Source organism: Aythya fuligula, chromosome 3 (genome assembly GCF_009819795.1).
Source record: "Aythya fuligula isolate bAytFul2 chromosome 3, bAytFul2.pri, whole genome shotgun sequence".
Taxonomy (NCBI): Eukaryota; Metazoa; Chordata; class Aves; order Anseriformes; family Anatidae; genus Aythya; species Aythya fuligula.
In genome coordinates this window covers 105,235,191-105,307,279 of record NC_045561.1, presented here as the reverse complement: position 1 = coordinate 105,307,279, position 72,089 = coordinate 105,235,191, and positions in this window count along the sequence as shown.

Here is a 72,089-nt window from a genome sequence, read left to right as displayed (position 1 = left end):
CAAAATGCACACAAGTTACATCAGGCGGCTGGTTTTTATGCTCCTAGGCATACATATTCTATGGCTATACTATTTTGGAAAAGGCAGGGTTATTATAATTAGTTTCCTGGGACCAGACCATCCCACAGACACATGCATATCTGTCTCTGGTGGTCCCTCCAGGGGTGGCTCATACTGAAGGCTCATAGTCTTCCTCCTAGGCTTTGTCCTTCAGTCGTTCTTCAGCTTCCCCCCTCTCCTTATTTAGTAGTCTCTGGGCCAGATATCAGAAAGCTGTGTCTTGTGCAATAGTCAGCAGTTATCTCAAAAAACTCCCCCCATTCTCTTATCTCCCAGACCCAAGTCTCAAGGTTTACCCTTCAAACCCTCTATCAACATGAACTGCTAGACCATTCTTATGCAAGACACGAGAACTATATACACTAACCACTCTGTTTCTCTTGGACTTGTGGTTATTTATATAAGGGTATGTAAGACAGAAGGTCACATTTCATTATGAGGCCCTAGCATTGTTCCACATTGACACAAATCAGATGAACATATTTCACAATCTCTTTTCATGGGTCCTTCTGAATTGTGTTTACATGGCAAAGTTTTGGTAGTGGGGGCTGCAGGGATGGCCTCTGCAAGAAAAATCCAAGCAGCTGCCCCATGTGAGATAAGGACCAGTTTCAGCCGGCTCCAAAGGAACCCACTGCAGGCCAGAGCCAAGCCAATAAGCGATGTTTGCACCTCTGTGACAGCAGATTTAAGAAAGGGAAAACAACTGCTAAACAATAGCAGTCAGGAAAGCCTGGAGTGAGAAGCAGCCCTGCAGCCTCCAAGGTCACTGCAGAAGGAGGACAAGAGGTGCTCCAGGCAGGAAGCACAAGTTCCCCTGCAGCCTGTGGAGAGGTCCTTGATGGAGGTCCTTCCCTCTGCAGCCCATGGGCCCCACATGGAGCAGATCTCCACGCTGCAGCCTGTGGAGGAGCCCCCGGTGGAGCAGGTGGATGTGACCTGGAGGAGGCTGTGCCCCATGGAGAGCCCCTCCAGGAGCAGGACTGGTGGTGATTATTTATCAGCAGACTGATGAACCATCTTTTAAGGTACAGGATCCCCCTTTCTCCTTGTCCTGGTTCCAGCTAGGATAGAATTAAGTTTCCTCCTAGTAGTTGATATGGTTCTGTGTTTTGGATTTAGGATGAGAATAATGCTGATAGCGCACAGATATTTTAGCTGTTGTGCAGCAGTGCTTACACTCAGTCTTTTCAGATTCTCATATCTCCCTGCCTCTGAGGAGGCTTGGGAGTCGTGAGAAACTGGGAGGGGACAGAACCAGGACAGCTAACCCAAACTGATCAAAGGGATATTTCATACCATGTGATATCATTCTTAACAATTAATATGAGGTGGCTGGTTGGGGTGGGGAACTGCTGTTTGGGGATGGGTTGGGCATAGGTCAGTTAGTGGTGAGCAATTACATTGTGCATCACTTGCTTTGTACATTATTATTAATAATAATAATTGTTAATATAATTAATATTTCTCTTCCATTTCTATTAAAATGTCTTTATCTCAAGGCATGAGTGTTTACTTTTTCTCCTCCCAATTCTCTCCCCCATCCCACAGTGTATGTGTGAATGAACAGCTGTGTCCAAGATAAAACAGTATTTTATTACCTTTTTTATTTAAGATAGTAACAAATTAATCTGTCTCATATGACTGGAATTTCACAGACTCTCACTTATTATTGACTGTTCATCAAAAATTGTTCTATAACTAAAAATTCCCCTATGAACAAACCTACCTAAATGTACAGAAGCTTAAATTTACAACTTCCTGTCTTTGGGTCACTAGAGCTTGTTATTTTAGTTTTTCCTATGAAATCTAATGTAGACATATTCAAGATATCTTTCTAGGTTTTTCTAGGCCCTCTAAAATTTTAGAACAAAAGAAATATTAATGGTGTTACAGACACTTTACCCACATCTACAATTTAGCAGATGTGCCCCGCAGTATTGTCTTCCTACAGTTTAAAAATATTCAAGATTTAATGAGGGAACTTGACAAGTGAAGCAGTGATTTCAAGCACTGCATATAAATCTTTAGTGCAGAGAATTACAGGCTTATTCAGTCTCCCTTATATCATTTTATTGTACAAATGAAATAGCATAGCACATAGAAGAAAAGCTTCAACATTCTCATGACTATTATTCTCTCAAAATGTGTTTCTGCTCTGCTAAATTACAGTTGTTTTAGCAACGTATTGGTGTATTCAAGAAGACCTGGCAATTAAGGTAAAAATATATATATTTTACTTGCCAGATTAATTTCAAAAATTTGAGCAGTTTAGACCTGCTTATATAATCACACTGCATTTCTAAATTTCCACAGTCCTTCTCCTCCAATATGTCAGTGCTCCCATGCTTCTCACAAGTGCAACAGCTGAGAGCTAGCTCTGATCTCCACAAAACTATGTGAGGAGGGAAAAGAAAGTGGCCTCCCTTCATTCATATATGCAGAAGAAGGTAGAGAATTTCATCACACAAATATTCAATGAACTCCAGGAAATTCATTTTATCCACTCTGACAAACATAGAGAAAGACCGGTATGTGCTGTCAATGAGGTAGGAAAAGAAGAAAAGATAAAATGATACAGTGAAGATGGGGAGCTATGTTTCCACAAATGCATTCATGCAGCAAAGCAATAGAAAACAGCACAAATTTTCAATACTACAGCTTTCTCCTCTCAGACAACAAGGCTGCATCTGAGGACCCAGTCAGTTCTTCTGTAACATAGCTCTGTTCACAAAGCACCTCCTGGTTCCTTCTTCCCTCACTGGTGTCAAAAGACATCAGCAATATGCAGTGAGAGATGGAAGAGGGGATGGGGTTTTAACAACGCTTATAAACCCCATCCAGCAAGGTTTATAAAATTCACACACACAGACACACACACACACAAAACATAGTCTTATCTCAGACATGTTTTTTCTTGTGCCTTCTTAATGTGTCTTATGCTTTTCCAACCAGGACAGACTTTACGTTGAATATTTATTTTATCAGCTTTTTGAAATAAATAGAAATAATCACTCCACAAAATGCAGAAAACTAGGCATGTAGAAGAAAAGAGTTAACATCTTTCTGCTATCTTAGCTCCCAGAACTTCCTCACCAAATAAATATCCATCTCAGCACAAAGAAGCTATGAACAGAGGACAGAAGTGTAGATAAAAGAACAACACCCTCTGTCTTGGTGGTAATTAGGCATGAGATAATTCTAGCACATGTAAAGATGAACTGAAGGTCACTAGTTATATGACCATATTTTGTTTTTCTGTGTCTTCTTTAGCTTGCAAGACCTTCTGAGACACATTAAACATACTGACATTGCAGCCTTCCATCTAATTGATGAACAACTATTTCACTGCCTTTACCATCATTTTTAACCATCAGGGGAAAACTTCCTTTTCAAAGTGGCAGCCAATAAGTTTTCACAAAGTAACATCTATTTTAAGATAAAGTAACACCTACTTTAAGACAAAGGGGGGAAAAAAGGACTCCCACAACTTTCTTTAAGTTTTAAAGCAAAACTAATGTGTGCTGACTGAACTGACTAAACTCATCTGACTAAATTATGTTTAGCCTCACTGCCAGAAATGAATAGGTTTTTGAACTCATCACTTCCCTTAATCAAAAGCACCAGTAAGCCTTTATGGAAAACTAAAGCACAAAGCAGTGCTGAATATCTTTTCAGCAATGCTAAATGCCTTTTTTCTTAAAATGGAGACATGATTCTATTAACACAAAATTTATTTTTTATATAAAATGCACCTTTTCTTTATACTTTTCTCCTTTCTTTTCCATTCTTTTCTGATTACAAATAGACAGAAGCATTTACAGAATGCAAAAGTCAAAGTTATTTTGTAGTGTCCTGAACTTGGACTGCATTTTTTTTTTCTCATCTAGGTATTTAATTCCACAGAAAATATACTACTGGATTTGTTCTAGTAAACAAGGAACAAAAGATTCTTATTTGGTCTACATCAGCACTACTTCAGTGAAAATATTTCTTGGTTCTGCTCCAACTCTCTTCACAGATTTGAATACCAGGATTTTCTGGAACCTATATCTCAATTTAGAGCCTTAACTGCCATCTATAGGGATGATGTTTAGGGCCTTGTTTGCCTAATTTTTTGTACAACCAAGCTTTTGCCTTATTAAAACAGGTTATATCAATTATATAATCCTAAAATGTGTACTATACAATAAGCATACAGGAATTCATTTACTGCAAAACAGATTGCCAAAGGTGAAGAAACATTAAAGCTGATACACAGAGACATCTTAATAAATAAATAAATAAATAAAAGCATTCATAACTTTCTGCAGATATTTTCCCCCATGGTTCTGTCCACTTAAATGCTATGGATCTTTATTCAATGCTGTCAAAACAGTCCTAAATTACAATGTGCTCACTATATCTATATACTAATTATGTCACAGGAATTAGACTAGAGGGAATGGCCTCAAGTTGCACCAGGGGAGGTTTAGGTTGGAAATTAGGAGACATTTCTTCTCAGAAAGAGTGGTTAGACATTGGAAAGTGTTGCTCAGGGAGGCAGTGGAGCCACCATCACTGGGGATGTTTGGACCTGGTGCTTGGGGACATGGTTTAGTGGTAGACATTGGCAGGGTGGTGGTTGGACCAGATGATCTTGGAGGTCTTTTCCAACCTTAATGATACTGTGATTCTGTGATTCTGATTAATTCCACTTAGTAACAGTGGTTATTTTGCAGAAGCACATAGAGGTCTGCTTGGCTTGAAGTTCATTGTACTGGAAAAAATGGCAGTCCTTGCCTGAAAGAGGTTGCATACTAAAGGACAAAACCTAAAATGTACTCAGGGAAGAAAAATAAATGTGGTAGGAATGATAATGGGCTAGTTTAACAAAAGTATTACTAATACTTCTGTTAAAAAAAAAAAGCTCCTTAATTCCTTACTTGCCTATAGACTAGGAGATGGAAATATTATGTATATGAAATACCAGAAAGAGGTATCCTTTGTTTATCTAAGGACTTAATGAACTCAAAGGAACTTTTTTCCTGTAAAATTTATTAGCTAAAATTCTGTTCTAATACTTGAACATGGTATAAAAAATCCCAGGAATATCATGCTGTTTATTGTTTCCCCAAATATCTTCTATAAATAATACATATAATAAGGTAAACATTTTTTAAGCTTTGATGACAATTTGGAAAAAGAGATTTAGGGTGATTTGTGGGTAGGAAGATATATTTATGAAATTTCATGTCTAAGCCTCCATTATTAGATACCCTGAAAAAAGCCATTCCTGATGTTTTAAGAAGCTAAACATAAAGTACCTAGTGTACCTGATTCTTATTTATTTTTATTTTTTATTTGTTTTTTAAATCCCTCAAATTAGAAGCAAATATTAAAAAACTATTTGAAACTTTAGGAGTCTTGATTAAAGACTAGTAATCAATTTACTGGTTTTGAGCTAGATTTATGACAGATACAACCTCGTATACCACTTCATAATGTTATATGAAATATAGTATAAAAAGTTTAAATTTGTATCAATTCATCTGTTTATTTGTTTGTTTTTTCCTAGACTTAGAAAAAAATGTTTTTATAGAAATTTCCAAAAACATCTATGACATTTCACTAACTAGGAAGAAATAAGGCACCTACTAGTTTCTTTACACTTCAGACTTAGAAATAAATGAGATTCCTAAAACAGTCAGACACAGGATTAAATTCTTGAACTGAATGTAAGGATATACTTAATATAACTGAAACTAGACAAGAAAGGCAGGAAACAACTTATGAGTGAACTAAGATTTTTGCAAACAGGATCGGTGACATAAAGACCAAGCAAGTGTCTAGCACTGACAAAAAAATTGTCAGCTTTACTAGATAGATCCTTGGGCAGAATTAGGTAACTTTGTAGGTGTATGAGTACTGTATGTCGTAAAGCTATGGCATCCTCACAATAGAACATAATAGTTAATCCCTGATTAAGTGATTGTATATGTGTCAGTTTTAGTCCACCTAAATATAAATACTGAAAATGAACTTATATTTAAGATCATTAATTGCCAACTTTTAAAATGTTGTACTGGTTTTGCACTGAGGATGGGAATGTGTCTCTCAACTGAGAGCAAACAGCAGTAAATCTTCCAAGGCAACTAGCTGAGCAAGCAAATTACTCAGCACATAAAAAAAAGTGTTATGACAAACAAGATTATTAAAAAGGACCCTCCAGTTATCTTCTGGCCATTGAGTTCCATCATCAGCTTCAATGAAGTAGCAAAAGCTAATTAGCCCCTGTGGGGAAAAGGGGAAGTTCCAATAATAGCCATAATGTCAAAGGCAAATAATGTTATAAATGTAATTGATAACTATGCTCTTGTATCAGCTACCAGACCAAAATGGATTTTTTCATCAACTGCAACAGTTCAAGATGAAAATAAGAATATAAGAAATAAACAAGTTGTCAGACAAATGCAGCAGAAAAACAAAAGTGTAGGCTAGCTTGATTTTCATTTTCTTAGATAATATAAGTGACAAAAACAAAAACAAGACTTTTGCCGAAATGTTACACAGATGTCAGAAATGATTGCAGTTTCAGGGATTTTAGCTTTCATTCTTTAAGACAGAATTATTTTCTGTTTGATTTCCTTTGGCACACTATCATATTTTGGACTTTCCTTTGAGTGGATCAGATATTCAGATTTCTAAATGTATGCTCTTCTGAAAAAGAGACTTTAGAAAAGTATTTTCACATTATTCAATACAAGAGTACATTTTAGCATCCCAGAAGTTTCTTTATTTTTATATCTCAATATATTTTCATATTCAATAATAGTAAAAAAGATGTTTTGAAGTAATTTTCCCTTCAAGTCCTTATCCAAAAACATAATCTACATTATTAATTGCTACTCAAACATTCTGTCTCACCCCTTTATCTAATCCTTACACAATACCAGTGACAGAAAATACTAGTTTATTAAATAAGCCTGAGAAGAGGATCTGTAAACAAAAAATATCATGTTGATTAAACTGTAACTTGTTTCTTTTCTTTCTGTTAAGCACTCCATTCTTTTGCCCAATTATTTATCCTTGCCCAGGTTGTCTAACTTGTACTGTAACTCCTTTCCTAAGTATTGCAGTTCCTTATTAAATCAATTCACTTTTTGTCAACAGCTCTCCTATTGGAATTGTTTCAGAACCACATTTCTCTGGTAATTAAAATATATATTTTTTTTCTTTTTCCTAGATTGCAGCCTAAATATATTAATGGACAGAGCATTATTCTAGTATCAATGCTATCAGATTCTTCTTCTTCTTCTTCTTCTTCTTCTTCTTCTTCTTCTTCTTCTTCTTCTTCTTCTTCTTCTTCTTCTTTTATTTTTATTTTTTTCTCTTTTTTCCCAATTTCATGATATCATTCTTATCCCTTTTCAGGCTTCCTTTCAGACTCCTCTCTTCAGACAGGAAACCTAATTTGTGATTACTCTCGTATTTCCTCTTCTATTCTGTCTCAGATATCCAAAGCTGTGTTGTCCAATATATTCATATTCATTATATGAATATGAATATATTCAGCTTTTCTGAATATATTTATATATTTTTTTTATTTGTTTATTTGTTTGAGACATGGTCTGAATCTATGAATTATTAGATACTTTTGTATGACATGTTAACAATCAAAGCTATTCTGTTTGACTAAATTCACTTCTGGAGTGAATCTTCCATTTCATGACAAACATTATTCATGATCATGAATAAATCTCTGATTTTTTTACTGAATTCAGGCTGAGGAACTGAAGTACAACTAGAATCTAATCATTTGGTTGTGGCTGAACAGATTACGGAAAGAGAGCTGTCAATACCTGAATACATTATTATAGTAATGCTTCACCACAGCTATAAGATAACTGATATAAATAAAACAAGATTCTCTTTCCTCATAAGCTAGCTCCCATACTTAGAAAAGGTACTTTATTAAAGTTAAATATATATATATATATATAATGCTTGCACATTTTCTTCCTTTCTGCCTTGAATTTTAGCTAGGGAAACAAACAAACAAAAAACTACAGGAGATTTCTCTATTTGTTTGATAAGGAATTAAAAAAATGAAGAAATTTCAATTCAGATTCTGATCAAATCATAATAGGATCATAAAAGATTATGATCCTACTTTATTTGCTAGCACAGAGGTGCTGCCTAGTTCATTCCCGAGGTTTTTGAAAAATCTGATAGATTCTTAAGACATGATGAAAATTCTAGTATTTAGACTGCTTGACAGTAAACCTGAAAATATTTTTGTGAATATTCTATTAAAGGTAAAAGGGAGAATGCTGTGATCCTGTATCAGATTACCTATGGTTTCAGACCAAAATGATTATATCTGATAAATTTGAAGGAGAAAAACAAAATAATTTAAATGGTGGCTTAAGTAACTAATGAAATATTCTGTGATTCATTCATGTGCTTAGCATTCTTTTCTGAAGTGATAAAACGTATGTTCTGGATAATATGTTCTTGTTGACATATTTGAGGAAATATTTGCTCTTTATTTGTTACAGTGAATAAGAAGGACATAGCATTCTTATTAAAACCTTCTCTTAAATATCCTATATACTATAGGATATTTTCTATTAGATAGATAGAGAGAGAGATAGAGAGATAGAGAGATAAACTGCAATGCTTATTGGGTAACTATATAACAAAATAACTTTTCTCTAGTCCTGAACTTTTCTGATAATATGATGTTTAGTTCTATTACTGTAGGCTACACAGTTTGTAATTCTTGTACAGAGTAGAAGTGTTGTGACATTGAATCAACAAGCATGTGTTTATGAGTGACGTTCTTAATTACTTGCAGAACTGATTTTATCAACAGATTGATCATTCTCCTCTTAGGAAAACAGATCACCTGAAATGGCAAATGAGTCTGGCATTTAAATATTCTGAATTTATTGGTGTTTTAACATGCAGAAGTATAGTCATCTATTCCATAAACGAGGAGATAAATGCAACATAAGGCCTACATATTTTCATGTGAAAATATGATCTTCTTTGTGAATAGTCATGGTCAAAAGTTTTACATTTCTTTCTCCATCTTTGTGGTTTAATATTGAGATTTTTGCCTCTAAAGAAGTAATCAAAAAATGTAACAGCACAAAACATCAGAAGAGACTTTTGTTCTTTCTCAGAATTAATAAAGCTATATGTTAATGACTATAGCCCATGCATTGTAGACTCCTGTATATGTTAAATGTAGATTTTTTCATCATAACCCCTTTGCCTGAAAGAGAAGCACAGAGAGCTATACAGAAGATAATCACTTCTGACTTAGAGTGATTTTCCTTACATAATTCTAGTAAAGAGAATATTCTGACAAAATCTGTCTTACTTATTAAAATAGTCACAGGTGGTCACATAAGTTGGAAAGTAATTGATGATCTACTGCATTTGGGAACAGCAGTCTGCAAAGTAGACTTCTTTCTCCCAAAGAATTCAAAGATGTTATCAAAATGGAACAAACTTATTGTCTTTAATATTTCACCTTACTATTTCCTTTTGCACTTACATCTTTATGATGGAGATTTTCTTTCTCTGATCATTGTGTATTTGTCTGAAAAGTTTTCTGCAACAGGGGAGGTGTTTCTATGTTTTGTGTAAAACTGCAGTAGTATAATGGGATCTTGGATAATGGTCACTCCACATCATAAGCTAAACATGAATATAAATAAATAAATAAAACTAAAATAATAATAATAAAACAAACAAAAACAGACACCCATACTAAGAAAATAACAACAAAACCAGCAATTAATCTTTATTTGCTCAAAGCCTTCATTATCTGTTCCCGTGTGAGGCAAATGAAAGAAGCCATTGTGTTGGGTCTGTCTGAGCTGGAGTTACCTTTTCCCTGCAGCAGCCCACACAGTGCTGTGCTCTGCACTCGTAGCTGGAACTGAACACTGATATCGTTCAAGTGTTGTGTCTATTGCTGCGTAGTGCTGGCACAGCATCAGGACTCCTTCCAATCTCCCAAGAGCCAGCAGGCTGGAGGTAGGCAAGTGATGGGGAGGGGACATTGCCAGGGCAGCTGACCTAAACCAACCAAAGGGTTTAACACCATAACACCTGATGTCACAGTCAGCAATAAAAAGGGGTCTCTTGTGGGAGAAAGGGCTGTTCCTCTTGAACAACCAGTACGCGTTTTGAGGCTCTGCTTCCCAGGATGTGGCCGAACATCGCTTGTTGATGGGAAGTAGAGAATATTTTTTTTCCCTCTCTCTGTGCTGCTGCGCAGACTTATTGTTTCTTTTGTTTCTTTTTCTCTCCATTCCCTTTCCCTTTAATTAAACCTTTCTCATCTCAAACCTTGAGTTCTCTGTGTTGTATTTTCTCCCCCTTCATCTTTGAGGAGAGGGGGAGTGAGAGAGCGGTTGTGGTGGAGCACGGCTGCCTGCCTGAGTAAAACCACCACAGCCATGCTGCCAGTTTTTCAGTGATATTAAATGTCCCACACTTCCTACTCAGCTTCTTTCAAAACTGCTTCTGTAATCATAGAATCATAGAATATCCTGAGTTGGAAGGGACCCATAAGGATCATCAAGTCCAGCTCCCGGCACCACACAGGTCTGCCCAAAAGGTTAGACCATGTGACTAAGTGCACAGTCCAATTACTTCTTAAATTCAGACAGGCTTGGTGCAGTGACTACTTCACTTGGGAGCCTGTTCCAGCGTGCAACCACCCACTCGGTGAAGAAACTCTTCCTGATGTCCAGCCTAAACTTCCCCTGCCTCAGCTTACCATTCCTGCAGGTCATATCACTGGTGTTTACAGAGAATAGGTTGCCTGCCTCTCCACTCCCCCTTGCAAGGAAGTTATAGACTGTGATGAGCCTTCCCTTCTCCAGGCTGAACAGGCCTAGTGCCCTCAGCCGCTCCTCATACGTCTTCCCCTCTAGGCCCTTCACCATCTTCGTTGCCCTCCTCTGGACACTCTCCAACAGTTTAATGTCCTTCTTGTATACTGTGGTGCCCAGAACTACACACAGTACTTGAGGTGAGGCCGCACCAGTGCAGAGTAGAGCGGGACAATCACCTCCCTTGAGCAACTAGCTTCGTGCTTGATGCACCCCAAGAAACAGTTGGCCCTCCTAGCTGTGAGGGCACCCTGCTGGCTCATATTCAACTTGCTGTCAACCACAACTCCCAGATCTCTGTGGGACTGCTCTCCGGCATCTCATTGCCCAATCTGTACGTAAAGCCAGCATTGCTCTGTCCCAGGTGCAGGACTGGGCACTTGCTTTTGTTAAACTTCATGTGGTTGGTGATCGCCCAGCACTCCGATCTGTCCAGGTCTCTCTGCAATAATGTGTTTGTTCATCAGCTCCAAGGTGTTATGTAGGTGAGAATAAAATAAATGAATTCACCGGAAAATCCTTTGGACGTAATCTGGGTGCAGCCATGGGGAAATGATTGATAATTTACAACACATCAGATTAGGAGTTGCTTCTGAAAATAGTTTTCAGCTAAGACACCTAAAGGAATAAATGCATGAAGTTCAACAAGGCCAAGTGCCGGGTCCTGCACCTGGGGCGCAATAACCCCAAGCAGAGCTACAGGCTGGGAGAGGAATGGTTGGAAAGCTGCCTGGCAGAGAAGGACCTGGGAGTATTGGTTGATAGTTGGCTGAATATTAGCCAGCAGTGTGCTCAGGTGGCCAAGAAGGCCAACGGCATCCTGGCTTGTATGAAGAACAGTGTGACCAGCAGGGCTAGGGAGGTGATCGTCCCCCTGTACTCAGCTCTGGTGAGGCTGCACCTCGAGTACTGTGTTCAGTTTTGGGCCCCTCACTACAAGAAGGACATTGAGGTGCTTGAGCGGGTCCAGAGAAGGGCGACGAAGCTGGTGAGGGGCCTGGAGAACAAGTCCTACGAGGAGCGGCTGAGGGAGCTGGGCTTGTTCAGCCTGGAGAAGAGGAGGCTCGGGGGCGACCTTATCGCTCTCTACAGGTACCTCTAAGGAGGCTGTGGCGAGGTGGGGGTTGGTTTGTTCTCCCACGTGCCTGGTGACAGGACGAGGGGGAATGGGCTTAAATTGAGCCAGGGGAGTTTTAGGTTAGATGTTAGGAAGAACTTCTTTACTGAAAGGGTTGTTAGACATTGGAACAGGCTGCCCAGGGAAGTGGTGGAGTCACCATCCCTGGAAGTCTTCAAAAGACGTTTAGATGTAGAGCTTAGGGATATGGTTTAGTGGGGACTGTTAGTGTTAGGTCAGAGGTTGGACTCGATGATCTTGAGGTCTCTTCCAACCTAGAAATTCTGTGATTCTGTGATTCTGTAATAAAAGATGAAACAGCAAATGCTAAAGAGACATTCTGACCAACAATAGGAAGGAAAAGACAGCATTAAGAAAAGAAAAAGTTCTTGTAACTGCTTAATTTGAGGCTGTTGTTTACAAAAGGCTCTAGATAAGAGGAAAGATACAAAGATTTTGGAATCTTTCAGCTAGGTACTATTCAGTTCTGTTTTGTGATGTGATGGAGACAGGCATTTGTGTGAATGAAGGGCTGAAGCTTACAGAGGTAACAGCATACTATTTCACAACCTGTAAGCTTCACTTCTGTTTTCAGCTCAAATTGAATACAAAAAGTTGTTCTAAAAATCAAGACTTTCCTTATCTAGCTCTCATTGCTTAGCTCAAAAAAAAAAAAAAAAAAAAAAAAAAAAAAAAATTAATCATGTAAAATGTGCTGCTAAAGTGTCTTTATTGTTTCAGAGCTGTTGCATCCAGCTGTGATGACACAGTAGCTATGGCAGCACACAAAACTTCACAGGCAGGTACATTCTAATTGACACAAACCAGAGAAACCAGAGAAACACCATTGTTCCAAGTAAGAAGAGCTCAGAACTGCTTTTCTTAAGCTTCTTCTCTGATGGAACTTCAACAAATTGTAAATGTTAAATATCCCCTTTGGTAAAGAAACAGATAATTTTACCATATGTTTGCAGTTTCATACTAAACCTTCAGGGTCACTTAAGAGAAGAATTTATAAAGCTTAGCTTGAACTTATCCTGAGTTTCCTCCGTTGGTTTTAGTCAATGGAGAGTTCAATTTAATTATTTTTTTTTCTTTTGTTTTTGTTTTTCTAACTAACTTTTAGATAACTAAAATGTTTAATGGTGCATTTAATATAGATGTTAATGGAGAAAGACAAGTGTTTTCACAGGTTTACAAAATACATCATACATGTAAGAATGTGATCTAAAAAGTGTGAGTTTGATTGTCCCAAGGTTATCATGGGTGAGTGAATTGTTGTCCCAGCACACAAAAAAAGCCTATGGAAATGCCTATCTGATTGCCAACTAGAGAGGCAGCCAAGGCAGAAAGCATATTCTCTCATGTATAAATGCCTCAAATGAGCTGTATTCAAGCTCATCTGTAACTATTCCAGTTGTATTCTGGATAGTGGTATATCTTTCTATAGATCACAGGTTCACTAGGCTGAATTTACATGTACAAATACCTCGCTGAAATCCCAGTGGCTCCAGTGGTTTTGGAATAGACAGTAGTATAGCATAAGGATATAACACAAAGGGTGCTCTCTCTATCTTTCTCCTCAACCCCCAGATCTCTTTCTCTCTTTTTATGCATTAAAAAGCTATTATTATTATTATTTTAATTATCTGGAGCACCATGCAGACAGGTAATAAGTGACAGTAAAAGAAAAAAAACGTAACAACATAAGCACAAAAATAGATGAGTTGACCATTAATGTCAGAAAAGTTCAGCTATATCACAGGTTGATCTTATCATATTGATATAGTGAAATTAAGTATAAAATTCACTTCAAAATAGGGCAACAATAAACACCCGTAACCCACTTAGAATAAATAGGAAATCATCATTAATTCTTTTGGTATTTACCTTATGTTTCTTAGTGAAAACAAATGAATTTGATATTAACATTGTGCATGCTGAATGGTTAATAGAAGTTGAATAGTTCTGAAACAAATGTCTTGGAGACCTGTAGAAACACAAAGACGGCTGGAAGAGACACTGCCATCTAGCGATAAAATGAAAATTTAACCAGGTCATACATCTACAAAATCCTTGTTACAGACCAATAACATAATTTGTTATAAACAAATAAACGCAATTCTCAACAAAGAGCTAATGCATTGAAGATCAACAGACCTTCAAATTAGGAGACTGTTTTTCTGATTTATTTAAGAAAATAATCTTATCAATGAAATTGTGCCTTTGGTATGAAATAAATCTATTTATAAACAGATAGATATATATATCCCTAAGATAGTGAAACACTTTCTTAGAAGAATGTATCACTGAACATAATTACTCTTATGTTTTCTACAATAAAATCAGACAAATATAAAAGAAAAATAATCAGGCTAAACTAATATCAATTAAATATAATTGCTTCACTGCTGGCTTTGAACTCCAGCATCTGTGTTGCTGTGCTTTGTTGGTATTACATTATTCCACAGAAACAATGATGAAATGTTCATCAGGATCTACCTGATGGTCTAACTCCACTTCAGGGTAAATTATTTCTGATACACTCCAAAAAGAAAGTATGGACCAGCTGGTAACCACATCTCTCTTTTAATCTTCTCAAAAATAAACTTTAAGGAACCTTTGGTAATGCTATGCAGTGCTGGTATGTATTGCCTGTTTAAAAGCAACTTCTGTACCTTATGTACTCACTGTTAGTGAAGCAACAAAAACTGAAAAAAAAATCATGATAGTTCTGAAAACAATATTAAATGAATTCAAACAGATACATAAGCTTATTAGAAATGTTATATTACATCAATTATTAATAAATTCTATGCAAGTAGATGGCACCACTGAAAGGGTTAACTAGCATTTAGCTGAGAGGGCAAAGGATTTAAGATCAAAATTAACAGAGAAATAGCAAGGATGGCTAGAATAAAAAGAAATATGTTGCAGCAGCAATATAGCTTTTAGATTTTATTCTATGCATAATAGAAAAAAGGGAACAAAAATAAGACACAAGTACTGAGGGAATAAATACTGATATTGCAACAGCAATTGACTTGTCATCATAATCTCTTGTCAAGCTGCACAGTATCTCTTACTCTTGCATTGACATACAGCAGCTCCAAATGTCATCCTAATTATACTGGATGAGCAAAGTGTCCTTAGGGAAACATGAAGTGGACACAAACAAACACAGTCTTCCCATGCTGTGGGAATGGCACTTACACTTCCATTTTAGAATCAAGGAATATCATGTTCCATTTGGATATGAAACATTAGACATCACTTATTTGTTTGGCTGCTTTAGCTTTTGTTATATACTATAGACATTTACATTTGTGATGACAGTCTTTTTCTGCAGAAAACTTTACTATTTTTTTCAAGTATGTGTCCTAGGCAAAATAAATGTCCTATTAATCACAGAATCACACAGAATCACAGAATTTCTAGGTTGGAAGAGACCTCAAGATCATCAAGTCCAACCTCTGACCTAACACTAACAGTCCCCACTAAACCATATCCCTAAGCTCTACATCTAAACGTCTTTTGAAGACTTCCAGGGATGGTGACTCCACCACTTCCCTGGGCAGCCTGTTCCAATGCCAAGCAACCCTTTCAGTAAAGAAGTTCTTCCTAACATCCAACCTAAAACACCCCTGGCTCAACTTTAGCCCATTCCCCCTCGTCCTGTCACCAGGCACGTGGGAGAACAAACCAACCCTCACCTCGCCACAGCCTCCTTTGAGGTACCTGTAGAGAGCAATAAGGTCGCTCCTGAGCCTCCTCTTCTCCAGGCTGAACAAGCCCAGCTCCCTCAGCCGCTCCTCGTAGGACTTGTTCTCCAGGCCCCTCACCAGCTTTGTCACCCTTCTCTGGACCCGCTCAAGCACCTCAATGTCCTTCTTGTAGTGAGGGGCCCAAAACTGAACACAGTACTCGAGGTGCAGCCTCACCAGAGCCGAGTACAGGGGGACAATCACTTCCCTAGCCCTGCTGGTCACACTGTTCTTCATACAAGCCAGGATGCCGTTGGCCTTCTTGGCCACCTGAGCACACTGCTGGCTAATATTCAGCCAACTATCAACCAATACTCCCAGGTCCTTCTCTGCCAGGCAGCTTTCCAACCATTCCTCTCCCAGCCTGTAGCTCTGCTTGGGGTTATTGCGCCCCAGGTGCAGGACCCGGCACTTGGCCTTGTTGAACTTCATACAGTTGACCTCAGCCCATCGGTCCAGCCTATCCAGATCCTCCTGCAGAGCCTTCCTTAAAGATCAGATGACTTTATAAATAAATAATAATAATAATAAATGCTTCATTATAAGTTTCAGATTATTTTTCTGTTATTTTCACTACTATATATATATAAATATACATAAATATGTTTTCTCAAGACCATTGTTTTAATGTATTTTTCTCACAAGATGATTGTGAAGCATGACTGCATCAACAGAGTGACTGTGTGGCCAGCAGGTCAAAGGAGGTGATTGCGCCCCTCTAGTCTGCCCTTGTGAGGCCCCACTTGGAGTACTATGTCCAGGCCTATGGACCCCAGCACAAGAAGGATGCTGATCTGTTAAAATGCATCCAGAGGAGGGCTACAAAGTTGATTAGAGGGCTGGAGCACCTCTCCTATGAAGCTGGGGACATTCAGCCTGGAGAAGAGAAGGCTCTGGGGAGTCTTCATTGCAGCTTTTTAATATTTAAAGGGTGCTTTTAAAAAAGATGGAGAGCAATCAGAAAGGCAGATGGTTATAGAACAAGGGAGCACAGGTTTAAATTAAAAGAGGTGAGATTTAGATTAGATGTTAGGAGGGAATTCTTCACTCAGAGGGTGGTGAGGGACTGGAAAAGGTTGCTCAGAGAAGTTGTGGATGCCTCATCCATGGAGGTGTTCAAAGTCAGGTTGGATGGGGCTTTGAGCAACCTGGTCTAGTGGGCTGGGACCCATCCAGAGGGGTTGGAACTAGATAATCTTTAAGGTCCTGTCCAGTACAAACCATTCCATGATTTTATGATTCTATGATACTATAATGATGAACCTCTTAAAAAAGTTGAGGAATAGAGTCACAGAAAGATAAAAGGCCAGTTCCACAGAAAACATAGCATTATGATGCTTCCTAATAGGAGAAAAACTCAACACATTTCATCTTTAAAAGATGATAATGATACTTGAAGATAATTTCCTTGCAGAAGTCTGAAAGGACGCATTTCTAGACAAGGCAATGCTATAAAACAAAGCTATATTTTGCCTTTAGGGAAAAGAAAATTTAATAGCCAGAGAAACAGAAATATAGTAAGCAGTAGTAGTAGTAATAGCAGCAGCAACACTAGTAGTAATAGTAGTAGTTATAGTGGTGACAGCAGTGGTAGCAGTGACAGTAGATATTGAGACTTCAGATATCTTCTGGAGTGAATACACCTAGATTGGAAACAGTTACAGAGCTATAACACAATCTCCAGAGAAGATTTTTTTTGGAAAGAAAAACAGTCTACGTCACTGACTAGCATGCAGAGAAGACCAACACAATTCCTTTCCTAAAATCCTGAAGAGTGAGTTTCCACACCCAGAACTCACAGATGTTCAGTCACCACAGAAACTTTGTCTTTATTTTAGGAGGGCATTTATTTTTGACTGTGGGGGAAGTTGCCCACAACAAATTACTCTTCTCTCCATAGAAAGTAAAAACTGTCACATTTTATGTAGTAGTTCACATTCCCTTTCTTCATAAATCTTTGAAAAGGACTAGATCACATCTACTGGAAGGTTGTTCTCAGACATAAGACAAGATGGTTTCCTCAAAAAGTACTAGCTACACATGTCAAAATGATTTTCTTAGTGGAAAATGTTGAGAATAAATGAATGATTTGAGCTGGAGCCAGGGGATGTACATCATCTTTCTTTTCAAACAAAAGTTGCACAGGATGATTTGGATCAACAGTATTTTTTCCTAACTAGTCTCCTCAATGATAAGAAATATTTATACATGGTCCCAGTAACTCCACAGATGTGCAGACTTGAGATATTTTTGAATTTATTGTGTTGGTGGGTTCTTTTTCTCCCTTATGAGTTACACCCCTACTCTGCTCTGAGGGTTTTTCAGAAGAAGGGCAACATGTAAAGATTTTTCATTTTTCTTTGATTTCCCTGACATAGCCTCAAACCAAAGTTTGTGTTTTTCAGTTCTACTCTTTTCTTCCACTACTGTGCTAGTGTTGACACAGTAACATGAACCAGGATTTATGGTATAAAATTAGATGAGAAATGTACTCTAAACACATACATAGTTTATGTGATGAAAAATGTGAGACAAATATAAACCTTCAAACAATTAGCATGTCACAAAGATTAGTAGTTTATAAACTGTTAATTAAGTGTAATCCATGGGATTATTAATTATATCCTGGTTTAAAAGGTTTTCAATACATTCTAAAAATGATATTGGTACAAAATTAGAAGAAGAATATTGAAAGTAGCAAATAAATTCTAGCTCTGGATGGCATTCACTGGTAATAAGCTATAGATTGTGGTATAAAATGGCTTGATGTACTACATTATATGCCATTGTTTATGTAATGTCACATATAAATATCATAAATGTATTACATTATGTATTCTAGGATTCATTGTTCAGTATAAACATTTTGTCTTCTGTAAAGTTTTTCTTTAATGCTGAACTTTCCTTAATATATCTAAAAATTAATGAAAGTAAAATATAGGTAAATGAAACACACTGAAAAACTTAAAATATTTATATACTGAAATAAACGCATTTCATGTAAGGTGTCATTTAGTGGATAATATGCTTGTTTAAAATTTAGATTAAAGGAAAACAAAAAAACAAAACAAAGAAATAACCCTCAATTTGCCAGGACAGATGTGCTGTAAAAGGAATCTCCCTGGTTTTCAGGCATCCCCAAAAGTCTGAGCTTTCCTATGTGTCCTGTTTACAATCCTTGCAATCTTGTTTGTTTGTTTGTTTTCTTCCTTTTTTTTTTTTTCTTTTTTCTTTGGGGGAGAGGGGGAGAGAAGAATGGGTTTGATAGGGTGGAGGGGTGGGAGAAAAGACTGCCACTGACCCTCCAGTCAGCATGGCAGGTGAAAGACATTTTCATGTTGTTTTAATTTCAGCCTTGTCTTGGAAAGTTATCTCCACTGGGAATAAGAAAAAAAAAAAGACTGAACCTTTGATCAGTTGATTTACAGTGGTAAAAATGAGTTAACATAACAGTGAAAAGATAGGAATTATAATTGGAATGTTCAATTTCCAGATGATGTAAATGAAGAGGACGACACTACTGTGGAGCAGCAGTTTTATGGCCTCCTCAGCTAGTAGTAGTACAATGCAAAACACATTTCAACTGAAAATGAAATGTGAGGCTTTGCAAAATTTAAATATTAGCTCCTATCACTCTAAGCAGTCGTTAGTAAACCAGCCTAGGAATGAAGACCATTCCTGCTCTTCATTCCCACTAGAATGTTTAATTTTAAATGTAGTTACTATCTCTACCATGGAAATGAGAAGCCTAACAGGTCAGGTTTTGCTGGGGAGCACATCTCTGCTCAGCTTACCTGAGTCAAGATGGCTCTTGGAAGAGAGAAATCCACCAGAACACTTGAACACTTGTCTCAATGATTTTTCTAAATGCTCCTTATTGCCTTATTGCTTCTTTAATGTCTCAACAAAAAGTAATTTATTATAGAATACATGTAAGTAGGATAATCTGCATATTTATTATCCACAAAATTATGCCCCTAATGATTTAAAAATAATGGTTTTATTTGTGAGAGAGAAGAGGCATTTAAATAAAATAATAATGGTTATTTCACAGTTGATTTGAAATACCCCATTGGAATGAATGATTTGGGTTGCCTGGAAGAAAAAAAAAAAAGAAAATCAATCAAAACTCTTAACCTTTCTAATAGTGTATCTGGGACAAAGGAAGGAGAGAAGCTATGTATATTAGTACAGTGAGTACATGTTTTCCACTCTTGCATCTACTACACCATTGGAAAATTTATTATTTATAAAAAACAAAACAAAACAAAACAAAAAAAATCTCTGTAGATAATCATAGCATGAAATGCTGCAGTTGATTGAATACACCTCCTAATATCTGACAGAGAGGTAGTCTTCCATCCTTCATTTCTGGTAGATAATTGAGAACAAAAATAAGAAGAAGTCTTTTTCTGTATGACACAGTCATTGTATCACAGTAATTGTCATCCTTAGTAGAGCGGCTAAAGTTAGCAAACTATATTAATTAAAAGAAAAAAAAAATCCATGACACAACACTTACCTGTAAGTCCTGTAAGTATTTATCATTTGAATAGATCCATTGAAGCCAACTGGATTATTTACTGACTCAGCTAAAGTCAAAGGAGAATGGAGGTAACTCCCACATAATCAAACTGAACAAGTTTTATTCTTCTAAGTGAAACCCTAAGAAGAAATTATTGAATAAATGGCCTTGAGGCCCTTTTATATTTTTAGTTAAATGTGGAGTAATCACCTTCATTTCATTGTAACACCTACAAATTCATATGCTTTGAACATGGCACAAAAAGAACTATTTTAGAGAATCTGTGAGTTAGAGTGGAAAAAAAATGATAAAAAAATGAAAATGTTTTCTTAGCAAGTATAACATTTTTCTTCTTCCTCTACCTGCAAATTCTGATAGGCCAGAAAATATCTGAGAAATTCAGGGCAACATGAGGAGGGGTACAAGGATCTAAAATGGAGGCAATTACTACAGATGAAGAGAATAGTTAAACTATCTTGAGAGATGAGTTTTGGATAAGACAAGTTAGAGTCTGATACTAAAGCACCTGACATGCATAAATTATACATTCCTAGTATTACTGCTAAACTTGCTTATGATATGTTGCAGAAAAAGGAATACTTTGAGATATCTCACTGTTTCACACACACACACACACACACACACACAAAATAATCAGCAATGACTCAAACCGGTTTCTCGGATATCATTATGTGTTACCTTCTGATGACTAGTCATTTTGAAATGTTTTTTTCACTACCATATTTAAAGAAATGTGTTCTCTGTGTAAATTTAGATTTGTTAATTTCCTGGTAAGGAACACAAATTGGGAGGGAAGAAACATGAAATCAAAGCTATGTGGGTAACTATGCTATGTCTTCATTTTTTTTTGGTAAGACAGTAGCTTTGAATATTTTTCTAAAACATTGCAATAGTGTCTCTTTCAATGGATTTTGTAGCATTTCTTCTTTTCCTTTTTGCCTGCAACCTGAACACTGAGATATTGTAGCTCCTAACAATATCTTGCTTTTAGTAGTGGAGATGCTGGCACTTTTGTCTTCATTATAATGTAAGAGAAATGTGTTCTGCCAAGAGTTCTCCAGTGTAAAAACCAATTCAGGTAGGAAGAAATAAAAGATCAGCTCATCCAGTGCTCCCATGTAGTTCCTGCTCATCACTGGGACATAGGCTCAAGTCTGACTAATCTATGCTAAAGAAAACAATGATACAGTTTTGAGAGACTGCAAACAGTCCCTTTCCCTTTCCTATAAGCTACCATGAATATCATTACATTTCCATGGGATTGAATCCCCTCAGGAAGGAAGTACACCTGCAAGTGAGTGATATTGTTGTTACACTGCCATCTCCAGATTTGAAAGAGGGAGAACTAATTTTGATGGACATCATTTGCTGTTTATTGTTTGAAAATGTCTACAAGTAGGGACAAAAATGAGTGGCCTGACTTTATTAGGATCAAGCTAGGTGTCATGCTGCTGAGCCTGGCAAGGGCTGAAGCTTTGCACAAGCTCTGAGGCGCAACTCTATATCCCTGGAAATCTGCAATTTAAAAATGCAAGGCACGCAGAGGCTTAGGTGACAGCTGAGTGTGTGTTTTAACAATCACAGTTTTGGACATAAGTTTTTGAATTTCACTTAAATCTTGTTTTTAAAAGCTTTAATAGCATCCCATCCATAATAAGTGACATATAACTAGGACTAATGAAGTTAAATTGAGAATAAGAAATGTCTTTTCCATAATATATTCCAAATAAATATTCTATTCTCCCAACCTGCCAAGAGTTGTCAAGTGCTAACAATAGGTATTCTGGTGAAAACCGTAATTGCTTTTTTTTTTTTTTTTTAGGAATTCAATTATACTTTTTCAGAAATAATATGTTAACTATTAGGAATGTCATAGAAACAAAGCACTACAAAGCAAAATAAAGCCCAACACAGGCATGAACTCAGCAAAGGGAACAAAGGAAGAATTCAGAGACAACTGGAAGATGAAAGTGATATGAAGGAAAAAGCAGAAAACAGTTTTTAAATCATAAAATCTGTGTCAGTTCTATCACCTGTTACCAGGGCTTCTTACTCGTGCATTTATTTGTGTTTAAAAAGTTTCTAATAAGTCTATCTTGATAAATCTAGTCCTTTAAAAATGTTTAATGAATTTCTACTATTCACATGAAAACAGGAAATTACCCATTCATTTTCCTAAGCTGGATTTTTGATAGAAGTCTTAAAAATAACATTTAAACACATAGTTTTTAACCCATCAATAACTTAACTTAAAATAGTTATCTACTTAAACAGTTATCTACAACTCAAGTTAAAATAGTTACACACTACCCTAAAGTTTACAGGATATGCAGATATAAAACTAGTCTATGAAGCCAAAATTACATCTCAGACATTTTTTCAAATATGTTAAATCAATTGTTTAGGAAAAGGATCGTGTCTTTTCTGTTCATGTAACTTACCATAAGAAGATTCTGTTCTACTTGAGTTTTTCAGCAATAATACTGTATATAAAATAGTAGAAAATCAAAGAATATACATATGTATATTATTTTTGTGTGTGACTGAATATTTACCTGATCAATTTGTATCATCTTTCAATGGGCCAGCTTTATTTTCAATTAGCACACTTTATTTTACATTATCAGTATGCAATTGTATGAGAAAAAGTAATGTTTGTCTTTCTTTGCTAAACCTGTTCAGAAATTAAGTTCAGTAGATCATTTGAAATGAAGAAAAAAAAAAAAAAAAAAGATATTTTTAGAGGTTGCTGAATTTTCTTTTGTATGCTTAGGTAGATAATTTCTGTGATTAGTCTCCTATTCCCTAATTTCATATGGAATCAATCACAGTTTCAAGCAGTGTAGCTAATTTTCAGCTAAGCCTATGTCTACAGAGCAGTTAGTGCTGTGGTATTTGGGGATTAGAAACCCAATAAATAAATAAAAATGAAATAAATATTTTTAAATAAATATCAAAATATTATTTAAATAAATAATATTTTAAAATAAACTTCACTGTGTTGAAAGCATGAGGGTGATAATATGATAATAGATTCCATATCAGGCACTATATATGCTTCTACTGATCTCCTACTTTGTATCTTAATTTTAAAAATTTGCTACCTGTATTAGATTAAAATAGTATGTACCTTTACCAGTGATGGCTGCAATTCAGCATAAGTACATGTTCACACTGTGTTACAGACTGCGGTAACATATGAGGCCATGATGACAGGTAGGGTCGTATCTTCATGCTCTTGTGTGGGTACTACAGTGTAGCCCTTCTTGCTCCCACACAGGGGATGTACATGTCTAGCACCTCAAAGCTGAGCCGTGTTGAAGTTGGCATACTTGAAACCAGAACTTGGTAATACCACTGGATTGTACATAATGCTAAAAGGTCTATGAAGCATTACCAAAAGTTATAAGCACCTGCAATAAAGGGAAGTGAAAAGAAGGGTAGGGTTTTTTTGTTTGTTTTGTTTTCTTCTTTTCCCTACAATTATTCCATCTCAAACAATAACAGCCATGGGAGTACTATAAAGGTGTTAAATTCTACCTCTGCAAATCTGCAGAGGAAATACGGATGTGCATGTGCAGTGTTAAAGCCTATTTACAGCAAACAAATCCAACAACTTGATGTTATCAAAATGCGGAGGTCATACCCCCCTTATTCCATCTATTTCTCTCCTCCGCTCTTAGCTGCACCCATGCGTTTTGCTAGACCCCTCAAGAGAGCCAGTACAACTTTTACATAGCCAGAGGAGAATAAACCAGGAAAAATGTGAACAGCTTTCTTTTCAGTTAGAATTGAGCTGAAGTCTTCAGCAAAAGGGAGTTGGACTTCAGAATCTAGGTTTTGAAAGGTGAGGTAACAAAAAAATTGAAAGGTGACAGTCATACTGGCAAAGAGTGTCTCGAAAAGAACTTTTCTTTTTGTTTTTGTTAAGCATCATCTAAAATGTGGATGAGTTTCTTCTGCTACTTTTTAGGGAATCAATCCACTTTTTGGTCAGCAAACCCCTCCTAGTAGGCTATAGAGAGGTCTTATTTTATCTAAGTGAAGTTCTTTTACAATATGTAGCTTAATGGATAAGTCCTTGTGGGTTGGGTTGCAGAGCAGCATCTATGCCTCATTGTTAGTATATATGTTTGTGGATTTTAATAGTTATTCAGTATGCTACTGTTTTAATTGTTTCCAATACTTGACAAAAGCTAAATGGACAATCAGAGGATTCACATTATACGTATATAAATGTTAATAGATTTAAAAATGTTAGACAAAAATAAAAAGCAGAGAGATCAAAACAGGAAAAATAAAAATAATTAAACAAGCAAACAACAATAACAAAACAGAGGGGTTTCAAGTAGGAATGTTTCTAGTAGGAAAAAAAGAAAAGAGAGAGAGAGAGAGAGAGAAAGAGAGAGGCGTTTCTTCTCCTTGTTGATAATGTTTCCTTTAAAGATTTTCACATATTTAAAAAATATGTATTGTAAGCAACATTGATGCCGGGTAAAACTCATAGTCAGATACATAAGTAGAAAGACAAAGTGACTATAACAAGAAATGAACGATTGTCTACCTTTTGTCTGACAGTTTTAAGAAACTATGCTCTTGAACTGAGGTGAGCCTTAAAGAGAGAGTTAAGTATATTTTGCCATGCCAAATGATGATAGAAAAATCAGACAAACTTTCAGGGTTTCAAGTCCTTCTTCAACCTGTTGTATTCTGTTTCTTCTTGCAAAAGCCTTACATATATTCATGAAGCTGAGTAGCCTTAAACACAGGAGTGTTAGTGAAGATTGTCACTCTTTGCATCCATAAGCATTTATCAGTCTAGGACTTAAAGCTGATATGACAAGGAGCATGTGATTATTATTTTTTTAATTATTTTTTTTTTCAATCCCTGTCAAAGGCAATTTAAAATCAGTGAAGATGGTAAACATATTTCCTGAGGTTGCCAAAAATGTGTCTATCATTTAGAATGTATTTAGCCTTGAAGACTTACAAGTGGGTCCCCAAACTCTTGATGGCCTGTTTAGCAACCTGTTCAAAAGCCTAAAGAGAACCTTAGGGCAACAGGTTAACATAATGATATCTGTATTTCAGTCTCTTTGGGTAAACTTTAGGAAAGCTTTAGTTTATCAGCTCTGCTTATGTTATTAATTAAATATATCTTGGCATTGTGATAAAAATAGCCTCCCAAATGGTCCGAAAATTATATTCAACAATATTAAAAAGCAGATGGTTATTGAAATAACTGAAAGGTAAGAAAGTATTATGTTAAGGCTTATTTATTTATTTATTTATTGTTATTACTGGATTCCTAGACAGTGTTAGAAACACACTGAGGCAACAGACAGAGTACTTTGCAGAAAACAAATACTGATGCATTACAATCAGTAAAATTAAGTATCAGAGGTACGCTTAGAAAGTGTTATTTGTTTAATAAAGGAAATATTACATACTACATGCAGTAGGTAAGGTGATTACGGATTACTCTCTACATACGTGACTTTCCCAGTACAGCTGTAATATCTGTGCATTCTTGCATCTGTGCAAGAAACATGTAAGAAACATGAGACTCATAAAGAAAAGAAAGAATCAAAAGACAGAAAAAATAACAGGATATAAAAGAAATTTCAAACAGAGCAGGACTAAATTCCTATCATCAACAGCTCTTGTATATAAAATGTAAAGCAACAAAGATGCAGAGTTATATCTAGCTTTTAACTTTGGCTCTCTGTAGTCTCTGTGGCTTGTCGGTATGTATTTGGCTTATGTGGCAAGATTTTGGCAGTGGGAGAACTGCAGGGGTAGCCTCTGCAAGCACAGCCCCAGCACCTGCCCCATGTCAGATCAGAGACAGCTCCAGTCAGCTCCAAAAGGGACCCGCTGCTGGCCAGAGCTTAACCAATAAGTGATGTTGTGTGCACCTGTGAGAGCAGATTGAAGAAAGCAACAACAACAAAAACCACCTGCTGTTCAACAGCAGCTGGGAGAACAAGGAGCAAGAACCAGCACTGCAGCCCTCAAGGTCAGTGCAGCAGGAGGTGCTCCAGGCAGGCATCACAAGTTCCCCTGCAGCCTGTGGAGAGGCCCCTGGTAGAGCAGGCTGTCCCCCTGCAGCCCATGGGTCCCCACATGGAGCAGATCTCCATGCTGCAGCCTATGGAGGAGCCCCTGATGGAGCAAGTGGATGTAGCCTGGAGGAGGCTGCGGCCCATGGAGAGCCCCCTCAGGAGCAGGCCCCGGGCCAGAGCTGCAGCCCGTGGAGAGAAGCCCACACAGGAGCAAGGGGTCAGGGGGAGCTGTCGCCCGTGGGGGACCCATGCTGGAGCAGTTTGCTCCTGACTATGTTGGATCAGGAGCAGTGTTAAGATGAAAGAGCTGCAGAGATGAAGTGTTATGTTCTGACCACAACTCCCATCATCCTGCCCTGTTTGGGGGGAGGTGGTAGAAGAGTGTGGATGTAGGGAAGGTATTTTTAGTTTGCTTTTAGTTTCTCACTACTCCAGTTTGTTAGTAATAGACAATAAACGATACTAATCTCCATATGCTGAGTCTGTTTTGCCTATGATGATAACTGGTGAGTGATCTCCCTGTCCTTATCTCAACCCCTGAACTCTCTTCCACTGTATTTTATCTTCCTTTTCCATTAAGAAGGATTGAGAGAGTGGTTGTCTCATACAAGAGAGACACCACACAAATCATGTAAGGTTCTTAGTGGAGAGAATCAAAAAGGTATCATTACATTAGGATAACCCAGGAAAATCTCCATTTCAATTAGGAAATTTGCACAGTTACATCTGAAGTAATATGAAATGTAATTATATCCTGATAACTAATTCCATAAGCATGATAGGGAAAATAAATTTAGCCTTTGAGATTGGGTTTTGATACCACATGTGAGAAATGATGCACTTATTTTCTATTCAGAAATAATGAAAATTAATTTGGAACAGCAGTCAACTAGAACTGTTCCAGTAGTAAGCTAAATAAGAATAAATTTTAATGTATAGTTCCACTGAATTTAATGGACCTACCTGAGGTTTTAATCTGGACCAATAAATAGAAAAGTGAAGACTTCAATGGCCAATGAGGGTGTTAGGATAACTTTCTTCTTCCTCTTCTTCTTCTTCCTCTTCCTCCTCCTCTTCTTCCTCATCTTCCTCCTCTTCCTCTTCCTCTTCTTCTTCCTCTTCTTCTTCCTCTTCTTCCTCTTCTCTTTAAAAGGAAAACGTTAAAAGTTTTAATGAGCTTGACATTTGAGTATATACCTAAGACAAGGAAATGTGACATTTTATTGTTTGATAGCCTTTGAAAATTGACTGGAAAAGCACAGCGTATCTATATTCATTGTCAGGTTGCCAGTTTAGTGATTACTTACTAAAAATTAAAAATAAAATCTGAAAGCAATTTCTATCAACACCTACCCCTACCCCTCTGATGCCAGCCCTCTTGGATGAAAGAAGAAAAGTACAAGGTTAAGATTTCAAGGCAAAAATAGCTCAAACCATTAAACTGCATAAAACAAAACCATCCCTATAATTCCAACTAAGGCATGGCTCCATTCAGCTTCCTATGTGGAGTTTCTTGGCCATGCAAAATGTGCTGATATTTAGTAATGAATTATTTTCACTGGTAATTTTATGTTTAGTGTACACTGCACACTCATTCTACATAACTGTAGGTAAAATGATATGTCTTAGAAAAGGTGTATCCATCTTTTTATACTATCTTCACAGATCATGCACAAATAAATAAATAAAAAAAAAATAAGCTGGCAACCAGCTGGCTACTAAATAAACAATTCATAAGTAGCTGTTGCTGCTTAAAGTCCTTTTACATATGACACTTGCTTCCAGCACGTTTGCTTCTAGCTTTGCAGTGAAAAATTTCAGGACATTGTTTGGAACAGATTATGTACAGGTCCATGTGACTCCATCCAGCTTTTTGTGTGCTTATTATACTCACAGTCTTTACAATTCATGTACAACATGATCTGTCATTAATCTTACATCAAAAGATAAGAAGTAGATGCATTAGGAATGCTTGATGAGTAAGACGCCTTAGAAGGAAACTGTAATAGATGTGATAACATGCATACAAAACCATTTGCAAGGCAAAATTTTAAAATATACAGCAGCAATGAAATGGCAAGATAAAAAGGACGAGAGATGAGGACAGAATGATTAATGAGGTTCTATTCCATAAGATCATGACAGTAGTATAATGTTATCACCTGAAGAAGAAAATAACATCTTTGAGGTACGAAAGTCAAGGAACTTGATAGCATCGAGTTGTCAACATGGACACAGAATTAAAAATAATTATCTGCAATATAAATATGTTAATTGGATAATTAGTAGATATTAAACAAACTGGAAAGATCTATGCAGATCTAGATGCTTGTTCTCCTACAGAACTGGATTTTTTCCTACTTTCTAGACAGACTTTAATCATTCTGGAGTATGAACAGATTTTATTGCATGACCTATTTTCTTCAGCAGTGGAATGTGGAAGATTAATTTTACAAAATGAAAAAGGAAGAATATTTCTCTTTATTCAAAATCAGATAAAGCTGACTGAACGCTCAACTCTGAATAATGATTATAAAACCATTTCGTCCTTCAATTATTGAACTACTTTCAAGCAAATTCCAGATTCTTAAAATTAATCCCTGCAATTGTCAGACATATTCCAAATGGATCTATAGAAAAATAGACGGATTTTAGCAAAATATGAAAGCCTTGGTTATCCAGACTGATGCAGTTTTGGATTGGAGATTTCATAGAATCCTATCATCAAATGCAAAAAAACAATGACTCATCTATTATTTTGTCAGATTATGTCACTGAGCTAACATATGCTATACTTTAGCGTAGAAGTTAGTCTTACTGATTCTTCTAATGTTACTCCTACAAATGTGAGGGATGGGATACAAAAAGCAGCAAGGGATTGTAAGGCACAGAAAAAAAAAAAAAAAAAAAAAAACAAAGAAAAAAAAAAAAAACTATTATGATTCCAAATCAAAGACAAAAATCCATATAATGTCAAGAAACTTTTAAATCAGAGGCCACAAATGGAAGGACTCGTAACAGATTGTCTGTCAGAGCTGAAATGATTATACAGTTTAATCATATACTTACAGTGACTATGAAGAAGCAAAACGTGAGAAAATCTATATTTCTAACAAAAAAGGTTGCTAACCTTAACGCTACCAAAAAAAAAAAAAAAAAAAAAAAAAAAAAATAAAAAAGGAATACTTATCATTCATATTATTTTAACAAGTATAATTTGACAGTGTCCCACACAACATTCTTGTCTCCAACTTGGAGACACATGCATTTGATGAATGGACCACTCAGTGGGTAAGGAATTGGCTGGATGGTCGCGCTCAGTTGCAGTCAATAGCACAATATTCAGGTGGAAATTAGTAATTCCTCAGGGGTCATTAGTGTTCCTCAGGGGTCAGTATTGGGACTGGTGCTGTTTAACATCTTTGTTGGACAGTAGGATGGAGTGCACCCTTAGCAAGTTTACCGATGACACAGGCCTGAGAGGTGGGCCTGTGTAAATGTCATGAGGTTCAACAAGTCCAAGTGCAAGGTCCTACACCTGGTTTGGGGCAATCCCAAGCAAAAGTACAGGATAGGCAGAGAATGGATTGAGAGCATCCCTGAGGTGAAAGACCTGGGGGTGTTGGTTAAAGAGAAGCTTAATATGATCTGGCAATGTGTGCTTGCAGCCCAGAAAGCCAACCATATCCTGGTTTACACCAAAAGAAGTGAGGCCAGCAGGTTGAAGGAGGTGATTCTCCCCCTCTGCTCTGCCCTCATGTGGCCCCACCTGGAGTATTGCATTCAGTTCTGGGGCCCCCAGCACAAGAAGGATATGGGCATATTAGAAGAAATCCAGAGGAGGGCCATGAGGATGATCAAAAGGCTGGAGCACCTCTCCTATGAATACAGGCTGAAAAAGTGCTTGGGTTTATTCAACCTGGAGAAGAGAAAGCTCCGGGGAGAACTTATAGTGGCCTTCCAATACCCAGAGGAAAGCTAGGGAGGGACTTGTCAGAGACTGTACTGATAGGACAAAAAGTAGTTATTTTAAACTAAAAAAGGGTAGGTTTAGATTGGATATTCAGAAGAAAATCTTTACTGTGACAGTGGTGAGGCACTGGAACAGGTTGCCCAAAGGGGCTGTGGATGCCCCATCCCTGGAAGTGTTTAAGGACAGTTTGGATGGAGCTTTGAGCAACCTGGTTGAGTGGAAGGTGTCCCTGGCTGTGGTGTGTGTGTAGGAAATTAGATGATCTTTAAGGTCTCTTCCAACCCAACCCATTCTATGATTCTATGATTTCATGTTAGCCCTGCAGGTAGCCATATTGATACACCATGTACCCAGGCTGCAATGTAATTTTTAGGCAGGTAATTTTTTAGTGTTCTAACTGACTCTGATCATGGGGTGCCAGCTGACTAGTGCCTTTTGGTAGGTACTAGTAATTCCTAGGGTTAAAATGCACTATATCTTACAAAGATTTAAGAAGCAATGTTACGTAACTAAGAATGAACAAATAACTCTTCATTACAAATACACTAAATGCTTGTCACAAATTTGAATAGTCATAATTAACCTCTCAACATCACTGATAGCTGCTCCGTTATAGATAAGTGCCTATATGCCAAGTGAAGTAGCTGAACAGCTTGAAACAGGTTAAATTCATGGGTTTTCCTCCAAGACAACCAGACTGCTTTTGAACACTGAAAGCAAAATAAATACAGTGGCCTCTTGGAGCTTGTTTTAATGTTTTCTGTCTTGTTTTGGAAATGTATTAACCCCACCTTGCCAGTGGTCCTGCAAGTTTCTGAGAATTTGGAGGTCTAATAAAAATTCATTGAATTAGAAGAATTCTTGGCAATGCTTACAACAGCAAGTGAAGAGATTTAAATGCTGGGCAGGTTGAAGGCCAGGACTCTCATGTTTTCTGTCCATAGTGTTGGTTGCAGCCCAGACATCACTGAGGCTTTGTGGGCCAAGTGAATGTCAAAGCCTAAAAGCATGATATCAGTAATGCCTGAGCATCTCTTTGCTAAATCTATACCAGAAATGCCCAATGTTTTTCTTGTACTGAGGGGCTGAAAACTGAACACAGTACTCGAGGTGTGGCTTCACCAGAGCAGAGTACAGGGAAATGATCACCTCCCTGGTCCTGCCTTTTTTTTTTTTTTTTTTGTGTGTGTGTGTGTGTATACATTAAAAGGAAACCTTTTAATGTGGGCTTGCAAATTTACAATGTGGATATTAGGAAAGTGTGAGTGTTGCTGTTGAGGGAGGGCTTGGACTCCAGTTTAACAGATGGTATGTCCCACTGAATTTAGCAGCTGGTTAACCAAACCTGTGGAGAAATAAGGAGCAAATAAATCCAAGTGAACTTGAATGTAACTTGAACAGGAAATGTTTGATCCAGCTACATACAGAAGCCTGCAATGAAAGATGTGAAGGCTACTGAATTTCATTACAACTGGAAACCAGTATTTCTTGCTCTGTGTACATATATATCTATGCACATACTCACTTGAGATATATACATATGCATATATATTTATAATATTTTATAAGATCAGTATTATTTAAAGCATACCATGTGTTGGTCTATATATTTGCAGTCAAATTATTTGGTCAAAATACATAATTTGCCATTTTATCAAATAAAATGTCCTTCCTTCTAGAGCTGACTTGTCATTCTTTAAAGTGGAAGAAAGTAAGATAGCTTTAAAGCTGATTACTACTGCTGCATCCAATCTTCTGGAATAGTTGCTTTTTCTCTCTAGGTATCTGTTATTCTATCATAGCTATTGAATTTTTTGAAACAGCAATATTGTTAATTTAGGTATAATTCAATTAATATGCTTTTTTTTTTAAAAAGAAAACCTACAGACAACTTGAATGGCCGTCAGTGGATTTTGTTGTTGTTTATTTTTGGTTTTGTTTTCATTTAGACTGTCCATGACAACCTTTACGTACATTAAAAATTAAGGTAAATGAAACATATTAGTTATTAGGACTGATATAAAAATGTATCTAGGAAAAATATTTTTAGCAGTTTTGGATTCCAAAATAGATGTAAACTGAACAAAGTCTTGCAATAAAATTAAATATATGTATACTTAACATATACATAAAGAAGTGTTTGACAGTTATATCTTAGAAGAAGAAAATGTTAATATTGCAAAGAAATTTAGTTACCCTTAATAGACCCTAATGTTGCCTTGTTTGTTAATCTAGTTGTAGCCAAAGCATGCTAGCAGGTAATACTGCCTGTCCTTTGTGCAAAATTCATAACCAAATTCTGTAGAAGCATCTGACAATGTCACGTGGATAAATAAAATCCAACTGCTGTACATTTGGAATTTATTCACTCAAAGAAATAACTATTTTATAATCACCTATTACACAAATCAAAAGCAGTTATCAGACTTTTTTTGTCATCCTACTAAAAAAGCTTGGAAACTCATTTGAACAGCTAGCTAAATTATTGCTGTAAGATGGAGTTGTAAGGTCAAAATCTGACATTTGTATTTAAGATATGTTGCTTATTCAGGAGTGATGATGAATCATTTTAATACCAAAGATACTTTTCCTCTTTTCTTTCAGTCTCTTTTTGTGTTATATCATTGGCCTGTTCTGACTGCAAATTTGCAGTCCCTCTCCCAAGGCTTGGGCATATGGTTTCTTTAAGCAGCTTTTACTAACCAAGTGGTTGCCTGTCTCAAGCTATGACCACAATAGACATAATGACATAATATGGTCTCTTAACTGGGTTATCAATACTTCAGAAAGAGATGATTTATTCACTCAAGAAAATGCAAACTGCCTGCAAGGTTGTTAAGAATTATAGTAAGAATTATGTGCATGTAAATTGGTAAAATTAATTTAGAAAAGGTAGCCAATGTATGACAGCGGGGGTGGAAAAAAAAAAAAAAAAAAAAGTATTTAAGCATTTAAGCATTTAATTACAGTGTTTAAATAACATTGTGAAAGTAGATCTCTATACCATCAAAAGTAAACACTACTACTACTACTACTAATAATAATAATACTACTAATAAAGAGAGCCTAAATTAATTCAAAATATACATTAGGAAATAGAATTAGGAAATCATAGTTAAGCACATTAACTAAGGAGACTGTAATGCAAAAATACATTATGCATTTTTGAGAACAGAATGGACAACAGTTTGTATATGCCTCTGATCAGTGACCAAAGAATCTCCTTCCAGGCTTATGATTCTATTACTGCATTACTTATTACTTACTACTTTACTTATTAAAATAAGTAATTACTTATTACTTATTACTGCATTACTTATTACTTATTATTTTTGCTTTGTTTCTGAAAACTAGCCACTTGTGTAAAAATTGTGAAGAAGCTGTGTAAAAACTATTAATATTTTCTAAATAAATGATTCAGAGATAGAAGCATTAGCTAAAGCTGTTCTTACTACATTTATAAGACTAAAACTAAAGGTATATTCAGAGAAGATGATTCTGAGTACTGTTAATTATTTGTGCTGGTGGCTTTCAATACTTTCTGACATTGTACTTACACTTTTTTTTTCTTTCTTTCTTTCTTTTTTATTTTTTTCCTGAATTGATTCCTTTGCTGCTGACAGGGTTTGAGTACTTTTTTTTTTTTTCTTATTTTTTTATTGTTGTTTCTAGTAAACCTCAAATTTTGTTTTCTTTAGCATTGCTATCCATGATTGCTGATTGCATTTTAAGATACAGAACTTTAAGCCATTACTTTTCATATACCTCCATAATATGTTGCACTGAATGTTTTATGTTTTTATATGCAAAAAATAATGATAAAATAAGTCATGTTACTGACAATATGAAAAGAAATAAAATTAATGCATTCTAGAAAGGAAGGTGATTTTCTTTTGATCCGGTAACACTAATTATTTCTTCCTGAGATACATTCAAGGCAGCTGTGTAGGTGTTTAATTGTTTAGACTCTACTGTTTTTGTTTGTGTGTTTGTTTTGTTTTTTTCTCTTCTACTTATATTGTTTTGTTTGTTTATCTTAAATAGTTGCACACAATGTAACCATAAGCTTATGGCTATCATTTAAATATAGACAAATACGATTAAATGAAAATATACACAACCTCCTTTAGCACAGTGAAAGGAATAGCATGTGCAGAACTAGCTCATGAATAAGTATAATAAATCCAAAGGGCTCTTTGAACTACAACATTGGCTTTAAATAAAATAAAAATAAATAATAATAAAAAAAAGGATCAATAAGGAAAAGTTAAAAATAAGTCTAGATTTCTCTAGTTCTAGTTGAGTGCAAGAAAAAATAGAACTACTATCTTTGCATAACCATAATTCAGCTTTTTAAAGTATAATTTGTATCTGAATTAGTAATAGTTTGGCTGACCTAAAGAAATGAGATCTTTTTGTAAGATGTGTGCCATATCATTATAATCTTGATTCCTTACCTCAGCAAATAGCATTTTAAAATACTTTTCATCATTACAGCTTCACCAAATGTATCAGCCTACTGCTGTATTTTAACAGTGCAGTACTATGCAGAGATTACTGGTCATGAGTGAGATTTAGTAGTAAAAACAGTGACATTGAATTCAGCTTCAGTTTTCCCCTTTTTGCTAGTCCTTTAGGTTCAAATGCATCAGGAAGAGACATCTGAGCCTCACAACAGTGCACAAAGAGAGAAAAATCAAGACTAGTCCCTCCAGTCAAAATAAAGTGTACAAAAATAAACAAACAAAACGTTTAAGTCACTTGTTATGGAATGAAGTTGAGGTTATCAAGGCTATGAAGCATATAGTAAGAGCCTGCAAGGGTATTTCAAGATGCACAAACAACCAGGGAAGGTTAGAAGGTGTTACAAAATACAGAAAGAGCCAGACCTGGTAAAGTATTGTCTCTTAGTAAAGGCTTTCCTAGACACGAGCCAAGCAGGTGGTCAGTACCTGGGAACAAACTCCGAATTTACCAGTAACTACAGGAGAGAACCACAGAAAATCAACCTCTGCCTACCACTTTTAATATTAAGAATTTCTACATAGTTCTGAATTATATTTAAAAATAAAAATAAAAATCAGAATGATATTTTGTCACTGAAGAATTTTGTTTTGTTATGTTTTGTTTTCTAAGCTAGGAGCCATAATAGTCATGTAGATTTGAAGGATTCGTACAGATTTGCAAGAAAATAAAAACTGTTCGTGTTCTGAAATTTGTGTTTCTCCATCCTTGGGGAAAAAAGATGGATCCTTTCAGAAATGTCAAGAAAACAGAAACAAACTTTCTCACTGAAATTCAAAGAGTAATGCTATGGGAGGTCCTGTTTCAAGTCCCTGCTGTGTTTCATTGAATATTTAATGGCAAAAACTTATGATCTGTTGGAAGCATAAAACCAGTGCTTTTCTTAGGAAAATTAATTATCATTTATCCATAAATTAAGTTTGCACCTTGATAGGGTGCAACCTATCCTTAATAGGATTTATTTTAAAATCTCACATATTTATATATTTCATATCCTAGTGGATTCTAATGTGGGACGTTATAATACATTTTTTTTAATAAAAAGGATAGAAGAAATTATTCTTAGATTTTATTAAAGCTAAGTCTACCGGCCAAGTAATGGGAAATATGTGACAATTAAGTGTAACTTTTAAATAATTCCAACAGGAAAGTATTCTATATTTTTTTCAAAATAAATAAACTTTATATTGCTTATTTTTTAGGAAAATCACTTATTCATTCCATGAAATTGTAAAAATAGCTGAGTCCTGAGATTGTTTCCAGACAGAAGTCTTCCTCTTTATTGCTGAACAGGCTTTAAAGCAAAGAAAAAAAAAAAAAGTTACTCTGTTTAAATTTAAATTTAAATTTTTCTGAACATACTTGTTAGATTTCCAATGTGTTTAATTATTTGAATTATTTTTATATTTAAATATTTTTAAATGTTTTTGTTTGCATTGCAGTAATGAAGATATTGTTGACTGTTTTCATCTCTGAATTCCAAAACAAACCCAGACCTTGACCTATCTATGTTTACAAAACTCCTTTGGTCATGGTATCCAAGTACCTCTCAATGTTGAGTGCACTTATCTTCCTAACTCCTTATGTATCTCCTGAAGTATTTTAAGATGTTGACTTTCATTACAGTCAGAATTTTAGAAATTGTATATATATATATATATAATATACATGTATATATATATAAAATATATATATTATATACATATATACATATCTGTATATATGTATATATATTATATATTATTATTATATATTATGTATTATATAATATATATTATGTATTATATATATTATATAATACATAATATATAATGTATATATATATTATATATATATACATATATATAATATACATGTTATATATATATATATATATAATTTTAAGTGGCAATATCTACCTAGAAAACATGTTAAATCTGTGGCTTGTCTAATGCAGATACCCAGTGCAGTTATTTAAAACATAGAAGTAACCTGAGACTTATGGTTCTTAATAAATGGAATAGATGTAACCACTCCTGTGTAACCCATGTTTTTCAGATTGGGAAGAACTATAAAAAGAAGCTAAGCAAATAGGCATAGATCACAGAAGAACCCTGCTATGAAATGAAGTCACTTGTCTTAGGCATTCAAGAACATGACTTAGTTGACCGTTGGCGTTTTGGTTTTATTTATTTATTTATTGGATGACAATCCAATGGATAAATGGACGGCAATCTCTGTTCACACTAAGTCATATACATAAATTATACATGCTGAAATTCTTCTTACCCAAAAATGCATTATAAGATTTGTCATAATGTGTAGTATAATAACCTACAGAAATAAGCAAGGGATTATTTTACTTCAGTGTAAAATGATAATGAGAAGATCAGGAAGTTTCCTATCAAGCAATACAGAGAGAGCCTCACTAAATAAATAAATAAATAAATAAATAAATAAATAAATAAATAAATAAATAAATAAATTATTATTTCCCCATTTTTCTCATCTTTTAATTTTATCCAGCTTTCCAGATTAAACAGCTAACTTAAATGTCTCAGAGGGCATTCAAACTTCTATTTCACATTGATTTTGACAACTGCATTAGTAGGCCCCAGTTATGACACAGATGCTATTCACAGCTGCACACAATTAAATTTTGTAACAGCAGTAGATTCATGCACACACACAGTGGTTAGGCAGCATGAATCAGTGGCAATTTACATGTACATACTTCTAGTAACTACAGTAATACTAAAGTTAGGCAACCTTTGTTTAGGCCCCTGAATCTAAACTATACTTGGTCAATGAAGCCTCAATTGTAATCAGTTCATCCTGACAATTGCCGATTACTAAACAGTCTAGAGCAATGAAATCTAAAAGCAAACTAAAAACACCTTACCTCCATGCACCCTCTTCTACCTCCTTCACTGAGCAGCACAGGGGAATAGGGAATGAGGGTTTTGGTCAGTCTACACCACTTTGGACTACATCTCTGTCGTGATACTTCATGATCACTTTCTGCCCCTGCTCCAGCCGTGGGATGCCATCCTTCCTGAACTGATCCTGTAGGTGCTGCCCACAGGCAGCAGCTCTTCAAGCTCTCTCAACTGCTCCCACATGGCTCCGTACCATGGGGTCCACCCGTCAGGAGCAAACTGCTCCAGCACGGGTACCCCACGGGTGGCAGCTCCTCCCAGACCCCTACTCGGCTCAGCCTGCAGTGTGTCCTTTTTGGAGCCAGCTGAAACTGGCTCTGAAACTTATGTAGCATGGAGCAGCTGCTGGATTCTTCTCACAGAGGCCACCTTTGCAGACCCCACTACCAAAACCTTGCCATGTAAATCTAATACAAAACGCTCACCTTTTTTTTTTTTTTTTTTTTTTTTTTTTTTTTCAAATAATTCTAGTATTCTGCAAAATATAATCCCCTGGCGATATAATGCTAGATCCATTGACTCTCCCTTTGTTTTTCATCTGTTGACTAGTTGTCGTGGTTCCGCTCGAGTGGGCAGCCAAGCTCCACCACAGCCGCTCTCTCACTCCCCCTCCTCAAAGAGGAATGAGGAGAAAATATGAGGAGAAAATATGAATGAGGAGAAAATATGAATATGAAAAAAAAAATGAAAATATGAGGAGAAAATATGAATGAGGAGAAAAGGGCTCAAAGGTTGAGATAAGGACGAGAAGATCACGCAGTAATTATTGTAACGGCCAAAACAGACTCGGCATAAGGAGATAGTAAGATGTATTGCCTATTACTAACAAGCTAAAGAAGTGAGAAACAAAGGAAAGAAACCAAAAGCACCTTCCCCCTCCATCCACCCTCTTCCACCTCCTCCCCCCAAGCGGTGCAGGGGAACGGGGGAATGGAGGTTATGGTCAGTCTACAGCACTTCTTCTCTGCCGCTCCTTCTCGGTCACTCTCGTCCCCTGTGCTGTGGGGTCCCACCCATGGGATACAGTCCTTGATGAACTGATCCGGCGTGGGCTTCCCACAGGCAGCAGCTCTTCCAGAACTGCTCCAGATATGGGTCCATACCACGGGGTCCATCCCTCGGGAGAAAACTGCTCCAACCTGGCTCCCCTACGGGCAGCAGCTCCTGCCGGGTCACCTGCTCCTGCGTGGGCTCCTCTCCATGGGCTACAGGTCTGGCCCGGAATCTGCTCCGGCAGGGGTCTTCCACAGGCGGCAGTCTCCGTCGGTGCAGGGCCACCTGCTCCACCGTGGTCTCCTCCACGGGCTCCAGCATGGAACCCTGCTCCACCGTGGTACTCCATGGGCTGCAGGGGGACATCCTGCTTCATCATGGTCCTCATCACAGGCTGCAGGGGATTTCTGCTCCGGTGCCTGGAGCACCTCTCCCCCTCCTTCTGCACTGACCTTGGCGCCTGCAAGGCCATTCCTCACTCCTTTCACTCTCCCGGCTGCTGTGTGGCACAGCGTTTTTTTCCCTGTCTTAAATATACTCTCACAGAGGTACAAAACAACATCGCTTATTGGCTCAGATCTGGAAAACAATGAGGCCCTTACCAAACACGGGGCAGCTTCTAGATCCTTCTCACAGAAACCACCCCTATGGCCCCCTGCTACCAAAACCTTGCCACGTAAACCCACTACACTAGTAGATTTCCATTTACCACTTCCACACAGTTGCATGATTTGTATGTCAGAGCTAACACTGGTAAGTTCTAGACCAGTGGTGAAGCCTTTTTTAGAGGTGGTGACACTCTTGCAAAATATTGTTCCTCTAATTCTTAACAGATTGGACTGACAGATAACCTACCAATTAATTTTTCTGCATTATCATAACTGAGTTCTTTTAGAACCATCTGGTCCTAATGATCTCAGATCATTTTGCTTTTCTACAATATGTTTATAGCTCTTTTATGGGAATTTTAAGCTTTGTTAAAGTTTTGTGTCCCTTTACTGAGCCAGGTTCTCCATTCCTCTATACTTTTTGCTTCTTATAGGAGTTATTATTGTATTTTATCAAAAATTGTACGTGTAATGTACTGTTTAACCTTGCAACTTCTGTCCACTATGGTATTTGGAGTAATAATTTTGGGAGTATATCTAGGAAAGAATCTTTCCTAGAATTATAATTAATTCATGAGAATAAGACCTTACTGAGTAAAGTTAACTGAAAATATTAAATAGAAAACAAAGTAGAGTATGATATTAGCATTCTACCTTAAAAACTTTTTGTTTTGTTTTGTTTAGTTTTGTTGTATCATATCCTTTTTGATCTTAAGCAAAATGCATACATGCAACTGTAGAGAGACAAGACACTGATAGTCCAGTCTACCTGTATATGTGATAAACTCAAGTCTTTCTTCAGACTGTGATCAGATCTTTACCACTCTGTGGACTGTAAACATTTCTGCTATGCACTTATGTTTACAAGATCATAACAAGTCAAAGCAGCAGCTACTACAGATTAAAAAATTGAATGAGCAGAAGACAGAATGTAGGCTTTAAAAAGAAATGGACTTGGGAGCTATATTAAAATCACGTAGATGGATTTTTAATTTAATTGCTATAATGCCTTCACTGGACTGTATAGGAAGTTACACTCTGATTATACTGAGCTTTTGAAATGAATCATAAGTATTTGAATGGAGTTGCTTTATAGTTATAGCACTAACTAGACTCTATCAAACTCTGTGAAAGCAATCTTTTATGATTACTTTAATGGCAGTTTTGGGTATATTTCTTGACAGAAATCTAAGAATCACATTTACAAAATGAAATATATATTTAATATATTCAAGTGTCAATAACACATAGGACAGGCCAAATTATTGTGTTCTCATGCTCTTCCAGTGTGAAGTATTTGGGGAATATTATATCAATATAAACAGAGTAGAAGCTTCTACAAATTCATCCAGATATTCAGAGAGCTCAAAACAATGCCAGAAGGGTTGGTATCTCATATTCTGCAGTTTATCAGCGATGTTAGCGTTATATACATTTTCATATAATCTAAATATATAATTTTGGTCTCAGTTGATATATGACTCCATGTCTTTATTTGTGCATATTTATATTATATACTCCACTAGAATTTCATGTCATTTTAGAGATGGCAGGGATACGTAATGATATACATACATATTCTGCTTCTAATGGAACAAGTCATAAAAGTCTGAATGAGTTTCCCAGAAATATAATTTTAAAAGAATTATTAACACTAGATTTATTATTATTATTATTATTATTATTATTATTATTATTATTATTATTATTATTATTATTATTTAATGCTGTACTTGTTATACAGAGATGGGGAAAAATGAAATAGGATTTGCTCCAGGACAATGTGAGAAAGATGTGGCTCAGACTCACTAATGAATGTTAATTTTTTTCTTTAAACCTTTCTTATGTAAATTGTATGAAATGCTTGCCTGCACACGAACAGGATTTGTATCTGTAAGGGAACACAATAACTACAAAGCCACTGAAATAAAATACTTCATATTTGAAGACTGTTACATGTATATGCATTTCCTAGAATTTAGAATTGCTAGATTTTGTTCTTTACATCTTTTTAATACATGTATGAATGCAAATACTGTAAAATTTGCATTCCTATGGACTGCTTAGCTATTCAGAAAGCAATATAATGTCTAACTTAGTTTTCTTTTACCATATATACAACAACCTTGTACAACTTCACAAATTTTCAATAGGGTCAAACTTGGTCTGTTGTTTTATAGCGCATATTCGCTGTACAAAATATATATATATATATATATATTTAACCATGGTAAGTACTGCAATTAAGCTATATATGTCATATCCTCTCAGGAGTTTGCCTATGTACCTGAGCTTTAAGCAGTGCAAATTTTACCTGAGTGTGTATCAAGATAGATCATTTTTCTGTTCTTCATTCATATCAAAACATAGGAAAATTTGCTTGTGTAATAACCTCTATAAATTTATGTTTAAAAAAACAGATTTAAAAAAGTTGTAGAATCATAGAATTGTTTGAGTATGAAGGGACCTTAAAGATCACCTGGTTGCACCCCCACTGCCATGGGCATGGACATCTTCCACTAGAAATTAACAACCCTCTTTTCACCCACCACTAAACAGTATGTGCATATTATTAAATTAAGTTTCAGTACTTCTGAAGTTCCCAAAAGATTGATATTCTTCCATAAGAAACATAAGACAATTAAGAAAACTTCACCATAGAAAACAGTTTGTAGTTTCAATACAAATCATGAAACCAGAGAAAAACATGATAGTTTTAAAGACCAGATATTGAAACACATATTCATATATTTATTAAAACAAATATTTCAAAAGAAATAGTTGCTTGAACTAAGGGATAAATATGCAGTCCCATATATACTCTGAGGAAGTTTATGCTTGATCCCTTTTTGTTTCTATCTAGTAGCTTTTTTCACTGGCTCAGTCTTGCACACACCTACTTCCAGGAAGACTTAAATTTCTGACTACCTCATTCCAATAGTGCAAACATTTCAATTTATAGGAAAAACAAAAATAAACAAACAAGCAAACACACATTTTTACATCTTGCACATTTGTGTACATTTTCTTTAGATAATAGCAGAGATGTCAACCTTTGGAATTCTGCATCCTCCTTCACTGATTGTATTCTCCTTTCATATGACTTATTAGTCGTCCCCAGATTTATCTGGTATGGCTAAAGTTCCATAGTGGCAAAGTTGATGCTTGACATCAGTGGCATCATATGAAACCCTTTAGCAAAACCAATAACTACTTTCCCCATCTATGGAAGTTTTTATTCTGTTTCTTTACTTTCAGTTTTGTGGTTTGGTGTTAATAACTATTTCAGATATAATGTAGTTTAGATACCACAGATCGCATTGTTTCTTTGTTTATTCAATTGCCTTCTAGAGAAAAAAATATCTAATAACTTTGGAATTTATCACATCATATTCTATCTATTACAGCTGTTCTGTAATGCAGTGGTCCTCTGCAACAACATTGACACACAACACATTGTCTGTGAATCTGTCACTGCATGCAGTCATCAGAAGAGAGTGAAGACTCACTTATAAGTGGAAGAACACAGGACCACACACTTCACACTATTGACCATGAATTATCAAAAACACTTGCTTCCCTTTCCTTGTGAGAATATACAGAAAATACACTGGGAAGGGGGAAGGTAAAGAGGAAGAGGAATTAGCCTTCTGGCCTGTAACAGAGGTTCAAGATTTTTTTCCCAAATTTATCTTCCACAAATTGAATAGTTTACAATAGAGGTGGATAGTGTTAAAGCAAATGTGTCTTTGAAAACAATAAACAAACACTGACAAGGTCATAGAAGTTGCACACAGCTCTGTGAAATTGGGTCACTAAGCTTGGTTGTTAAGCTTTTGGAATGGAACCATAAATCATCATTAAGGATCTTGTATCTTCAATGAGCTATTCTTAAGGGAAAGAGGTAAGTCTGAGAAACTATTGCAAGTGTGTATGTAACGGTAGGTCTACATGAAAAAGTCAGATTGTGAAGCCAGTATTGGAAGACTTTAAGAGGCTTACTCTATAGGAAATCAGGAAGATGACTGCTTTTGGGGGAGAAGAGCTACCTAACCCTAGTCCTCCCCGAGAAAAAAGGGAAAAATACTAAAATAATATTTGGAGGATATGAGAGAGAGACAGAGAGAGAGAGAGAGAGGACATTCAAAGAAACAAACAAAAAAATTACCTATGTTAAATTCTACATTTTTCTCCAATAGCTTAAAAAGTGTTGTTAACTAGCTTAAGTGTTTAGATGACTTCAACACTTGGTACAAAAAAGTCTTGCTTATGGAAATTAACTACAGATTTGTGCCTCTCCTCAGTCCTGTTCAAGAGGAACAGAGGATTTAGCATCTTAGATTTCCGTGCTGTGAAATAATTGTAGTACCTGGAGAAAAAAAAAAAAAAAAAAAAAAAGAAACTTAAGGACCTTTCAGAAGATAAGAATAAATGGCATCGATCATTTATTGTTGGTTATGATTACAATGATCTTTGTTCATGTAAAAGTGAAGAAAAGGTCATTGTTCAGGGCCAAAAAAATGTTTTACAGACTGAATAGAGACAAAACTGTCAAGGTTTTAACTATTTCTTTTTATTTTTTGTAATTTATTCTCCTCAATTGCAGGTAGAGGCAATTCTTGCCTCTAAATAATTGAAATTAAACAATTGGTTAACGAATGCTTCATTTTGAAGAAAACAAATAAAAGCTGGGGGGCTTTTACCTCTTTTCTCATTTGTTACAGTTATAATGCAAAGAAAATCCAAGCATATCTGTGTTATTTCAAGAAACTAAATACTTTTTAAACTGTAGTACTTCATAAGACAAAATTAAAAAAAAATCTATAAATAATAAAAAAATAAAAAATACAATTAAGATAACACTGGGAACTGCATGTAGGTCATTCAGCTTGTCTGCTGGGTGCATTTTAAGGTTATCTCTATTCAATTCATAGGACTCAGCAGTAACAAAATGTTCTTACAGGTTAATTGCTTCAAAATGCATTAAGGTTTGGTTTCCATGACTCTCCTCACAGTCCTGAAACTACTAAATTCAGCAATACATGGAGTACTGTAAAAAAAGTAATTCCATTTAACCCTGGCATATTGGAAAAGGTAGGCAAAAACTTACTGTTGACTAGTTTTTGTAGTCCTTAAACACATAAATAAATAAATAAGCACCTTAGTTTTATCTTTTAATAGTTCATGTTTCCTTGCACTTTCTTTTTAGAATTACAGAACCACAGAATAATTCAGGTAAGAAGTGACCTCAGGAGGTTTCTACTCCAACCTCCTGCTTCAAAGCCATGTCAGCTATGAGATCAGACCAGGTTGCTCAGGTTGAACACCAGTCAAGTCTTGAAACCTCCAAGGTCAGGGTCTTGAAACCTGCAAGGTCAGAGTCTGCAGAGCCTGTGTGGGCAATCCTTTAGCAACAGATCTTGTAAATTTAAGCAGATCCTCTAAATACTTTACTAGATAATGCTATTTCTACAGAAATATCTTTATAGATAGAGCTAACAAAATCAATTCAAACTACTACAGACCCTGAGGTCTCAGTCTCTTTATTTCTCCTCTTCATTTAGTTGTCAGTTGGCCTGAAGCCATCTGAAGATTTATTATTATTATTATTATTAATAGAGGATAGTAAACCCTAAATTAACATACATAAACTATACAGTAAGCCCTTGATCAGATGCAGCTAACAATGAGGCTCCTGTGTGGGAGCTTGCTCCTGCATGAAGCTGCAGCTCCTGCTGTTGTTGTGTGCTTGCTTCCATACTCTGGGATGTGAGCTTCCACGGTAGTTAGGAAGAGAACACAACATTTTTGAAGGACAGGGCTACGCTACAAGAAAATGAAAAAGCCAGAGGCTGGAACTGAGGGACTATGGAATTTTAAACATTTCTTTGGAAGTCAGCTTTTCTTCTATTAAAAGGCAAATCTGCTTTTACAAATAGCTTGGGACATTGCTGTAAAATCTTCCTTGGGTCTCAGGGTGCTTAAGGTTGACACTATTTAACATTGTTTAATGGTGTTTAACATTGTGTCAGGCTGATGCAACCAGCCATGGAGCTACTAAAGATTTTAGTTTTATCTTCCCCCTCAATGGATATGCAGAGGATGGCTCCTAAAGGGGTTTTGCTGATGATTTGTTCCATGTATTTCACTGAAGTAGAAAGTTTGGCAGTCCAAAAATTCAGCAACTCAACCTATTAGCTATGAATAGAATTCATTAAGTCTAGCAAGAAGGCATTGGGGAAGCAGTATGAAAAAGTAATACCTGTTATTTCTTTTGTAGTAGACAGAGGTTTTAGTACATTTTAGTCTCCTTTGGGGGTACACAGTCTAGAAGACCATGGTATGACAGATAAACATGATAAGCATTCATAATTTGAAAATTAAAGTAGACACACTTTGAAACTATGAAATTGTAACCCTAAGTGTTTTGAAAATCAATCTGTAATCATTTCATATGGCTCCCCAAAGATAATGTTTATTAAACATCAAAAAGAATATATATATACATATATATTCTTCTTCATATAATGGAAAACCTTCCTGGGGCCTTCATAAGACTTTATTTTCCTATCCTTTTGAGAAGAATTTGTCTTCTCAATTCATAATTGTAACTTGACAATATATGTGTTCATGTGAATGACTGAGAAAAATATTGTACAGATATTTCTACTGATGTGCTTTATAATTCCATATTCTAAGCATGATTTGAATAAGATCATAGAACCACAGAATATCCTGAGTTGGAAGGGACCCATAAGGATCATCAAGTCCAACTCCCGGCACCACACAGGTCTGCCCAAAAGGTTAGACCATGTGACTAAGTGCACAGTCCAATCACTTCTTAAATTCAGACAGGCTTGGTGCAGTGACTACTTCACTGGGGAGCCTGTTCCAGTGTGCAACCACCCTCTCGGTGAAGAACCTCTTCCTGATGTCCAGCCTAAACTTCCCCTGCCTCAGCTTAACACCATTCCTGCAGGTCCTATCACTGGTGTTTACAGAGATAGGTCACCTGCCTCTCCACTCCCCCTTGCGAGGAAGTTATAGACCATGATGAGGACCCCCTCAGCCTCCTCTTCTCCAGGCTGAACAGGCCTAGTGCCCTCAGCCACTCCTCATGTCTTCCCCTCTAGGCCCTTCACCATCTTCGTTGCCCTCCTCCAGATACTCTCTAACAGTTTAATGTCCTTCTTGTACTGTGGTGCAAGATGTCTCAAATACGTTCTACTGGCTTTTAAAATAAAACAATGGACTCAAAATGAATAGCATGAATAGCTGAATGAATAGCATTCATTTGAAGGGAACAGCATGTTTAAGACTGGATGACAGGCAGGGCAGTGACCAGGGCACAGTCCTGCAGGATCTGAGCGGGACCAGGTTGGTGGCAGTGACTAACTAGTTCTACCAACAGTCCAGAGAAATAAAGGAAACCCATGTCTAGGGTCTATTCAGATAGGAAGAGCAGGAAACAGGTTCATCTTTTTCTTTTTCTTTTTCTTTTTCTTTTTCTTTTTCTTTTTCTTTTTCTTTTTCTTTTTCTTTTTCTTTTTCTTTTTCTTTTCCTTTTCCTTTTCCTTTTCCTTTTCCTTTTTCTCTTTCTCTTTCTCTTTCTTTTTCTTTTTCTTTTTCGCTTTCCAACCACTGTTCCCAGCCTGTAGCTCTGCTTAGGATTATTGTGCCCCAGGTGCACGACCCGGCACTTGGCCTTGTTGTACTTCATACAGTTGGCCTCAGCCAATTGGTCCAGCCTATCCAGATCCTCCTGCAGAGCCCTACTATCCTCGAGCAGGTTGACACACCTAACTTGGTGTCATCTGCAAACTTACTGAGGATGCACTCAATCCCCTCATCCAGATCATTGATAAAGATATTAAAGAGGACCAGCCCCAGTACCCCGCCCTAATTCATTCTTTCTTTTTCTTTCTCTAAAACTGATTAAACCCCAATATTAAAAATATTGATCCTAAAAATCTCTGTACATCTTTCTGGCTCATAAGCTTCTCTTTCATTAATTGGCTAAAGGTGAAAATATCACACTCGTCTACTCATCACAGATTTACAGGTGAAACATAATAAAGAATTCTCTATTTTCAAAATATCATTAAGGATGGAAGAAATTAATCCAACTCTGAAGAAAGATTATATCAGAACCTTTAATGTTATCTCTCCATATTTTGAATAAATTTATTATGGTCTTTCTAGCCTCTGCAATGAAATAGAGAAACATCTAGCAGGCTCACTTTGTCATCTTATTTTTATTTATTTTATCTCAACCAAGCTTCTGTTCTTTCTTACAAATGCTGAACTAAATAGGGTGCTGTGAATTAACCTTCTTACTCTTTTAAATCATGTTTTAATATTTTTATATTTGATTTTGCAGACCCTGAAAAATGTACCTTTCTTGCTTTGGAGGCCAATAATGAGTTTGTCCATGTTATAATGATTTAATTTAAATGTAAATGAACAGTTTGAGTATAAATATTCTTTCCTAGGCCTATTCAGGTTCACAAAAAAAAAAGGAGAAAGGGAGGACATTGATCTTTGGAAGATGTACATCTACAAAACTAAATAGTAAAGGTCCTGACAATTTAATACCTCTTTAAAATTAATTAAGAAAATAAGTGATAATTGGTTAGTAAAATAGTTCATTCAGACAAACATCACTTACTTATTTCTGGCAGCTTTAGAAACATCTCCAGTTCAAACTAATTTAATTTGATTTGCAGTCTGACATTAATTCTACAAATGTGAGTATTTTACACTTCTGATAAGCCATTCATAATAAATAGAAATGGAGGATATGAAATAGAAATAGGAGGATATGAGGTAAGGGGTTAATGAGAATATTATAGGCTTGCTTTTATTATTGTGTATTTGTACATTTAGTACCTCAGTTTGTATTTTTTAATTAATTTATTTATTTATTTTGGTTGTTTTGTGTTTATTGTTGTGCTGTTAAACATTCAGACTTTATAGCAGCATCAGATCCCACTATGCAGATGTCCCCAAAAGCCACTGAATTTGGGATGACAGAATTAAAAATAAACAAATAAATAAATAAATCATGATCATAACCTACATATTTAGGCCTTTCTAATCAAAACTGTTAGTCAGATAATGTAGCAACAGCCAGAAAAGTAAAATGTACACTTTTCAACCCTTTAAAACTGTACTGATAAAACAAACATCTTGTTATATAAACATTTAAAACAGGAACACAGCCTCTGAGGAAATATTGTCACAGATAACGGTATAGATAGATGGGGATTTTTTTATTATTTTTATTTTTTACTTGGAATATCTGGTGATTAAAATGCATGATTTTTAATTAATCTTTTTCGTACCTGAAATAATTCTTCCTGGAGGTTTCAGTTTCATTAGAATCTCCTTGGGAAATCAGTGCTGTGATACTGGTTAGAATGACAATATAATCTGGAAAGTGCCTGTCACCTTAATAAATATATCTAGTCTTTAACTCTTATCTGCTTAGAGACGAGAACAATTTTTTTAAAAACTTTTTGTTAGCCCTGCTGTGCTAACAGCCGTTCTGTGTGCTGTATTTGACTTTGTATTCTTGTTTCCACTGACTGAATTGTTTCCTAAGTGTTAGCTCCAAAAAGAAGCTCTAGTTGATTATGTCTGTACAGTCCCAACTACATGTACTTCAATTACTAGGTTTGTAGATGGACTCTGACAGGCTTCTTAAAAATGCACTTTTCACAGGGTAGCCCAATATCCCAAAAAGGAAACTTCATGTTGGGTGTAGACTACCAGAGGATGTATTATATGCCTATAATAATTTCTTTATGCATTTAGCAGCATTGTGCTTGTAACAACTTCAAATTTCCTATCAGGAAAAGGCATGCCAGGATCCAATGATGGGAAATTTTAACTTTAATTTCTAATTTGACTTTAAAGTACAACCAAAAGTAAGCAATCAATTAAACTCTATATAAACTAGAATGGTTCCTCCATCACTAATATAAATGTGTGTGTGTATGTGTGTGTGTGTATAATGTATATATGTATATATATACATATATAAATGTATATCACAGAATCACAGAATTTCTAGGTTGGAAGAGACCTCAAGATCATCGAGTCCAACCTCTGACCTAACACTAACAGTCCCCACTAAACCATATCCCTAAGCTCTACATCTAAACGTCTTTTGAAGACTTCCAGGGATGGTGACTCCACCACTTCCCTGGGCAGCCTGTTCCAATGTCTAACAACCCTTTCGGTAAAGAAGTTCTTCCTAACATCCAACCTAAAACTCCCCTGGTGCAACTTAAGCCCATTCCCCCTCGTCCTGTCACCAGGCACGTGGGAGAACAGACCAACCCCCACCTCGCTACAGCCTCCTTTGAGGTACCCATAGAGAGCGATAAGGTCACCCCTGAGCCTCCTCTTCTCCAGGCTGAACAAGCCCAGCTCCCTCAGCCGTTCCTCGTAGGACTTGTTCTCCAGGCCCCTCACCAGCTTCGTTGCCCTTCTCTGGACCCGCTCAAGCACCTCCATGTCCTTCTTGTAGTGAGGGGCCCAAAACTGAACACAGTACTCGAGGTGCAGCCTCACCAGAGACGAGTACAGGGGGACGATCACCTCCCTAGCCCTGCTGGTCACACTGTTCTTCATACAAGCCAGGATGCCGTTGGCCTTCTTGGCCACCTGAGCACACTGCTGGCTCATATTCAGCCGACTATCCACCATCACTCCCAGGTCCTTCTCTGCCTGGCAACTCTCCAACCATTCCTCTCCCAGCCTGTAGCTCTGCTTGGGGTTATTGCGCCCCAGGTGCAGGACCCGGCACTTGGCCTTGTTGAACTTCATGCAGTTGACCTCAGCCCATCGGTGCAGCCTATCCAGATCCTCCTGCAGAGATTTCCTACCCTCAAGCAGATCGACACACGCACCTAACTTGGTGTCATCTGCAAACTTACTGAGGGTGCACTCGATGCCCTCGTCCAGATCATTGATGAAGATATTAAAGAGGACCGGCCCCAGCACCGAGCCCTGGGGGACGCCACTAGTCACTGGCCTCCAACTGGACTTGACTCCATTCACCACGACTCTTTGGGCCCGGCTATCCAGCCAGTTTCTAACCTAACGAAGCGTGCGCCAGTCCAAGCCAAGAGCAGCCAGTTTCTTGAGGAGAATGCTGTGGGAGACGGTGTCAAAAGCCTTGCTGAAGTCAAGGTAGACCACATCCACAGCCTTTCCCTCATCCCCCCAGCGCGTCACTTTGTCATAGAAGGAGATCAGGTTCGTCAAGCAGGACCTGCCTTTCATAAACCCATGCTGACTGGGCCTGATCGCCTGCTTGCCCTGCAAGTGCTGCGTGATGACTCTCAAGATAATAAAGTATATGTATACGCACATATATACACACGTATATATATGAACATACTTATGTGTATATATACATATTTCATATATATATACATGAAATGTATATATATACATTTCAAATTATATGTGTTCACATGTTTTTAGCAGAAAGACACAATCCACTTCAGCTGAGAATTAATACATGGAAATTCTATTGTCTGCCCTAAAATAAGCTAGTTTGGGTAATAACAATATGACTTTTGACTTCATATAATGGAGGGTAAGACTGGCAAGAACAAGACTGGCATTGGAACAAGGATACACCCATTTGCACCATGCTGTGATACATATATCCTGGGTCACAAAACAGGGAGTCCATTGCAGAGATCACTTTCTGCGTCAGTGGTAAAAGTATGAAGCTTTGCTTTTTTTTTTTTTTTTTTTTTTCTTTTCCAAAATGCAACATTCTTATTGTGAAAATTTGGAAATCTTAACAATATACAGACTCTTGTGATAAAATTGGACTTAAGCAAAATAAATAAATAAATAAATAAATAAAATGACTGGTATGGTTGGTTATTGCTAGATAACCATTAGTTATTAGTAGCCATCACTATTCATCCAATGGCTTTGTTGAATCATTCCTAATACTGCTTACTGTGAGCTTTGAATTAGACTGCCAATCATATCTGGATTAAATGCTTTTATGGTTGATTAGTTTTGGTAGTGTTTGCTTGCTTTTTGTTGTTTTATTGTTTTGTTATATTGTTTTGTTTAAATTAAAACTCAGTAAAATGTAGCCATATGCCATATTCATTGTTTTGTTGTTGTTACTTTCAATGTTTCAAATCCGTTCCTTTTCATTCCTTCCTTTTTCTCAAATGGTGCCTTTTTTTCCCTGGTTTGTTTTCCCCTGGTTCTTCTGTCACACGGTCTTAGGCAAAACCATTTGAAATAAATTTTGTTGGGAGTAAGATTTTGATGCTTTGACCATTATTCTGACTATGGATCCCCATTTATGTTCATATGTGTCCAAGACTCACTACTTGCCAAGTTTTAATAGCCATTGTAGGATAGAATAGTTTCATTAAGGTTGGAAAAGACCTCCAAGATTATCTGGTCCAACCATCACCCCACTAACAACCATGTGCCTAAGTACTAAATCTAACCTCTCCTACCCCCAGGGATGGTGACACCAGCACCTACCTCACAGGACAACCCATTCCAGTGCCTGACTGCCCTTTCTGAAATAAAGCAGATGGATAACTGCGGAACTAGGAAAACTAATTTCTGATCTTTTCTGTCAGAAGCATCTTGTACAAGTCACTGGAATGTGATGCTACATTGTACCTCAAGTTATCCACCTAAAGGTATTTCAATATAAAGAAAATAATATATATCAAGGAAAGTGATAAATTAAACAGAGAAACTGAAACATGAAGGAACAGCTGTTAGCAGACAGAGTAAGGAATACCAGAGCTCTTCAGCCCTTCACAGATTGGCCAAGAATCACTCAAGAACAGCTTTCAAAGGGGTCAACCTGAGATTTGTAACTGATAAGAATGGAGAAACATGATAATCACGAGGGATTTTCGGGGGGCGGGGGGGGGGGAAATACAGGGACAGGGAAGGAAGGATCAAGACAGATCAGGGAGGAACAAACATTGGAAAAAGACTAGCAGGTTTCCTTGATTTTGCAAAGGGACCGTGAGATCCTTTTCTTAAGTATTCTGTTCTGTGTGTGTATCATAGAATATTCCAAGTTGGAAGGGACCCATAAGGATCATCAAGTCCAACTCCCGGCACCACACAGGTCTGCCCAAAAGGTTAGACCATGCGACTAAGTGCACAGTCCAATCACTTCTTAAATTCAGACAGGCTTGGTGCAGTGACTACTTCACTGGGGAGCCTGTTCCAGTGTGCAACCACCCTCTTGGTGAAGAACCTCTTCCTGATGTCCAGCCTAAACTTCCCCTGCCTCAGCTTAACACCATTCCTGCAGGTCCTATCACTGGTGTTTACAGAGACAGGTTGCCTGCCTCTCCACTCCCCCTTGCAAGGAAGTTCTAGACTGCGATGAGGTCCCTCCTCAGTCTCCTCTTCTCCAGGCTGAACAGGCCCAGTGACCTCAGCCACTCCTCATATGTCTTCCCCTCTAGGCCCTTCACCATCTTTGTTGCCCTCCTCAGGACACTCTCCAACAGTTTCCTTTTTGTATTGTGGTGCCCAGAACTGCACACAATAGTCGAGGTGACATCATAGCAGCGCAGAGTAGAGCAGGACAATCACTTCCCTCAACTGACTAGCAATGCCATACTTGATGCATCCCAGGATACGGTTGGCCCTTCTGGCTGCCAGGGCACCCTGCACACTGTAATGTGACTATGTCTTATCTGAGTGCTACAAAGTCTAAGTACCAGCAAATGGGAAAGCTGCTGCAAACCATCAGGCTCATAGAACTATGTGCCAGGATCCGGAGGGATTAAGACGTGTTCACCTCCTGGACTTCTGGTATTGTTATGTGGCTCATGGTGTTCATGTCCTGTGTGTGTACATCCCTGGGATACACACTCAGCCTTGCTACCGGCTGAATCCACAAGCAGGAACTTTGGCTGGGACAAAAACACCACCAGGGCTTCCCAGTACACCCAGATAGGCTCCAGTACCTGGGAAGGAAGAATACACAGGCTCGAGGTCCTGGGTGTTTTGACAGGCACTTAGCCTTCTCAGTGTGAAGTTCCCTATGGCACAATGATATGAATTTGCTTAGGATGGTAGGAGAATTTAAAGTACACCCTCTGGTAGGGTCAAAGGTATGGAGAAAAGCAGTAATACCACGAGCACCATAACAATGAAGGCCTTCTTTGCTTGGGTTTGTAAACATCAAATATTGGCTAGGGAAAAACAACAATAACAACAACAACATTTTTTGCTGTAGTCACATTGTTTGTGAGAAGTCTGTGATATCTGACTCACACTCAGCAGCTGTTACACATAACTTTTGACTAAAAGAAAGTAACTTTCAAAAGAAAGAGGTCTTTGAAAACTGTCTATACGTTTGGTTGTTTTTCAATGTTTTAAAAATGATATCCTGCTTTACAGTTACAGGACTGTTTGATGTTTTTTATTGCATGTTGTCAAGAGTGTAAGAGATCTATTTTAAGACCAACAATTCCAGTGTTGAGAGTGACTTACAGTAGCCTTTTGTTTCTAGAATAAAACTGCAATATCTAAATGAAGGGTTTTAAATTTTCTAGTTCAAAGTCAGTGCCAGTTTTATGTGATCAAAACAACATTAGTTTCCTCCTTAATTCAAGTTCTACTTTATGATATATTATAAAGTTTCTCTCAGAATCCTGTAAATATTCATCTGAAAAGAGAGGACAAGGAAAACAAAACACATAGTCACAAAGATCTACAGTAATGTCAGGGGAGTGATCTGCAAATAACTTCAGTTGACAATTGAGTTCCTTTTTTATCCAAAGCTATATTTGTCTGCATGAATTGTCTTCAGTGGAAAAAAAAATGGACCTGGGAGATACTGACATTAAAATTAAGTCCAGTGCTTGGCAGGAAGCTGGATAGGAGAAAAGAAAAAAAAATAAATAAAAATTGAATACAACATAGATCAGAAGGAAAACAAACAAACAAACAAACAAATAAATAAAAGATATTATGACATTATGGAATCTTTCTCAAACTAATGAGATCACACTTACCTGCTGATTCTCTTCTATAAGGCCACTGGTGAGCAAGAAATTGCACAGGGGACAACACTGAGCAGATGGATGAGAAAATATTTAAGCTGAAAGCATCTTCAGCCTGAGAATTATAACATGACAGGTTTGCCATAGATGAAAAACTGCCATCCTAAAATGATATGGGACTTGGACTGCTTTGAGAAAAATTTAATCTAACACATCCCATAATTTTTCAGGACAGTAAAGGTCTTTATCAGATAAAAGCTTGTTCATTTCATTTTTTAATTTTGTTGTTGTTGTTGTTGTTTAATTAGCAATAGTTGGTAGAGTAAATGTTTGTTTATCTTTCACTGTAATGACACAAGTTTCAAAATCTGACATGGAGCACAGAGGAAAATTTGTGGATTATTGCAAAATCACTTCTGAATACAACTAACGGCAAAACCTTTGCAGTCATAGTGTAGATAGTGCGACAGTGTAGAAACAATACAACAGGGTTTCTTGGTATGGTATTATTTAGAAAAGCTGTATCTAAGACACATTTGTGCTTACAGCTGAAGACACATCTTTATATGTGTTTAAGAGGAATATTGCCTTGAACTATATAGAGACAGTATATTTTGTGCCATTCTGTGAGTGAGATTGGCTGAAATGGAGGTGGGGCATGATAACTGCATCTGCATTTAAAGATCAAAGAAATGCCAATTTATGCTATCCTCTTTTCAATAAAATGTATGTATGTTTGAGCAAAAGCACCAAATAAATGTTGGTTCAATATCCGGTAATATTCTAAATAAAAGCAAGAGGTGTTAAGCATATACAGTTTTATGATATTTAATAAAGATGCTGGCTGATTAGTCTGCCAATCAAAAAAACAAACAAAAACTAAAAACAAAACAAACAAACAAAAACAAACAAACAAAAAATAGCATATATGTAAAGATTTATTTGTATCTATCATCACATCTTGATTCCCCTTCACAGTGCTTTTTCAGCACGTTAACTGCTATAGACTATAGCAAACTATAGTTTTTGGAAAACAAACAACAAGAACAACAAAAACAAATGTATATTGGAGGAAATACCAATGATTCTCAGAAATTAGAATGGTAAATCCAACCTATTATTTCGTGTTTTTCTGGGAACACATTTGAATCCAGCCTAGTCTAGCACAATCAAGACTTCTTTTTTTTGCTACCAGTCCTTTCCCCTGAATTACTTTTTTTTTCCCCCCAGGATGAAAGTATTATGAGCTAAAGGTAACAGGAAACATAGAAACATTGATACATTCACTCTTTTTCCCTTCCCAATCTATCCTACAAAACCAAATAGTTAGCACAAACAGTTTCCAGATTATAGCTCATGCATAGGTCATTCGGAAATCTGTAGAATTAAGAACATTGTTTCATTCCTTCTGCCAGGATCCATGAAAAGTAGGCTGCAACACTGCCATGTTTACTACTGCTATATGTACTGCTTTTAGCAGGTTTCCCCATGCCCAAATCCAGAACACCTGTCTCTCTCCACAGACTAGCATGCATTAAATATTTAAATTTTTAGTGCTAAAATTAGATATGATGAATACTCATTCAAGACCTTTGATAAAATCCGATTTGTTTGAAAATTGTTTTAGAAACCAAAGCAGAGCCCAAAATGCCCTCATCTACAACCACTCTACTGAAGTTAGGAATTACAACTGGTTGTACCTTCCTTCTATAAAGCCTAATAATGATTTCAAAGACACTGCTGCAGTGCACTCTTTTATAAAGTCTTTCTTTTTCCTCAGGAAAATGAAGAAAATGAATAAACAACTTTGTGAGTAGTGTCCAAGAATGAACATAAAACAATAAAGTTTTGCCTTGGTATAGTTTATTTTAATTTAGACAGAGATGTATAGTAGTGTTGAAAAATTTTAAAAGCTGCTGTAGCATGTTATTAACTTTGTCTGAATAATAGCCCCATCAGAGAGAAAAAGAAAATCCATTTCTTTCATAGAGGCAGCACATCTTGAATCTGCAAATGTTTAGCCAGCCAGCTGCCTTGCAGTTGTACAGTTAAAATTAGAGAAGAAATCAATATGTCATCCTTCAACTGTCAAGTGTATTGTTGACATTTATAATAAACATATACAGAAAAGAAAAATATTATTCTAGTTCATTTCTATTAAAAACATTCGTTTTGGAAAAAAAAAAAAAAAAAAGTAAGAATTGAAGAGTTTTTGACAAAGATAAAAATAGGGGATTATGGTGTGCAGTAAAAACGTATTAAGCAAAGACCAGGTCTCTGACCTTTGACCTTCTGAGTTATCGAACCTGTAACCTTAATGTCCAACATGGCATTGAAATCAATCCTTATCAGACTTACTGCCAAGACCAAAAAATAATTCACCCAAGGGATGAACATTGTTTTTTTGCAAGTGATTCTTTGAACACTGGCATATCATAAAGGTCTCACAACTTAAAAAATAGGTTAGCTTAGAATCACAGACAGGGTGAACCTGAAAGACCATTCCTTAAAAACAATCAATCAAACAAACAAACCAAAACATTCATAGTTATGCCAATGCAATCTGCCTTTTTTTTTTTTTTTAATTTTGCATTTCTAATACTAAGTAAGGTAGGGATAGGGTAGCTACTTTAAACATGGGTTATTTACATGGGACTATTCTATGAAACGTACCATATATTTTATGTACATATGATGGGTCATATGTACATAGATGGGTCATATACAAATGTGTAGCTGTGGCTGTTGTTTTTGTGTGGTTGTTGTTTTTGGAGGGGTGGGAGCTGGTCAGTCTGCTTCCATGGTGAATGTTCATTTTTACATTTCTAATTTCCTTCTGATAGAAGAGGCATCCTTTCAAATCCCTCTCAGGCATGGATTCCTAAGGACTGTGAAAGAAAGGAAAGGCTTGTGTGAACAGATATACAATATATTTCTAAATTACCATTGAGTGCTTTTCCAGTCTCACTCTCATTAAAAGCACTATTCTAAAACAAGCACTGTAATGAGAATTCCAGAATACCTACTTTGCTAGAGATCTGTGAGAATCTCCTCCGCAGACAGTGTAAATGGAAACATGGCAAAGAATATCTGTTGCTTAGATTCTGACAGACACCTTTGACACCTTAGATTCTGACAGACACCTTTGTTCTGTTAGAGGATTTCCTCTTCACTGTTTCATACTCAAGACAAATACAGTCAAGCCAGAATTCCTACTCTTCTATTTTTTTGCTTAAATACCCAAACCCCTAGAAATCTAGTTATGCATGTTGTCCTCTGAAATTGCCTAAACCAATATAATAAATAAATAAATAAATAAATAAATAAATAAATAAATAAATAAGCATGGTGATCAGGAGAGCTTCATGCTTCTTCAGGTGTCAGTGTCATGTCAAATAGTTATGTGTCAAACACTCTTCTTGGGCATATAGGCTAAACACAAAGTTAAGTGATGACATGTTTCTCATGTTTGAGGCAGCTGGCTATATACATGTAAGTTACTGAATGGAAATCTACCACCACTTTTGTCTAAAATCTGTGAGGTAGTTCAAAAACATAACACAAGCTATAGAAGAAAAGAATCTTGGGAATGAATAAGTAACCTTCAAGACATAGAACTATAGATGTAAATAGCCTGAAGAACACCACAAATGTAAAAATGTTCTCTAGGATGGCTATGTCTGCATGAAGAGATGCTAAGGTACAGAACTAATAGTAACCCCCCCAATACACTTTAGATTCTATTCTCCAACTCTCCAACTTGTGTAGCTGTACATTCATAGTGAGAAATACAGAGAAACAAATAAATATATCAGGTTTTCTATGACCCCCTGCATGGTACGTGAAGCCAGTAGAAACATACTAAAATCTGTCTACCATTTTGCCATGGGATGGTTTCTCATCTTGTAAGGATGAGAAACCTTCTTCTTGTTATTATTATTATTTTTCAATATTTTGAGATAGTCAGCAGTTTACACCTGGCAGAAGACTTTCAATGGACTTCAGGGAATGGAAATATTTTTTTCAAGTAAATAATCTGTAAGCAAAAATGAAACCATTTGAATCAGGCTTTAGGTAGATTATTATTATTCTTTTTTAATCAGAATTATTTAATAATTGCTTTGCTTAAAATAAACCAATCTACTCCAGCTTCTGAGACACTGGTGTGTCTGAGAGTTCTGATGGACTGCCATTTTGTTTAGGGAACAATATATTTTGAAAAACTTCAGCTTGTCTCCTGTTTGTTTTTCTAACATGCGTAACACAGATAAAAAGCTCTGTATATATATATTATTTTAATAATAATAATAATAATAATAATAATAATAATAATAATAATAATAATAATAATAATAATAATAATAATAATAATAATAATAAATTACATATGAAAAAGTGAAGATACAGAACTGACAAAATATCCAATGCCAGAAACCTCTGTGAATAAAATAAAATTGGAAGAAGAAGGCAGACTCAAAAGATTACATTTTGAGTGTTCACTTGTTAGTACAATTGATGGTAATAAAATGGCTAATAAAAGTCTGAAAGTCAGGGATGCTGCTGCAAAATTTCACAATTATCAATGCTAGTCGTTCTGTAGTATAAATGCCTGTTATACAAAAGGGTTCCTGCAGTTAAGCAAAAGAAATGGGAAATAAAAAGGCAAGGAAGTTTAAAATCTAAGACACACTTAAGTCTTTTCTTCCATGGTCAATAAAGCACACAATATCACTAAATCTTCATATCTAGAATTCAGTTAATATTTTGTTTGTTAACAACTTGCTAACTTGCAGCATCTCAGGTTTTTATTCCTAATTCAAAATGGAAAAGAATACTTGTATTGATCGGGTAGTATAAAGAAATCTTTAAAAACTTGATATATAAATTCATGCATTCTTGTCTTCTCCTTTTAGACAGATGTTTTAATATTACATGAAATGGCTAAACTATTGCTTGAAAACAAAACAAAACAAAAATATATATATACATTTGTATTGGGTTTACATGGCAAGGTTTCGGTATCAGGGTGCTGCAGGGGTAGCCTCTGTGAAAGGAGCCCAGCTCCGTATCAAATCACAGCCAGATCCAGCTGGCTACAAAAGGGACCCATCACTGGCCAGAGCCGAGCCAGGGAGTGACGCTGGTTGGGCCTCTGGGAGAGCAGACTGAAGAAAGAGGGAAAAATAAAACGTTCAACTGCAGATGGGAGAGTGAGGAGTCAGAAATACCCCTGCACACACCAAGATCAGCGAAGAAGGAGGGCAAGAGGTGCTTGTGGTTTTACCCAGCTGGGCAGGTGAGCTCTACCACAATCTCGCTTTCCCTCCCCCTCCACAAAGGGAAGGGGGGAGAAAATACAATGAAAAAGGTTCAAGGGTTGAGATAAGAACAGGGAGATCATTCAACAATTATAATCACAGGCAAAGCAGACTCAGCACAGGGAGATTAATAGAATGTATTACCTATTACTAACAAGCTAGAGCAGTGAGAAACTAACAACAACAAAAAAAGAAAAGGCAAACTAAAACACCTTACCACCATCCAGCCAAGATGTTCTCCCCCCAGGGAAGAACAGGGGAACAGGGACTGTGGGCTGCAGTCAGTCCCTAAGGCTTTGTTTTCACCATGCCTTCACTCTCTGCCCCTGCACGGGATGTGGACCTTTGGGGGCGGCCCACAGGCAGAGGCTCTTCAAGAACTGCTCCCACACGGCTCCGTACCACAGGGTCCATCCCCCAGGAGCAAACTGCTCCAGCACGGGTCCCCCACATGTGGGTGGCAGCTCCCCCCAGACCCCCTGCTTCTGCGTGGGCTCCTCTCCATGGGCTGCAGCTCCGGCCCGGGGCCTGCTCCTGCGGGGGCTCTCCATGGGCCGCAGCCTCCTCCAGGCCATATCCACCTGCTCCACCGGGGGCTCCTCCATGGGCTGCAGCATGGAGATCTGCTCCATGTGGGACCCATGGGCTGCAGGGGGACAGTCTGCTCCAACAGGGGCCTCTCCACAGCCTGCAGGGGAACTTCTGCTGCCTGCCTGGAGCACCTCCTGCCTATCCTTTTGCACTGATCTTGATGTCTACAGGTGTACTTGTTTCTCACTCCTGCTGTTGCCCAGCAGTTTTTTTTCCCCTTTCATAAATCTGCTCTCACAGAGGTGCAAACAACATCACTTATTAGCTTGGCTCCAGGCAGTAGCAGGTCCCTCTTGGAGCCAACTGAAACTGTCCCTTAACTAACATGGGCACCTGCTGATTTTTTTCTTACAAAGGCCACCCCTGCAGCCCCCTGCTACCAAAACCTTGCCATGTAAACCAAATACAATGCTCCAGGCTCCAGAGTAGAAGTTTCCCTGCAAAAAGTCTGTTTTGCCAGTGGTGGTAATTGTTGAGTGATCTCCCTGTCCTTATCTCACCCTTGAGCATTTTATAATCTTAATTTCTCCCTCTCCCTTTTAGGAGGGTGAGTGAGAGAATGGTTGTGGAGGAGTTCAGCTACCCAGCTGGGTAAAACCACCACAACTTTATTATGCAATCAGTACATGTAGTAGATACACAACTAGTACTTGTAATGATGAATGAAATGTAAAGATTTCTAAATTAAACTGATAGCTTTCTAATCTGAAGTAGTTCCTTTGTGCCCTTGTAGCAAATGAGAAACTTCCAGCTAACAGAAGAGGTGTTGGGAAACTAGATCTTGTAAGTTTTCTTTTGTTGTTGTTGTGTTTTTGTTTTAGTTTAGTTTAGTTTTGTTTTGTTTTTTTCCCCCAAGAAAAATATGCCACATGCTGTGAAGCAATGCTTTATTGCAATTAAAGTCACACTTTAGCCTTGCAATTAAAGATACATTTTAGTCTTTGACAGCCTACATCTCCTGTACTCTGGCAGTCTTTCCCCTCTCCCCCCCTTCTCTCCCCCCTTGGATTTGACTATGAACTTAGTCTTTAGCCATATTAGTATAATTTTAAATAGGTGTCCTTTAGGACGTTTTATGAATTTCCTGTATTACTTAAATAATCTAATTTGCCAGTATTCTGAATTTTCTTGAGCAGAAACACTTTAATTTGATTCACTATTGCTATGTCAACTTTAATTTTAATTCTGCTTCTTAAACTTGATTAGAAAAAAAAACAAAAACCTCTTGAATAACCCCAGGTACTTGGCTCATATTAATAAGATGTCTCCTCCTTCCCTGTAGGGACAGATTTAATATTTATTACTTTACTGACACTACCATGCACAGTAAGTATAATGTCCACTTTTCCAAGTCACAACAGAGTTCAACAGTAGCTCAGAGAATTTCTAATGTCACATTATTAATCATCACACTTGTTTTATTTGCATTACAAATATTTTCTCAAACTGCAGAAATTAATGCAGACTGAACAGAAATGATTAAACTTGATATAATACTTCTATTTAAATTGCAGATTGTAAATTGACAGTCTTCTTTCTCTCCAGACAGCTACTTTTTAAGAGATCCAGACAGCTACTTTTTAAGAGATTACTATGAATTTTCCCCCATACTGCAGTAATATGTAATGAATTTACCAGCATAGCACTTGACAGCACCACATGCTATTATGTTACCCATCACTTCCTATCAAAAATCTTGTTTCAGAGCTTTTGTTCATTTTTTTTTTTTGAATTAAAATGCATAGTTCAAATTTTCCATTCCTAGTACCTGTCTCAGGCTGGGATTTTTGTAAGTTATCAATGATCTGTGTGCTTATGTGTGCGTTTTCAGAGATAAGAAACAAACAAACAAACAAAAATAAAGACAAGCATCTTAAAAATGTCATGGTAAAGATCACTTTTGGAAATGTCTAGTGTTCTCACGTACAAAAACTTGAAATTTGGCATTGTGTTATGTAAGTGATACAGTGATCTGCAATTTCTTGTGGTGTTCTTTAATAAATGTTTTATTTTGCCTTTTTTTGTTTGTTTGCTTTCTTTTCCCATGAAAAGCTTCCAGTATTTGGTCAAGTTATACTATTTATAATTTAGCTTTAAAATTATAAATCCTATGTTGCATATGCTCTGTATAAATTGATTAAAACAGATGATGTCTCCAAAATTTGGTTGTTTTATTTTTGTTTGTATTTTGTTTGTTTGTTTGTTGATTTTCTTGTTAAGGTATGCATCATACCATCCCTGAGTTATGCTCAAATGCTTTCTCAGAGAAAGCACAAGAAAAACTATGTTAACAACTTAACAATAAGGATGGCTGCAGACTGGTATTCTGTCCCTGCTATTGCTTTGTATCTACTAGTATGTAGGATGTCACATAAATATTATGTGCAATATTAGGTATGAAGGCATCTGATACAAACACAAAATAGGAAGAGTTGGAGTACAGGAGGGAAGGAAACAGATTGTATGACTGGGACTGATTAGAGGGACGCAATATGCTATGAACTGTGTGAAGAAAAGTTTGCTAATATATCAGAAAGAAAGTTAAAAACTAGTAAAGGAGAAAGGTGCAGGACAAAACCCTCCATTTACAGACTGAGAAACACTCTTCTAAGAGATGGAGAAGAGGGGAAAGAAGCAAACCTGGGAATTGTATTATACTTTATGTTTTCATAGGGAGTTTCCATCTGTGTGTACACACATTTGTAAAGATTTCAGGATAGATAGTTAAAATTTAGGAATACAAAGGAAAAACAAGAGTAATCGCAACTGTCTCTAATCATCAACAAGATGTGCTTTTTCCAAATAAGTTGCCCTAGATTTCCTAACGTTTCTTGGGGCCACCTCTTCTGTGAAATCAATCTTTTCCTAAGATTTGAGCTACTGGGGAAATATTCTCTGGAAATGCCAATCCTGACCAGAAAGGAAGCCTGGGTATCCATCTTCTAGGTGGCTAAAATTTAATGAGATGAATCATACCTATCAAGGGAAAGGTTTGGACACACCCCAGATATGTATATTTTGGAATAAGGCATACAGGGCATTTCAAATAATCATTTTTCCCATTTCAAGAAACCTTTCTCTTACTCTCTGAAAAAAAGTAGAAAATAAATTGCTACCTGAGTTAATTTTCCTATGTCTTGTCATATTATCTGACATGTCTGGTGTAATATTATGAACAACTTGGAAACTTTAGCTAATATGAATTGATATTGAATTATTTTTTTCATAAAGAGTCCACTGTCCTTTTGTTCTTACATTTGAAGACAATTTGCCAGCTATATAATTTACATTTTATATTAGCATTCTTGCTCCCATTTTTATGTCCAACAATGTTTTCATTGATGTATACTTTATAACTGTAATTCAGATCATATATTTTAAATTACATCCAAAGGAAAATGCTAATATTTTGAGTTCAGAAGATGGCTGTTACAAGATGCAAAGAAATCTTTGTCACTCTGTATTCATCAATGTATGTTCTCTTCTAAAAGCAAGATCAGAGGTGAAATCAGGAAGGCATCTGGGGCATTTCTGAGGGCCACAAGAGCAATGAAGTGTTGCACTTTAAACAAATCCCAGAGCTTTCATCTGAACTACAGATCAGGATATAACAGTCTCGATGTGTGAATACCATTCTAAAATACCTACATTATAATCTCAAGCTTCTCCTAACATTCAGCAGAAGTCTGACACTTCCTCCAAAGGCCCATAGAAATGGCAGTCCCAAATGGGATCCCATTACTACCCACTGTCTGGAGAAGCAGAATTACTAATACCATGAGTTCTACCAGTCCTGCTGGCATCCTGTTGTGGACACTCCTGTCGTCTGGTATATGGGGGGGAAGGAGACACTGAAGTTCACTCTTTCTCATCAGCTTCCTGCTATCCTATTCCATGGAGGACAGTAGGACTGCTTAAAAGTATTTTCCAGCTTGCAGTAAGTCTGCTAAGCTAATGCAAAAAGTTGTTTGCAGCTCAGCTTCTTCTTACCCAAATTTGCTGTTTGTAGAGGTTCCTTGAGGTTCTCTCTCAAACTCTTCCATCTCTTTCTATGGTATTTATGAAACCAAATTATTCCTCTCCCTTTTATTTGTTATAAGACTACCCATTATAACCTGTGGACTATATATCTCAGGCATTACCTGGGATTTCTTGTAGTTTAACCATGGTTTATTGTTGCTTTCTAAACAAACAATTCAGTAGTTTCTTCATTTAGTGTGAATGTTGAAGACTGTAAAGTGTTGCAATAAACTTAAAAATCAATCTATACCAGTAGCAAAACTGTAATAGCAAAGACAAGGAAATCATGAACTGCTTAGGAATTTTCAATGAGTTGAAGAAGAGAACGAAAATAAAAACAGAGGATAAACTAATAGTTGTGAGTGATTCGAATCCCAGCACTGTTAATAATGAAAAATACAATATACAGTAACCATCCTCAAATGGGACTCTGCAGAATAAGCTATTAAACTAGAAATGTGTCCTGCTGTTAACAATGATACATTCCATGTTTTTGTTTGTGTTTTTCTCCCTTCATATTGTCAGGTTATTTAATCCATTGGCCTATAGAGATTCAGAATTTGTTCTTCTGCAGAGTATTAATTCAAAGCTAGATTATCAGAGACTACAGCAGTATAGTTTCACAGCTGCTGCAAGAGTGCAGAGTGGAAGTATTACTAAAATAGATTGGTGTGGGTTTAAGAGAATACATGACGGTTTGGATAGGAAGACCTAAATCAATTTAATTGATTATGAAAGCAACAACTGATAGTTCACAGTCTGAATGCTTTCTGTATTCAGTATGGAAGGAGAAGTATTGCAGAAGCTGGATTCATCCCACTTTTCAGAAACAGCTAAATGCAATGTGAATATTGTTCTTTTGCTTAAAAACAAAACAATTTTCTTCCATGTGATACTATTTATTTTAAAAACACACATATGCTTCCTGGAACAGCAGAAGAATAAATTATTCCAATACAACCATTTTTTTTTCCCAACTTATAGCCAAAACTTTAATTTTAGTCAAGAATGTCCTTCATGCAAGATTAAAAAAAAATAATTTTGTTATTAATTGTCTGCCTAAACTTTCAAAGGATAATCCTTTAAGATTATTTTGGTTTCATCCTTATTTCCTGTCCTTAAATATAGTAAAATTATTCTCAAGGATCTACAATGACCATGTTCCATGATGCTGAGTAATGCAGAATCACATTCAGGTGGGAATAGATCACTGGAGATCATCCAGCCAAATCCTCTGTTGTACCAGGACCTAGTAGATAGATCAGTATAGTGTTCTTTTCCAGTTGGTCTTTGAAACTTAGATTCCCCAGCCTCTCCAGGAAATCTGCTCCAGTGTTTGACTTCCCTCACTATGAACGTTGTTGTTTTTTTTCATTATGTCTAATCAGAATTTCTATTCCTATGTTTTGCTCTTGTTTCCTTCTACTGTTTCACTGCACCTTAGAGAAAAGTCTGGTACTTTTTTCTCTATCATTGAGTAACAGAAAATAGCAATAAGACCCTCTCTGCTGGCCTTCTCTTTTTAAGGATATTTAGCACTCTTAACTGTACCTATGGGCTCCTGGCCCCCATTTACCTTGGTAGCCCTTCACAGAACTCACCCCAATTTGTTAATGTTTGTCTTTGTTGAGGAGCCTGAACTTGGGTTCCAGACAGGGAACACAGCTCTCCACATAGGGTTTCATAAGTGCTGAACAGAGGGGAAGGATCATTTCTACTAGAGTCATGCTGACTGCATTCTTACTAACACAGTCCAGTCTGAGGTTAACCTTCTTCATCCCTAAAGGACATTCCTGAATCTCCTGTTCACCTTGTCTAACTGGATGAAGCTGCAAAATTTATTTGTAACCAGTTTGCACTAGTCCATACAGATTCTTGGGATTATTCCATTCCAGGAGCTAAATTTTGCATTTGCCTTTGCTGAAATTCATATTACTCTCAAACCATTTCTACAGACTGTCAAGGCTCAAATGAATAGTGACCCTTTCCTACAACATATCCAAGAATCTTTCAAATTTTTATCATCCACAAATTTGCTGTGGATGCACTCTATCCTATTGTCCATGTCATTAATAAAGGCCGTAAACACTATTACCTGCTTAACCCCTGAGGAATGTTGCTTGTTACTGGTTACTAGATGGAGTTTTTACTGCATTATAGCAACCAGTGTTCCATCTATCTTATAGGCCACTTATCAAACAATACCTCACTATTAAGTCAAAGCAACCAGCAGCCACTCCTTTCTTTTCATTCATAAAGACATTCACATTATCACACAAAGATATTAGTTTGATCAAGCATGGCTTGCCTGTAGTAAATCCATGCTTGATATTCCCAATCACCTTCTTGTGTGTCACCATTGTCCCTCACTATATTTTCTGTTCCTCATTCTTTATGGCAACTATATTATGTATATGTTCAACCAACAAACATACATACTAAAACTGCTCTCTCAAATTTTGCTATTACATTTGTTTTGCAGCCCTATGGGATAGAGGCAATTAATCAATTTAAATGAAATCCCTTTTCAAAATCTCTTTATGCATATAATTTAAATAAATAAATACACAAGACTCTACCTAATTAAGGGGATAATTTGATAACAAGCAAAAAGTAAGAGGAGAAGACTCACTGTAATTGTTAAAATAATCCTTTGGATTCATAACTATTTTTTGCCCCTATTTTATTTGCGTTTCCCGTAGTAAAATTCTGAAGCAAATCTGCTTAATAAGGAAAACACTCTAGAAACCCAAAGACACACCTGAGAACAACTCTAACTATTCTGCATATGGATTTGTCTGACCTCCTCTATATATCACAGGCAATAGTGTTTGCCCTTTTATTTTTCTAGAGCATATCTTTTTGAAATACAAGTTCTGAGGGTATCAAAAGATGTGAGGATCTATCACATTTCTTGGTGTTTTATTAAAAATAGTTATTATTCTAGTTTTCAAAATAAAAACATTAAATCATTAAACACACTAATCTTCCAGTATTTCCTCTTTTTTCTTTTCCTTTTTTTTTTTTTTTTTTTTTTGGATAGTTTTTATAGCCATTAGAGTCATAGAAACAGAATCATAGAATATCTGTGTTGGAAGGGACCCACAAGGATCATCGAGTCCAACTCCAGGATCCCCAAATAAATAAATAAATAAATAAGACCATATGTCTGAGAGCACTGTCCACATCTTTCTTGAACTCTGACAGGCTGGGTGCTGTGACCACTGCCCTGGGGAGCCTGTCCCAGTGCCTGACCACCCTCTTGTTGAAGAACCTTTTCCTAACACCCAGCCTGACCCTCCCTTGTCCCAGCTCCATGGTATTCCCTTGGGTCCTGTTGCTGTACCCAGAGAGGAGAGCTCAGTGCCTGCCCCTCTACTCCCCCCATGCAGGAGCTGCAGGCCACCATGAGGCCTCCCCTCAGTCTCCTCTTCTCCAGGCTGAACAATCCAAGTGACTTCAGCAGCTCCTCACATGTCTTCCCATCTAGACCCTTTACCATCTTTTTTGCCCTCCTTTGGACACGCTCTATCAGTTTTACATGTATATCTTTCTTATACTGTGACACCCAAAACTGCACACATTACTCAAGGTGAGACTGCATCAGCTCAGAGTAGAGCAGGATAGTCCCTTTCTCGGCTGGCTAGAAATGCCATTCTTGATGCACCTCAGGCCTCAAGAGGGCTACAGTCAGCCCTCCTGGCCATGAAGGCTCACTGCTGTCTCATGTTCAGCTTGCTGTCAATCAAATCTCCCATATCCCTTTCTGCAGGGCTGCTCTCCAGCATCTTGTCTGTATGTATAACCAGGGCTGCCCCTTCCCAGGTGCAAAATCCAGCACTTGCTCTTGTTAGCCTTCATACTGTTGGCAATTGCCCAGCTCTTTGATTTGTCCTAAGACTTAACCACCCTTGATGGAGTCAACAGCTTCACCCAGTTTGGTATCGTCTGTGAACTTAAAAAATCTTCAAGTGCTTCATCCAAATCATTTATGAAAATGTTGGAGTTATCACTCAGTCTTTTTACAAGCTGTATACATAGAGATCATCATGATGCTTGCTATAGCATATTTACCCCTGCAAAGCTCTATTTTTGAACTTTTCATGTTTTTTGACATCCTGATATTTCTCTCAGAAAGTTAAATGTCAAATGCCAAAATCCCAATATCACAAGGCCCAAAAGATTTAAGAATTTTTGGTTCGTAAGAAACACTCAAGATTTTCTTTCTGTTATTGCTACTATATTATTATTAAATTCTATCAAGCTACTTTTGTAGTTTGTTTTGCTGAAGACCGTTAATTTATAAACTAATCAACAAACAGGAAAAGGCATTATTACCATATCTGTACTTATTGCTGGCTTAGTTTCTCTACATCTGACTAATTATTTCTATAATTGTGTTAATTTATAAACAAAGAATTAAAGTCAAGAAATATTGATGCTAATTTTATTCCTTATGAAGGTTTCAATCTAATTTCTTCTTAGTTTGTGAATAAGAGTGCCTTGGACACTCTTCAGTATGCTTATTCAACTTATACTAAAGAAACAGAATAGTACTATTTGCTGATGTTATTTCTACCAGATGCATTGGGAATAGTTGTTTCTAAACAAATGAAGAGTTACTAGAAGCAGCAAAAGAGAGTTCAACAGATGCAGAAAATTGTTTCTCTTATTCTTTTTATTTTAGGCTCTGTGGGTTAGAATTTGTTAACTCACTGGACTGTAGAATACATCTCTCTAGAAAACTATTATTAGAGTGCTTTGTCACTGAGGCATAAGAGCTGACATTGCAGGGCATTATCCTTGTAATGTTTTCATTTATATATAGCCCATTGGTAACATTTCCATTTGTACTGCTGACAGGTTTAATTGCACTTCTACAAGGACAGCATCATAGAATATAGTATTTGTGTATTTCCTAAATAGTGGTGAAATGGAGGAGTGAAAGCCTTCAGGGAACATATACAGATAAGTTAAAACTGAAAAAAAAATGAAACTTTAAAACTGGAAAATAATATTGAAACTTTACAGTCAGGCAAACTTAGTATTTTTTATGCACCATTTATTAAGCAGACTACAGAGTACATTGCTAGTTGATGTTTTCACTGGGAAATACTGAAAATTATCAGTGAAAAGAGGCAATAATGATGGTCATGAGAGGTTATTGCTGGGGAGATTCACCAAGCAGAGAGCACAGGCTTGAAACTTCCCCACTGATAAGTGTTAGTTTCCTATAGAAAGGGGTCTGGCTTTCTGTGCCCCAGGCTGGAGCTGCCCCACCTGGAACTGGGGCAAGGATGAAGTGGGATAAAGTGGGATGAGCTGTGCAGGATGCACGAGGTCCATCTAGCCTAGGAGGTGTGTTTCAGCTCCAGCCCTCACCACAGTGCCAGACCTTGCTCCTTATCCACCCACTGCTGAGACCTCTCCAGCTGGACCTGACGGTAACTCCACTTCTGAGGTTGAACTTCAGTTCTGGTTTTCAAGAGTTTTCCTGGCTCTCTGAAGACTGGCAGTAGTGGAAGGACAGCTGTGGAAGGATGGTCATCAGGAGAAATGTAAATGCAAGGGATGCATGTCAGCTGGCAATGTCTGTTTACAGTGTTTAAGTTGACATTTGAGTTAGTGACCAATTCCTTATAATGCAGTGGAAAAAATTACGCACACTAGAGAGATTCATCCCATCCTAAGGGAGACTCTAAAATGCAGTTAAGAGCTGTCTGAAAGGGATTAGTCGTCTCTTAGAACAATTAAAACAGAAGAAGATGAACAGAAGCCTGGGTAAAATTAAAGCAGTTCAGATTGTTCCAGTATAAGCTATCCCTGGTACAGAACTTACTGAGATGTCTAGAATGGAAAAGAAAGAAAGAAAGAAAGAAAGAAAGAAACAAAAAAAAAAAAAAAAAAAAAAAAAAAAAACGCCATTTTTAGACTGAGATATTGGTAGGTCAAGACAAGAAGCTATGCATAGAAAGCTAATTTTCGTTTGATTAACCCTGTGAACATGATAACAGAACTTCTTACATTCTTCTAAACTGTAGAATTGCATAAGATATTATGTCTCTTCTTTGTACTACATCATCTGTAACTGGCATAACCTAATGAACAAAGAATTTTGGATGAGCAAGACAAAGTGGATTGTACAGTACCCTAAATCCAGTAAATTTTTCATACTTCATTAGAAAATAAATTATATTTTATGGAGACTAGATAATACAAGACAGGAAAAATTTCTTTTAAAAATAATTAAATGAAATATTTCCCAGAAACCTTTATTTAGTATGGGATGTTTTAGAGATATTAACTGCCGTTTGAATGTGGTGCTGTAGCAGGGAAAGAAGGATGTAATAAGTAAATGTTAAATTAATCTCCATCTAAACCTCATAGAAAAAATAATGATTAAAAAAAATAATAAAAAACCTTAGGGACAGCTCTTTTGAGTTCATAATGTTTCTTTCAGCTGGCCTAGAAATGTACCCAAAATGACTCATGCTTAATATGTTCACCTTCAGTTCAGAATCCTAAAGAGCAGGGCAAATGAAAGTCATTACCTTTATTTTATTAATGCCTTAGACAGAAATTCCATTGAGGTCACTAAGGAAATTTTATAAAAGGCATAAAAATGAGATGAAAGATTATTTTATTGCTTGGCAGCTTGTGTAATAAAAAAGGAAGCAATAAGAGAGAAAAAATGATTAAAGTAAAATGACTATAAAATATATATTTTTTTTTGTATAAGGAGCATGTATGTGAGTGCCTATAATTCAAGTAATGAGGAATAGAATATCATCTCTTGTAAAATACAGTGATCAAGTATTGTTTACTAGGTGAGCCAATCAGTTTATTGAACATGAGAGCTCCTCTGGTTTCCATTTGCTTATTGTTGATTACATCCACAAAGTGATTTAGAGTATTACCAATTGAGTCATTACTCAGAGCTAAATTGATAGTTTTTTTTTTCTTTTTTCCTTCTTCAGTAGGGTTCCTTTCAAAGTCTGAAGCATCTGAAGTAATCCATGCAGTTTGAAACCTTAGTCCTTTCTGATGAAAATTTTATACAGTAGAAAACTTTGATGAGATTGTATATCATGCAATTTTGTACTGCAGTTTCCATCTTAAATTGTTCTATAAGACTGAACTTTCATATAGCCTTGTTGGGTCACAAGGACTTCATAATGTATCCTTATAGAATGTGATTTTGAGGTTTAAAAATAAATGGTTGCAAAATAGTTTGAAAATAAATCTTTTTAAATCTGACTCTACACTCACATACTTCTCACTGGAATCTTGTATTCATTACAAAAGTTTCAGAAGAGGAAAAAAAAAAAAAAAAAAGTTGGTTTCCTTTCAGGCATTTCAGGTTAATTTTTGTGCTCAACAAAATTTTCCAAAGAGGTACAAACTTGAGAACTTATAGAATCATTGATAGCTGCTCATGAAATCTGTCATCAGCTGAATAATAATAATAAAAAAATATCTAAATTTTAGTAATTGACAAATAGTATGCATTCATAATAATTATCACTTTTAAAAAAATTACGTGTTTAATTAAAAGATATGTGCATTTAAATAGCTCTATGTTCCTTCCCCAGAAAAAGGAAAGATGATTATTCCTTAACTATTTATAATTTATTGTCCATTTTATCTCCAAAACAGTGC